At 43.1% G+C, this 72,089-nt stretch overlaps 1 protein-coding gene, 1 non-coding gene and 1 pseudogene across 2 annotated transcripts; 1 reads left to right on the forward strand and 2 right to left on the reverse strand.

Annotated features, from left to right (window-relative positions):
• Nucleotides 1-2,509: 2,509 nt before the first annotated feature.
• Nucleotides 2,510-4,552, reverse strand: LOC147900393 (pentatricopeptide repeat-containing protein At4g13650 pseudogene; annotated as a pseudogene).
• Nucleotides 4,553-18,822: 14,270 nt separating this feature from the next.
• LOC147900394 (uncharacterized) lies at nucleotides 18,823-42,948 on the reverse strand. The gene is made up of 8 exons (XM_087377395.1): nucleotides 42,876-42,948; nucleotides 42,640-42,818; nucleotides 33,276-33,427; nucleotides 33,052-33,191; nucleotides 32,517-32,891; nucleotides 32,281-32,414; nucleotides 31,947-32,122; nucleotides 18,823-19,345 (listed from the first exon to the last, which is right to left on the reverse strand). Exons 2-8 carry the CDS (start codon nucleotides 42,721-42,723, stop codon nucleotides 19,222-19,224), a joined length of 1,185 nt encoding a protein of 394 aa, XP_087233521.1. The 5' UTR covers nucleotides 42,724-42,818; nucleotides 42,876-42,948; the 3' UTR covers nucleotides 18,823-19,221.
• Nucleotides 42,949-70,335: 27,387 nt separating this feature from the next.
• Nucleotides 70,336-70,472, forward strand: LOC147900395 (small nucleolar RNA snoR134). The gene has a single exon (XR_015541364.1). It is a non-coding gene; the product is annotated as a small nucleolar RNA snoR134 (small nucleolar RNA).
• Nucleotides 70,473-72,089: the final 1,617 nt, after the last annotated feature.

Genomic DNA, 72,089 nt, shown 5'->3' on the forward strand with positions numbered 1-72,089 from the left:
ACAAGAGAACCTACATCAGGAAGTTGAATCTAGATGGAACTGTCTCACGATTTCAAGATTGGAGGAAATCTAGATGGGATTATGTGTCACAATTTGAAGATGGGAGGGGCTGGATGACAAGCCAAATGGATTTATTGGGGGGGAGGGGCTGGATAGCGACCCAATGGGATCCATTGGGGAGAAATGTTTGGATGGTGAGTTTTGAAACTCATTGTGCCTAGATGGATCTATTGTGAGAGGGGATATAAGTTGCAAGAGGGGATGGAAGTTGTAAGATGGCTACATGCAAGTGATTATAACTACAAGGGATTGTGCATGGAGTAAGATGGCTGAGTGTAAGGGGTTCTGCAAGGGTGGCATCAATTTAAGTAAAATGTACCACCGTGCTTGTATGCAGAGTAAGTAGTTGGCTCGCATGCATTGGACGCAAGTATATGGCTCGAATTTGGATGACTGGCTGTGTGCAAGGGGGGTGTCAAATTGTAGCCAGATGATAACTACTCGCATGCAATGGACACAAGGGCGAGTGTGCGACGGCGGTGTAAATTTAAGACTGTAAAAAATCACAATTTAAGAATATAATGATGATTCAAATAGAGGTCATGATGACAACCACCGTGCTTGCATGCAGAGTAAGTAGAGTGAGCAGCTATGACAACCATTGAGCTTGCACGCAAGAACCATTGGGCTTACATACAAAGTAAGTATAGTGAGCCATTACCAATCACAATGACAGTTGCCATGCTTGCATGCACCACTCGTGTTGCACGCAATGTAAGTAGAGTGAGTAGTTATGACAACCACTGGGCTTGCATGCAAGCACCACCAGGTTTGCATGTGAGCCATTAGTAGTCGTGCAATGACAACCATAGGCTTGCATGCATACACTATTGGGCTTGCATGCGGGGCTTGCATGCATACACTATTGGGCTTGCATGCAAATTAAGTAGAGTGAGCCATTACCAATCATGATAACAACCATCGGGGTTGCGTGTAGAGTAAGTCGAGTGAGCAATCACTTTGGCTTGCATGCAGAGTAAGTAGCGCGAACCATTACCAATCATGATGACAACCACTAGGTTGCGTTCAGAATAAGTAGGGTGAGCCATCACTCTAGCTTGCATGTAGAGTAAGTTTTTTGAGCAACTTCTTACCAATCATTGAGGCTTAATTTGGTAGCCATTGGGAATGGAGCCACCTGGAGGCATCAATTTAAGAATGTAATGACATACAAATCCTTCAGAATAGCCCACGCCTCTACAAACATCTCGGCCATCTAGATGTGCGGAAGGACAAAGTCCGTCGCAATCCCTCTGATTAATGCCAAGGAGTGGGCGTCTCTATCTTCCCAACCTTCAAGCTCCTCTCCATCCACTGGAGAAAGAATCTTCCCCTTGTCCAGCCCCACAGCAAGCCCTGGAAGGCAGACTTTGGTGACCCTTTGGGATGCCCCAAATCAACTCTAAGCAGGATCTGTCTGCTGTCCATGTGGTAGCCATCTTGCTGCCAACATGACAGCCTCAGTCCTCCCACTTAGCAATTCATCTACCCTCATACATGCTGAGGTGTCAAGCCCCGGAGCTCTCCTCATTTGGGAGCTTACAGGTGGGGCATTGACCCTATACTTATTACCACCAAATTTGACATGCATAAAGACTACTTCCATATTCTCTAAGCATTACCATATAATTTGATGTACTTGCAGCCGAATCACAAAATTTAAAAAAAGCATCAACAAGCACAAAAAAAACAACAGATGTCTTTATTACTTCTGTACTCAATAACTGCTCGGTTTAAATTCCAAACAGCTCTGCAGCATCCGTATCTATTGGCTGCCTTGATATGCTTCAAGGGCTGCCCCATATGGGCCACTATAAATTCTGCTAGAGGTTGCCACTGGAGACACCTATATTCTCCTCCTCTTGAGCTATACTGGCAGCCCCAAGTCAAGGTCATGTGGCTGCTTATAGGCTCCATGCGACTGCTCACTGCTGCTTCCTTTACTTCTCTCGCAAGGCTCAAAATACCAACAATGGCTGCTATTTAAAGGCCCAAGTCCCCCCGCTACTTGAAGTCAGATGTAAGGTAGTCTTATGGCTGACTGGCTGCTGTCCAGAGGGCAACCCCTGTTCCAAACACCCAACTGTGCGGAACAGGCCACCGCTATTCCACCCTCCATCGTTCGTTGTAGGACCTAGGTGGCTATCACTGCTTTTAGATGCTTAAGGACTGGCAAAAGATGGCTATGGCTGCCCCAAGGTGCCCTCTTGGATTGTCCTCCAAATGATCCTGTTCTTGGCCTCTGAAGGCCTCCTTTTTTAAGGATCTCCCTTATCCACATGCAAAAGGCCTAAAAAATGGCAAAAACATTTTGCCATCTTAAATAGCAGTGAGGCTCAGCAATAAAGGTACTTTTGGTACATCGTGGAGATGATGCACATGACAGTTTTATGACTTGGGTCCTTCACACCTGCTGCTCAGTATGTTCCCTGACCTTTCCTGCATCAAATTACTTGTTGGCTGCAGCGTGTATGTTTGACAGGACTACATATGCTGAGACATGACGTGGATCTATTTCAAGAGCATTTTTTGCTGCTAATTTACCTCTCTCAATGTCACCATGAGTTCTGCACGAACCAAGCAAAGTCATCCACTCCACAGCACCAGGGCAGAAGGGCATCTTGCTAATGACGTCTTCTGCCTCATCTAACCTTCCAACCCGGCCTAAAAGATCTATCATGCAATTATAATGATCCGCCATTGGGGAAACCCCATGATCTTCTTTCATGGAAGAGAAGTACTTGGGAGCCTCATCAACCAGGCCAGAATGGCTACATGCAGTGAGAATGCTCAGAAAGCTTATCTCATCTGGCATTATTCCTTCACAACACATTTGTTCAAAATGTTTTAAGGCTTCGCTGCCATATCCATGTTGTGCAAATGCTGCAAGCATGGCATTCCAAGAGGAAACAATCCGACCCTCCATTTTGTTGAAGACCAGCTGAGCTTCCAGAACACTCCCATACTTACCATACATATTGACAAGGGCATTCCCTAACAATATGTCTGACTCAAAACCAACCTTGACAAGGTACACATGGATAATCCTACATTCCACCAGACCTGTCCCAATAACAGCTGCAGAGAGGACACTAAGCAAAGTGACCTTATCAGGATTTATCCCTTCCTCCTGCATCTGCTGGAACAGTTGCAGAGCATCCTTTGCATGCCCAAGCTGGACATGTGCTGCAATTAGCACATTCCAAGAAACTACAGTGTGTTTGTCCATCATGTTAAAGACTTTCATAGCCTCTTGTATGTTTCCACACTTTCCATACATATCGACTAAAGCATTCCCTACGGTAACATCTGATTCTAAACCGCTTTTGATAACATGAGCATAAATCATCTCACCTTCTTTATAAGCAATCAGGCTGGAGCATGCATCAAGAACCAAGATGAAGGTGGTCTCATTTGGCTTCAGCATTTTGAGCTGCATTTGCTCCAAGAGTTGGAGGGCCTCTTGAGTATGTAGACCATCCTGAGCGTAAACCGTAATCATTGCATTCCACACAACCAGATTTGGCAGGTACAATCGATCAAATATATTTTGAGCATCCTTCACACTCCCACATTTCCCATACATACAAATAAGCGCACTTGCTACTACAGCATCTGATGCATTACCGATTTCAATAACATATGCATGAAGTCGTTTACCATCTGCTAGGACTGCAAGGCTTGCACAAGCTGAAAGAATCGTGACCAAGGTGATATTATCTGGCCTTACCCCTTCCAGCTGCATCCGTTGAAAGAGCTGAAGGGCCTCCCTGCAAAGCCCAACCTCGGCATGTGCCGCAACAATGCTAGTCCATGATACCACATCCCGCTCAGGAAGTATATCAAACATTCTGCGTGCATCCTCTATGTCCCTACATTTACTATACATATTGAGAAGGGCACTTTCAACAAAAACATCTAATTCAAACCCACTCTCGACAATAAGAGCATGCATATTCTTTCCTTCAATTAGAGTTCCCAAGTTGGTACAGGCATTTAGCAAAGTGATAAAAGTATTTTTGTTTGCCTTGAAGCCTTTGAGGTGCATCTCCTGAAAAAGCTTTAGGGCATTCGCCTCTTGTCCATTGACAGCATGAGTTGTGATGATTCCATTCCAGGATACCGAATTCAGCTCTTGCATTTTGTCAAACATCCTTCGGGAATCCTCCACACTGCCACACTTGCCGTACATATGGACAAGAGCACTGCCAACAACTACATCATACCCAAAGCCACACTCCACAACGGCCAGATGAATCATCTTGCCTGTGGTAAGGGCTGTTGGGCTAGCACATGCTTTAATAATGGTAAGAAAAGTGATTTTGTTTGGTTGTGCATGCAGCTGCATCCGTTGAAAAAGATGCAAGGCCTCCTTGTCATGCATATGCTGAGCATACACTGCAATGATTGCATTCCAAGAAACCAGATTCTTCTCGGGCATTTTGTCAAACACCCGCTGTGCATCCTTGACACTTCCACAGTTGCCGTACATACTGACAAGGCAATTAGATAAAAATATGCCTTGTTCAAGTCCAGTCGTGCAGATGTAAGCATGGATTCGCAAGCCCTGTAAGAGGGATTTTAGTTCACAGCATGCCTGTAGGAGACGAGCGTAGCTAGGGGCATCCAGCTCAATAGCATGTCGATCCAAACGACTGAGCAGTCCCTCCAGGCGTGCATAAGTCCAAGGAAGATTTGGGATTGGCCAATGTCGGCCGGAGGAACAGGAAAAGATGGAAGGTCCAAAGACAGAAAGGCAGGAGGGGTGAACCAGGTGTGCTGCACAAATCCATCGTCCAATAGTCGATCGAGCGGTGAAGAGCATGCCAAATAAGCAAAGCCCATTTCAGCACCGCAAGACCCTCTTTTACTGGGGAAGGCTTAGAGCCTGTTCACGCCATTTCGAAACCAAAATCTCGAGTTTGCTTTCAAATCTTGGTTGCAAAGAACCTGGTTCCATGGCGGGGCTTAAGAGAAAACAAGGGGTACTAAATGCATGTGAGGGAGTTTTCTTTTTGAAGGTTTTTTCCCAAAACCTCCCATTTCGAACCAATCTTCATTCGGAAGCATACTCTTAGGGCCTTATCACATGGATGGGGCTAGCATGGGTTTAGGATGGGAATCTTTTTGTCATCATTACACCCATCTCAGACCAAATGGTTTAGCATGGATTTAGAACGAGAATAGCCACTTTTTCTCCCATCCTGGACCATGGCCTCTAGACCTTGGCAACCAGAATGGGTTCCCCTTTTTTAGGGATTCCAAAACATGGGAGGATGAAAGTGTCCTTGTCCCCACATGGGGGACCACCTCCTAAACACATGAAATGATGCCATGTGTCCTCTTCTACCTAAACCCATCCCTAGTTCTTTTTTTGTTAGCACATGGTGGGATGGGAATAAGATAGAAATATGCATGGGACCACTTGGGACCACCTTTTCCCATTCCCATCCTATTTCTTCACATGTACTAAGCCCCTTAGTGATAGTTCATTTTGAAAGCTAAAACGATTTTGTGAAATTTTAATTCGTCGTGATCCTGCACAAGATCCGGAGGAGCCAAATTGTGCATCACCCACTTTCTTTGTCGCAGAATGTGACTTACAATGGTTACACACGAGGGTGCCCCCCAAGTTGAGCTGACATGGGAAACTCATCTAGGCAACTAATCTTCCCTGCCCATTGCTCACCCAAGCTTGGGCACAGGTTGCTCAAATGACCAAGAAATGAAATTGAAAATAGGACAAATTTTGATGTATAACATAAAATACGAACAAGTTTGATGTATAACTTGTGCAGTTAAGGAACCAATAGAATAACCATGTGATTGTAGTGACCAAGTATGATAAGTGGCAATCCACACCTAGTTAATGTAACTCTATCCAAAGCAATAAGAAGAGGTTATAGTGACCAAGTGCTATAATTAGACTAGATTGGCTTAAGTAGCCAAACTAGACTCTACTTTAAACGACTTAATCCAGTTAAATAAAATTAACCCAAGGTTTAAAAATAATTCAAACATGCTAAAAATGATGATATGGCATGTGAGGTATGGCATAGCTAGCCAAACTAGGTTGGCTTAAGTACCCAAACTAGACTCTACTTAAAACGACTTAAACCAAACTGAATTGGCTTAACTAGCCAAACTAGACCCAAACATATTTTATTAAATCAAATGACTACAAGCAAAAAACCTCAAACTCCACACAAGGCAAGAATCCCTTACTTGCTCACATTATTTCCAGTGCAAATATTAAGCAAAGTAAAAAACAGAGTGCTCAATCAGTAAGCAAGAGAACCCACCACCAAGTAACGAAGCACACCCATGTAGGACATACAAAGGCAGGAAACATGCAAGCAAGCAAGCAAGCAACGAAGCATGTGATGATCTCAAGCAAACTAGAGAGCAAAACCTTGAAAAGGGGGTAGCCTCAAAAGGAAACTTGAGAGGGAGGGAAGGAGAGAGAGAGAGAGAGAGAGAGAGAGAGAGAGAGAGAGAGAAGTAAGTCTAGAAGTTAATCTTATTCCTCAAAAAGAGGGTATCATATACAACAATTGCTTAAAGTTTACCCATAACCCTTTCTTTTCATCATCTAAGGTTAACTTTCTAGACTAATTGAATCTTCCTAGAACTATTCTTGTCATGGGCATACCTTGGAGCCAAAAATGATGAGGCCTCCTAAATCTAGAGCCTACAAATTACCAAGTTTCTCTTGGAACAAGTCCACAAGCACATGGTCAAAGCACATGGTCAGAGCATGGTCCATGACACCAAGTGCTACCTTGGAGAAGAAAATGATGAAGCTACCTAGTTCTAAAGACTACAAATTATAAAGTTTCACACAAGTCCACAAGCACATGGTCAAAGCTGCTACCACTAGCATGTCAATGACTGGGAGTGTGACAAGTGAATCCACAATTTGAGGTGGCTTCTTGTCATGTTTAAACTATTGCAAGAAGAATTCTTGGTAATATGGGGGAAGCTTTAGTAACTCATCCATTGTGAGGCTGATCCTCACGTTGCAAAAGGTCTCCCATGCTTGGATCATCTCTAAACTTGGGTAACTAGTGGTACTTGGCTCAAACTGGGACTTGCTTGTTCAAGCTTGACCTTGCTTGTGGTTGTCTGTGGAACCAATGGTGGGTCTGATTAGAGTACATTGTAGGTTCCTTTCCTTCTACCTCTTTGGCTAACTTTTCTGCCACTTGCTTTTGCTTGTCCTTTTAAATGTCGTGTTTGTGGCTTGGCTCATGGATGGAATCATCGAACGACTCAAAAATCCTAGCTCCATAGATGAATGCTTGCATTCATACCACTTCCTTGAGGACTAATGGATTTCAAGCTTGTTAGGTCATCTTGGATGAAGCTTAGGAATAGGTTCAGTTCAAGTGTTAATGTAGTAGTATGTGACTGTCTCTCCATGCACGTGGCTAGGCCTCCTCCATCCTCACGCTCTCCACTATTGGTGGCCCCTACTATGTCCACTCATTCCCATTGGTTGTCCATTCGTGGTTCTCACTCCTATTGGCTGTCCAACTTCTCTAGCTAGATTTTTCCAACTCCTTTTGCCTCAGTGTAGTACTCTTCTCTCTTGGTGCTACATACCTTTGGCATCTCTTTGAGCATGTATTAAACATTTTTTAAGGATCAAATGATCCAGTTGGCTTCCTAGGAACAATATTCTATCCTTACACCAGCCGCCGTTAGATAGGTCTACATGATTCTCAACTCAACGTTGGACACTCGAAGATATCTTCTATAGTATTTTCTAATCCAAGAAACTATGGTAGTCGTTGCGAGTCAACATGAACCTTGCTTTCAATGTCTATGCACTTGGTTCTATGAATTTCTTGCTCAAACCACTCAATTTCCCACTCTTGCTTTTAGTACCTTCTCCCATGGGATCACCAAATATTGATGGCCTTTTCCCCTCATCACTTGATTGACTAGTGAACTTGGTGCTTGGTGTGAGTGCACAGTGCCTGGTAGGAAGATGCCTTTGCTTGGAGTCCTGTGTGGGAAAAACGTATGGAGATGGGCATGTGCCATGAATGCAAGCATTGCCAGAATACAAAGGTAATGCTAGAGAGACAAAATAATAATTTTACTATAGATAAAACCACTCGGTTAAAAATGCAAACTCAATGCTAAAACACTCTTTCTCTCTCACCTTGGCTGAGGCACCACACTCTTTGAGAGTAGTCGAGCTCAACTCCTTCTAGCTTGTATTGATCATAACAACATGATAAAATTAGAAGATGGGAGTGAGCCTATTCGATGACAAACGCAATATCTAAATACCTATGAACTTAGTACTCAAGCAGTTGAGGTGTACTACCTTCCAAATCAGGGCATCAAAATTCATATAACCACTACCACTAATTGGTTTCCTAGTGTAAGTTGTGTTGGCCCTTCCTACTATCGCGAGGTCACACCACTTGGCCGTTCAATTCCACCCATGCTTGCATGCATGGCCTCTCAACCTGAGCTAGCTATGGTAACTTGATTGGGTCTTGACCCGAGTTGGCTAATAACCCATGGTCAATAAAGGCTAACCAACATTGGTGACAACGGACAACTTTGTTTGATTTGACTGTACTCTTGAGCTTCTCCAATCATCCTGTAGCTAATTGAACCCCCTACTCAAAGCCCTCTAATAAAGTCCCATGATTGATAATCTCCTGACCATATCTGACATCCTACATCTCTTAGCCTTTGGCACTCTATAAACTAGCTAACATGTGTATCAAGCATCAAGGCATAGACCTCGAGCATGACATGCCCAATCATGTCATATCATATAGTTTTATCCAAACCGAGTAATTGGGTAACTAAGCACCACTAACCAAGTGACCAAGTGATGAGGCACTGAGTGGAAAGGGTGAGTAGATGGTCACCACGTAGGCAGGCATACCATAAGCAATGGTTAGTAGTAGACTTAAGCAGGTTTTGGAAGGCGGCTACGCCTTGATCCTTAAGATTATTTAGGTAGAGAACCTCATATGGTCACCACATAGGCAAGTGAATCAAGGCAGCTAAGCCTTGACCCTTCCTTAAGATTATTTAGGTAGAGAACCTTAGATGGTCACCACATAGGCAAGTGAATCACTAACAATAGATTCCAAGCAGGTTTTGTAAGGCAGCTAACGTCCTTGGGATTATTTAGGTAGAGAATCTGAGATAGAATAGGTTTGAGTAGTTTGAATAGTTTGAGTGTTAGAGACAAGGTTAGACTATCAAGCCACTGTTTTCTCAAAGAGTTAGGTGAGTGGCTTGAATTCAGGTGACAGAGAGTGAGTTGCACCAATAGCTTGTTTTATGAGGTTTTTTGTAATAGGCTACAAGCCCCTTTTCAATAACACTACAAGTTGGTTTCACTTCATACTCCTCTCTTTGTATTGTCTGTTAACTTGATCGTTCTCCCATCTCTATATGATTCTAGTCACACTTGTGGGTGTCTCGTGTAGACGACGCTTGTTTTATGACATCCAAGCACTATTAGGATGTTGAGTGCCAAGAAGCCCAAGGAGTGCAAGAGAGGTCATCTTCACCATTGCATTCATCAAGCACCGAGCTATCACCGGTCAATTGAGGGGTGAGAAAAAAAGACCATCAATGTTTGGCAATCCTACTAGTGATGCGCTACAAGAATGAGTGGAAGAAGTGAGTGGAATGAATAGTAGTAGTAGTCATTAGGCACAAGGGTATAATCACCGATAATAATAGTACATGCTAATGAGCAGTAAACTATGGTAGTTTCTTGGATTATCAAATTATCACAAACAAGTAATTGAAGTGTCCAAAGGTGACTTGCAGCTTCTCAAGGCCTAGTATGCAATAACCATAGCGCCTCTAGATGGAGGATCATACCCATGCAATCTGTAGAGTACTTGAATCTTTATCCAATGTTTGAGACATGCTCAAAATAATGTTAGGGGTCTGTAGCCAAGAGAAAGAAAGAAAGAAAGATATATTAACGTCCACTGCTGCAAGAAGCCTCATGGGCCTATGGGACAAAGTACGAAAACAAGTAACTCATACTTACCACCACTGTGGGCCGGGGCAAAGGGCTCATTAAGGCCCTTGCTGAGTACTAAAATGCTATACTAGTACAAAATAGAAAAAAAGTAGCAAAATAGCATGAGAGAAGAGCACCTATGCCAAGGTAGGAGAAGTTGGTAGGACCAGGTTGATTTAAGGGCTAGAATGAATTTGAATCTAGGGATGGATGGCCATGTCCACATAAGAAATCCTTCCTATCGTTGATCTCAACCATGATCAAATCCCTTCATTAATGCCTAGACCAACATGATTTATGCCATTGGAATGGTGACCAAGGAATCCCCAACTAGTACAAGCTTCTACTTGGGTCTAAACTATTAGACAAAAAACTTGCTATAGTACAGGTCAATTACAAAATCTTAGACATTGTTATGCTTACCTTCATATTTTGAAATGTTCCCCATGCTTATGCCAACCTCTTGGCTTGTTTTGGGATTGTAGCCATGCTAGCCATACTTAAAGTTGAGGTCAACTCAATCAGAAGCTCCATTGTAGGATCAATTCCTTAGCTAATTTGAAGGAAACTTGGATTCTCTCTTTCCAATTAATGTCCTTGGTTGGATGTGGTTCTTTCTCAGAAGCAAACACTGGGCCCATGGACCATGTGATTACATTAACATTGTCTATCTTCAAACCTCAATGAGAATTACTCGCATTCTAGATTGATTTATTGTCTTTTATTGTTTCTTTGAAGAATCTTAATGAGTTCCAACCATAGCTTGGATTTGGCCTTGTATGATCATCTTCTTCACAAAAGAAACACCTTACTTTGGGTGGACCTTAGTCTTGGTGTTGACTTTGCCACCTAAGCTACAAGAATTACCATCGACTTGTTGAGTATGCATCAACCCCAGAGGTGAAGAAGATCTTGGACCAAGAATGTCACATGGCACAAGAAAGCCTTGATCGTGTTTGGTGATTCTCATAATAAAGATAAGAAATAAGACCTACATGAAAAAGGGAGGCAGTATAGGAGCCAAATTCCAATCCATGAACAACAAGGGAGATGGTGCATGATCCAAGCCATGAGCATTGCGAGCTAGGCTCATACCAAGCCACAAGTCTCAAGTCTTAACGTTCCATTGATCAAGGGAAGGATGCGAGGCAGGGGCCACAATGTTCACACACTAGATGAGTATTATATAGTGAGAGGCACATATAGCTAAAGGAAAGACGTGCTAAGTTGAGACATGCATCTAATGGTGAAAGATGCATCCAAATGAGAGAATGTTACTAACCCTAAGTCACCATGTGCATTCGGTCAAGGGCATGGTGGAAGACCAAAGGCAAGAAGATGGGAGTCCAAGTTCAAAGCATGTGCACAGTGATGACTATAGGCACACTAGACCAGTGGCCAAGAAAAGCCTAGAACATAGGCCAGATGCCCACCAAGAAGGTGGAGATAGAGTTCAAAACCCAAAACAAACCGAGGAGTCTTGAGGTAATTGCCACCAAGCTGAAATCTTCTCATCTCAACACAAGAAGGTAAAATTCTAGGACTTCAAGTGGACCATGTACAAAGACCCTTACACTCACTTGCAGCTCTTTTTGTGGGTCTTCCATATTAATGGGGCAATGACTAAGGAGGAGTACATGAATTATATATATGTACCAACTGCCAAAATATTGTTCAACCAATTTTTGATTGGCTACTTCATGGATTTGTAGCACATGTCTGGGGCTTTCCTCAAGAGATGCAACCAATGATTGATGAGGAATATGTCCAAACCAAGTTGAATGACTTGAAGTAGAAGAAAGGTGAGCCCATACAAGATTTTTTGCTATGAATGAAAGCCCTCATCAATGAGTTGAGTATAACACTAGATGATAAATCAATGCATACTTGCTTGATTATGTCTTGCAAATGGATTTGGATTCACTCAAGATTGTGAACCTAAACAAGACATATGATGAGCTCTTGAACCAAGACATTGCCTTGGAAAAGAGTGGAGCACCAAGTATAAGAAAAAAATAGGTGAGTAAATTGAGGAAGATGATGACTCAACATCAACAAAGAATGGTCAAGTCAGGCTCAAGAAGGGCTTGTAAGAATTGGGTTTTTGAAGGTAGGCCTAGAAACAATGAAAAGGAGTGTGACAAGTGCTTGTGCCATGGACACACCGTGTAGAACCAAGTGTTGTGATGCATGTACCAAGTTTAGGTATGATCACTTAGAGTGTTGGCATGCTAACAAGTAATGAGACAGTTCAAGTCATCATAGCTAAATCCAAGAGGCAACAAATTCTAGATGTCATTGTGGATGGAGCCCTAATTAGGAGAGAATATCATGTCAAAAACCATGCTTAAATTATTAAAGCTCAAGAATTTGAAGCCCTCTCCATAATGGGTTAACATGGCACATTAGAGATCTGTGGATCCCTAAGATATTCTTTTTGGTGTGGTGATTATCATAGTAGGACTTTAATATACACTCAGCCTGATAGCTATTGCAATGGAAGAAAATGTGTACCCATTGCTACTAGGAAAAACTAGGTTAAAAAGTGCAAAGGTGCTAAATGATTGGAGTTCAAAAATGATGACCATAGACAATTAAGATAAGGACTCCAAGGTCAAAGTCCCATCCAATCTGAGAAAGATTTGAGTGACGACTAAAAGACTTGGAGATTGATGACTGATTTCCACAAGAAGTGGGCAAGAGCAGAGACTAGAACTCAATTTCTCCTTAAGGGAGTAAAAGAAAAGCCCCCCCAAAAAAAGGAGAGTGACACTAGAAACCAAATTGGAAGAGTTGGACGGGGGTAACTCAGAGGAAGGTCAAAGAATTATGAGAGAGGTTAAATCAAAATTGAGGGAGGAAGAGTTACACAAGTGCAAACAACAATTTATCTACCAATGAGATTCGTGGGTTGGTAAGTCTGACAAGACCAACTAAGGATACATTTAGAAGCCTTAGGACGAAAGCTACTCAAGAATATATTCAAAAGCTGGTCTGGCCTCATAGAGAAGTTGCAACAAACAAAGACCTTGTGAGAGAGGCATGTGACCATATCAAAAAGATTCTTGGTGTGCAAGATATTTCTACTACTAAGAAATTAATTGCTAGAGGGAAATGCAATGCAACTCAACCTAAATTAATTTTTAAGTTTGACTCATCCTTCCTCTCCTGGGGTCATCCTTGAGGACATAGTGACTCAAAATTCTTGGATAGCCCTCATGACAATGGATGAATTAACGGAAGTTGCCTCTTCTATGTCCCCCCTAGAAGAGGATGGGCCCCCAGTGGAGTTCTATTTCTCTTTTGAGACATAGTGGGACCAAAGTTGTTGAGCTTCTGGGAAGATTCTTTTTCATAAGATTCCCCGGACATGAGATTTAACAATCTTATGATTAAAATTTTTCCTAAAGGAGGTTAAAAGGAGTTAAGGAGTTAATCTCTAAATGGTGTGCCCTTACAATGCTTAATACAATGTTCAAAATAGTAGCCAAGGCTCTTGCTTTGAGACTCAGATTTAAAATGCGAAAATGGATGAGGGAGGATTAGAAGGGTTTTTAAAAGGAAGAATATTTTGGAAGCTATAATAAAGTTGTGGGAAGGTTTGCAACTTACTGAGGAAGAGAATCAAGACATTTTTTTCATGAAAATTGACTTGACAATGCTCCAATACTAGAGGACATGGGGTTAGGTCCAAGATTCAAAAGATTTATTGAAACTCTGCTCTCCAACTCCATGGCCAAGGTTGAAGTAAATTGTCTAACCACTTCTCCTTTTTCTTTGAAGAGGTCCATAAGAGAAGGATGTTCTTGCTCCCCTCTTCTATCCACTATTAGAGCTAATGCTTTAGGGTGGTTAATCCAAGACAAATTTGAAAGGGAGGAGATTAAGGGCATTCACATTCCCAATGGCAACTAAGTGATTTTTCAGTAGTTTTTTTATGATACAAACATCACTTCCCTTAATGAGGAGACGTCAGTTGCTGGGATTTTGGAATGTCTAAGTGCTTTTTTGTTTACGTTTAAATTCCAAGGTGAATCATAGTAAAACGTGGATGTATGGTACAATGAGTCCAGTGCCTCAAGTTTTCAGAGACCAGGGATGCAAAATAGTTCAAGGAGGAGTCCCTTTAAGATTGTTGAGGATCATAATGGGCTTCCACTCCACAATGGAATCTCAATGGGAGTGGGTGATCGAGAAAATTAAGAACTCCTCAAGTGGCTAGGCCTCCAGTCTTCTCTTCCCATAAGAAAGTTTATATTGAATCACTTCCACTAGCCCTCAATTATTTATATTTTTTCCCTCCAAATCGGGGCTACTCAAGCTGACCTCCTTGTTTAGGACCTCTCTATGGGGAGGAGATGAAGAAGCCAAAAAGGTAGCCAAAGCTAGATGGGATATTTGCACACTCCTCAAAGAGGAGGGTGGCTTAGTGATTGTGAATTTAAATGGTATGTTGCCCTCATTATGTGGAAATGGATTATAAAGTCATGCCATCAAAAGGAGGAGCATTGCCCCATTCTAATTAGGAGACTTTGCCCACACTAGGCCTACTAGATGTAAGATATGGAAACAGTAGCTTTTGCTATCTAATCTCTTCGCTAGTGAACCCTGCATAACCATAGGCTCTACACTCTTGAAAGCTATGTGGAAAGAGTGGGAGAAATTAAGAGGTTTCAATGTCAAAGCATTTTTCTAGGAAAACTGAGGCTTTACCTCTAAGGACTCCATTTTCTTCTTAGTGATTTGGAAGGATTCTTTGCGATTCCATTGGAGGGGCCAAAACCTTTTACCTATACCTAATTTCTTTAATCCGATGGTCATCATTGAATTACTAAATAAGAGATGGTTAAGAAGGGATTGGATGAATATTTGGAGGGGAAGTTGGAAAAGATCTGGAACAAGAAGTTACCAGAAAAACAATCCTGTCTTTTATGGTTGATTATTCATAACCAGTCTGAACAGGATGTAGGTCTATTGCAATTGGAAAAGGTCCCTCAACATGGCAGAGGTTTCACAAGGCTCTAGAAGATGTTGCTCATCTATTTTTGAATTGCAAGTTCTCTCACTTGATTATGTCAACGTTTTGATTAGTGGATGTTCTCCTCTTGCCGACAATATGGTTCTACTAGGAGATAAACCCCCCAGATGGCGGGGTGACTGGAATGTTGCATGGAGTCAAGTCATATGGCTTGTTTGGATTCAAAGGAATCCTATGATTTTTAATTGTTCTTTTATTGATGTTATCCCATTAATGTTGAGTTGGTGGATGACCACAACACTTGATCACCAATCTAGGGGTTCCTCGGGATCTAGCTAGGAGTCTAGCTCCTCGAAGAAAACATCCCTATGGATAAGGATCTATTTCCTGTCTGGGTCGAAGAGGCGATCACCTTTCAACTCTATGCACTCCTAGAATCCACCTTCTTTCTTTCATCCTTATTCACATGTACAAAGGCACTAGAACCAAAAAGCTTTAAATGTGAAATGACAAGTTTGTTACTATATAGGCATTATAACACTAGAGGGTGATCACGTTCACCTTGTCTACCTCATTCCTTGATACCATAGTTTTACAATTGATGACATGGACATGATTCATCACGTGCCTCGTTTCCCTATAACGTTGTGCTTCCCAGGGCTCCCAAGAGAGTACTATCCTATCCTTCACTCCATTGGGAGATGCTTTGGTGTAGTGCTTGAGTCTCTGCCTTAGTCAACAGAATCGGTGGTAGTAGCAAATGACGAACTGAAGGTGATACCCAAGTATCCAGAGACACGACCAGAGGAGATCTTTCTTGAGACTCTTATCGAAGGAGAGTTCAAACACCCAATCAAGAACTTGACTTTGCTGGTAGAGGCAGATGGGGCACTTGACACATGATTGCAAGAGGGGTTTTGGTAGGGCTCCTCAGACTTGGCAGGAGCAAAGAGCAACCCGCTCGGATAGAGCAAAAAACCTGGCTAGACACAAGCCCCGAGTCCCAAACACCAGGGGTAGAGCCTTCCAAGGGGGCTTGGCCCAGAGTGGATCGTAAAAAGCCTAGCAAGAACACTTTAAGGACCACACGTGACATGCCAGACTTCGAGAGTGTAAGATGGCAAAGCAAGAGGCAACTTCCCAATCCTAGGGAAAGCAACAAGAGGACAGTACAATAGACCATCCCACACTCCGGAGGATGAGACCACCTTTGATCTATCGACAGACCCCCCAATGATAGGGATCCAAAGCACGCAAGCTCCTGCATAGCAATGGGCACCAGAGGTCCAACCACTTCGGCTTATGTTGCCCCATCAACAAATCCTCCCCCTCCTCCGAACCTCTCCCCCCTCCCCCCCCTTCCCCCATGCCTTCTTCTATCAACCCCCCTCTACCTTCTTCTACTCCTCCCCTGCCTTCTTCTACTCAACCCCTATTCCCAGAGCTACAGTCACTCTCACTACCACTCAACTACTCCTTCCATCTCTCGCTCTCCCCCTCAACCTCATCTAGACTCCTGGCCCTAAGGCACAAGCAAGTTCCCCCCCCGGCGATCGTGGCTTCCTCCTCTTAGCCGCAACCGAAGCCCCCCCCCCTTTCCACAAGATATGGCCTCCTTGGAGCTACTAGGGTCAAGTGGTCTATTCACACAGCTTCCAGGTCCAAAGCCCCACCCTAGGCCACCCTTGCCAAGGGAGTTCTAAATGCTTGGGCCATGGAATTACCTGGAGATTTGGATGCCTATCCTCTTGCTTTAGAGATGACGATGTTGATTTTACACCCAAAAAGGCAAATCCATAAGAGTGGTTGGTTCTTGCATCGCCCGTTATGAGACTTCCTCTTTGCCTCCACACCCAGGTTGTTTGACTTTATATGTGACATCAAGTGTTCAATATGATGGAGTGGTGGTGGTTGGTGGGCCCCCAAGGGAGAGAGCTTTGGATCTTCCATAGTGAAACATACACATTCAAGCTCAGTTTCACCTAAGACAAGCAAGACACAAGCATTACAACAGGTGTGATCTGCTTCGGACTAGAAGAACACCTATGTACTATACCCTAAAGCAGTGCACTAGCAAGCTTGGGGTAGAGGACTTCTTCATGATGCAATAGGCCTTGAAGGTAGGCATGGAGCCTCTTATGCCTCTACTATGCCATCACACAGTTCCTTTCCCTTCAAACCTCCCTTGAAGTCAAAAAAGTCCGAGAATGTTATGCAAGCTCCCACCGATAGGCAAGCCTTGTTCTCCACCCCTCCTCCCCATGAGTTGGACTTTGGTGTGCAAGGGCTTCAAGATCTTGCACAGCAACAATCACATCATGGGATACTTCACCAAGAGTTACAAAGGGCCCTAGTAGGACGGGGAGTAGACTTTCTTTTTATTTAAAAGCATATGTTTTCAGCAGCAAATGTTGGATACCGACGCCATCCCCTCCCAAGGAGGGACCCTGAGATGTGGTCCCCGCAATGGACAAAAGTGGAGGGATATGCATTTATGTCTAGCAGGCGGTGGCTTTAGATGTATATGATCAAGGTGAGCTTATCACAATGAGGGTAGTATGGATGGGTTTACGGTTGGGTAACTCCAAGATCGACATCTTGAATGTATATACCCCTACTTGTAGATAGTAGCACCCCACGTTTTGGAGGCAGCTGATGGAGAGCCTCCCTCATGTGGACTCTTCAATTGTTCTAGGTGAATTCAGCAATCTAGAGTTTGAGGATTATGAACAAACTACAACCAAAGAATTTCATAAGACCAACAAAGTTGTCCTTGTAGCGGGGGGAGAATGGCACCAAAAAGGCAAAGCCTCTTTTTCGAAGATGCTTACAACCGAGAGGAGCACGAGGGAGCAGTTCATCTTTGCAATCCGTGGTAGGGACCCCTTGCAGGAGGCGATCTTCCTAACAGCCTCCGCTGCATAGGGAGGGAGCCACCACCATTTTGGCAAGTACCACGATGTCTGGCCATTCCCCGATCTTGCTACACTTAGAGCAGCCCCATCATGGACTTCCCCAGAAAGGAGTATGCATCCAGATGCCTTGTTCTAGGAGGAGGAGGTACATCAGGCTATTACAGAGATTCGGCATAGCTTGAGACTCCACGTAAGGGAGGCTAGGCCTTGTGGACAGCGAACGTGATTCTGAGGAGCAGCGAGGAGCTTCAGTCTCAGGCTCTCCATCAGTGGCGCCTCCTACAAGAGCGTGAGAGAGCATTGAGACATAACCTGGCTTCCATAGAACGTCTCAGGGAGCAGAACTCAAGTTCTCAGTGGCTTGCAGATTGGTACGAGTGTGCGCGGCTTGACCTGTAGGACATGGAGATCCATCGCGCAAAGTTCTCTTATCACTCTTCCCAAGCACGGTGGGTACAGCAGGGTGACAAGATGACGAGACAGTTTTTCCAAACCACCAAGTCCCAGTCATCCTGAAGCATTCATTCACATAACTCTTATGCCGTTACCATTTGAGCCCTGTAAGTGAGTGCTAGCAAACCTCAATGACCCAAAGATATTAACTGGCCTTTTGCCATGAAGGCATATGATACCCTTCTGATCGAGCAATATTTTCTTTTTGTGTAAAATATATTTATCATAACAAGATCTTGAACAATGCTTTGACGGCAATAGAAAAAATTTCAATATGTACACCCTTGAGGAAGAATACAATGGTCCCCCAAGATAGGTTTTGAACAAAAAGGATACCATCAGGATTGCCAACAAGAGTTTGCAAGTAGCTGCTGTTAATTTTAACGGAATGACATACACATTCATGTGTTCTGGAAGAGGACACAGCATTGCTTTTGAAACACTCTAGAGAGAAATACCTCCTATATGCAAGTGTTTTTTATGCAAATACACAAACAATTGCCGGTATGCTATAGAGAAATCTTTACACTCAAGTCTTCTACAAAGGGACTGTCTCACGTGGCTCCTTCCAGGGAAATAAGTGTTCAATCAAACCGTACCAGGGTAGAAATTTATGTACAGAAAATAAAATACCATTTCTTTCAAGTACACTGTAAGCACAAGACCTGCAATGCGTTCTGAGTTTGCATGAAGATGTAGGCCCTTAATGCAGAACACATGGGAATTACTTCTATATCATGGAAGCAATCATTGAACGAAAATCAAAACCAAAGATGGGTCCTTTTCTTGGAACCCCCTCATTTTTTGACACCTATGAAGGTCCTTTCGTAGATACTGTTCGCAAGTAGCCAGATGCACTCCATTTCCTCCAACTCATCATTCAGTATATCTTTTATCTCTTGGATCTTTTGAATTTTATCCCTGCAAAACTACAACAGTTAATACTCTCTCTCTCTCTCTCTCTCTCTCTCTCTCTCTCTCCGAAGACTTTAATACACTTTCTTTCTTTCTTTCTCTCTCTTCTTTCCTTTGTTTGTGTCCAGGAGAGACATTTACGCTTTGTTTTGGCACTCCGTAGCTTGTACCCCATTTGGTCCCAAAGATCCTTCCAAAATTAGAAAGCTAGAGACATTACTCGTCCCGCAAGTAACCTAACACTAATTTAGCAAAGTTCTCAAACCCTAACCCAGCTCTCTTCAGTAACCTCTATAAAGTAGACACTCCGTGCAGTAACCTCTATCAAGTAGCCTAACACAATTTTTACAATTTTCTCAGACGCTAACCAAAATCTCCGTAGTAACTACGAGCATGCAATTCAACCTAGATTGCAAATGAGAGAGAGAGAGAGAGAGAGAGAGAGGGATCCATTCCTTTATTTTCTTTAGCTATGAGGATTACCACGGTCCATGGAATGGCTACTCTGCATCAGGCCAGCATTAGCAGGACAGGCAGGAACTTCTGGGAAGCAAGTGGACCAGCCTATAACAGGTCAGCTACTTAGAAGAAGCAGTAAAGGCAGGTGCAGTGACAGCTAGGAAAGCAGAGCAGAAGAAAATTTTAGCAGCTGCAGCAATAGAAAGGAAGCTGTCATAAGGACTAACTCAAATTTTAAGGTTCAGCAAACAGGCCACCCAGCCAGCTCAGCCATCCCAACCAGTTTGTGTGAAATCGGTTACATTGGTGGAGGCAACCTATAAAAGAATGGCTCACCAGGCTATGGGATCGATCACCAGTAGTCCTTCCATTAACTTAACAACAGCAGCAGCTCAGTGGTAGTCAAATGCAATCCAAGCAGCCCATAGACGCTGGTGACTAGACAGTTCCTTTAGCCACGTATGTAATCATTTGCTTGAAGTGACCACTCCTATATAATGTTCATTGACCTGCTATGGTTGAAGGTAAAGCAGATTGGGGTGCTAATCTAGAGCCTTATCTGATTGATACCAGTGCAGAGTATATAAATGATTCCTACAAAGCAGCTTTTCTTCCAAGCATCGGGAGTTTGCCCAAAGGGTCCAAGGGCTAGACTGCAATTGACATCTCTCCCAATTGTTTTCAGTTGCCAGACAAAAGCAGCTTTTTTTGGCATTTGGTTGTATTTAATGAAAGAAAAGGTCTCCACTTTAACATCACCAAGGACAAGTGTTCACATCAGAGCAGCCACACAATATGTGGCATTCTCAGCATTGCTTGGAATGCCTAAGCTCTTCAAGGATCAACAAAAAGCCTTGAGCAAAGCAGCGGCAAGACAGAAGCACCTTCAAGGGAGAATTTGTGACTGCACACATAGCTCTGTCAATGGATTTATTCGCACATGTAGCTCAGTCGATGGAAGTATGCCATATCAGACATTAAAGCCTTCCTACAGTCATTACTTGCTATGAAGGTGTCCTCATCAATACATTTTATGACCTATGGGTACGCTATTGGCATTCAACAGCCTTTTCATCCCCTTCTAACATGCCTCAGTTGATCGAGAATGCCAATACAGCTTATGCTTTGCTCCAGGGCAGGACCAGTGGTTTTAGGGGCAGCAAGAGAGAAGAGTTCAAAAGGAAGGAGAACTTCAAACGGAAGGATGGATTTGGTAGACCCTTGAGAGCTACTTTGGTTGCAGGACAGCGGCGTGTTCTCAGGTCACGACCTACCAGGTTGACAGAAGAGGAGAAACAGGTCCTTAGAGAGCAGAACAGATATTTCTACTGCAGAGAGGAGGGCCATCAGGTGCATGAATGCCCACTCAAGAAGAAAAGACAGCATCCCTCAAAGGATAGAGATGAACAGACGGTGGAACCCAAAGCTGATCCAAAGAGCAAGAAGCAAAAGCCATCTGCTGACCTTGTACCTAACATGATCACTGATAAGAAACAGGAAGATGACACGGGGCTTTGTAGAGCTTGGGGAAAAGTTCGTGATCAGACTGCTCTATTTTTCTTTGACCCAGGTGCTAAAGAAAATTTTGTCTCTCGTGAGTTAGTAGGTAAGCTAGGTATACGCCCCAAGGAGATGGGTTTACTTGTGCAAGCCAATATGGCTGATATAGGGCTAAGTACATCCATCACTCTGATCATTGGGAAGCTACGTCTTCATATCCAGAGCTATGTTGATACAGAAGAATTTTATATCATGCCTATGAATGGTTGTGACCTACTTTTGGGCATTCCATGGTGTTATCGTCTTCGGGCTGTTGTTGATACTTTCAATAAAACAGTTACCCTGACTCACAAGGGAAAGACTCATGTGCTTGACGTAAAACTCAAAGGAGGGTCCATTCCGGTTGTATATGCTCCTGCAATTACTTCAGTAATGTAAAAGCATATTTCTGCATATTTGATTTTTGCAAAAGAAACAAAGAGAGAAGATGATCAGCCGCCACAAAGAGAAAAGATGATCAGCCGCCTCTTTCTGGTATCGATAAAGAGCGGACAGATTTCTTATTTCAGTTTCGAGAATGTTTTTCTGAGTATTTACCAAAGGAACTCCCGCTCGCGAGGCCTGAAGACCATGCTATAGATATTATGCTAGGTAGTAGTCCTCCGAATATACCACCGTACAGGGTCGGTGTAACCCAACGGGAAGAAATATTGAGCCAAATAAACGAATTGCTGCAAAAAGGGCTAATTCAGCCCAGTTTTCCCCGTACTGTTCACCCGTCCTTTTGGTGCAGAAGAAGGATGGATCTTGGTGGATGTGCATCTACTACCGTGCACTTAACAAGATCACGGTGAAGAACAGGTTTCTCATTCCCCGGATTGATGACATTCTGGACACACTTGAGGGGTCTTCGATTTTCAGCCGCATTGATTTGAAGAGCGGGTATCATCAGATCCAAAATTCGACTAGAAGATGTGCACAAGACGGCTTTTAGGACCACTTTTGGGCTTTATGAATATCTTGTCATGCCATTCGGGTTAACTAATGCTCTTGCCACCTTCAACCGAATGATGGACAGGATTTTTAGAGAACACTGGTCTTTTGTGGACACATTCTTTGATGACATCATTTGTTTCTCCAAAAATAAGGAAGAGCATCGAAAGCATCTGACAGTTGTGTTTGAGGAGTTGAGAGAACATAAGCTAGTCATTAATGCAAAGAAAAGTGAATTCTTCATGCCATAAATTCACTTTCTTGGGCACATCATATCCAAGGATGGAGTTCGGATGGATCCGGCGAAGGTTGAAGCAATCAAGACTTGGCCACCACTCAGGGAGGTATTTTCTCACACAAAGGAAACTATCTGAGAAGCACATGCGCTGGGCCAATTTTCTGTCTATGTTTCATTTTCAGATTGTGCATGTTCCTAGAAACAAAAAAGTGGTTGCAGATGCACTTTCTAGAAGGCCAATGCTGGATGCGGTATCCAAGAAACCACAGGTTTCTGCTGTTTCTATTGCCTATCATGATGAATTGGATGCCATGAAAAAGCAATATGCTTCAGATGATGACTTTGCACGGGTATATGATCAATTGTCTGAGGGACAAAGAAATGATCATTATGCTCTTCGAGATGGTTTTCTCTTGATGCATGGCCGTTTGTGTGCACAAAGCAGTTGAGGGCCAAAGTATTGGCTGAAAGTCATATTCTGCCTTAGGCAAGACACAGAGGAATTGACGCAACTGTGAAGGCTGTTGAGCACTTCTTTTACTAGCCAGCTTTGCGACGTGATGTTGAGGCATATGTCAGGACATGCATCACCTACCAAAAAGTGAAGTATGACAGGCAGAAAACCCCTAGACTGTTACAGCCACTCCCCATTCTTGGTAGACTGTGGCAAAGCATTGCTATGGACTTCATCTTTGTTTTTCCTCGTACACCATCAGGTCATGATGGTATCTGGACCATTATTTGCAGGTTTAGTAAACATGCTCATTTTATTCCGGTGAGGAAGAAAATTTCAGCAGACAAGATGGCAAATCTTTTCATGTCTCATATCTTTAAATGCCATGGAATGCCACAGTCTATCATCAGTGACAGAGACCCGCAAATGACAAGCTTGTTCTAGAGAGGATTGTTTGAAAGTATGGGTACCATGCTGAATTTCTCATCCTCGTTTCATCCACAATCTGATGGGCAATCTGAAGAGGCCAATGGCACCGCCCTTGATCTCTTGAAGTGCTATGTTTCGGATCACAAGGCAAAATGGGAGCAATACTTGCCACTCATTGAGTTTGCCTGTAACAACACGGTTCATACTTCTACAGGAAAGGCTCCTTTCGAGATTGTAGAAGGATACAGGAAAGTTCCGCCCATTCTGCACACCAAAGATAAAATCTTTGAAGCTGATAAGTTTGTGGAAAACTAGGATGAGGCTTACAAGAAAATCAAGATCACTCTACAAAGATCTCAAGTTAAGCAAAAGAGAGCCGCTGATCGTCATCATCGTGAGCTGCAATTCAACGAAGACGAATGGGTTTCCTTACGCTTTCAGAAAGCTCAGCTGAAAAAGAAGGGGAAGGACAAGCTGTATGTTAAGCTGGTATGCCGTATTATGGTCCCTTTCACATTCTGCAAAAGACCAATGATGTAGCTTACAAGCTGAAGCTAACGGATCATTGGAAGATTCACAATGCGTTCCATGTAAGTCTTTTGAAACCGTTTCAGGGAGATGTGCCAGAGGATATGCCTCCTAATGAAGAGCAGCCTGAAGTTAAAGAATTGGATGAAATTTTGGTTTCGGAGCAGATTCTGGCACACAAGAAACGCAAGGTAAAAGGTAGAGTTATCCGTTGCTATCTCATTAAATTCAGAAATTATCCAGCTATTGATGCGAAGTGGATGGAGGAGAGTGAACTGGCAAATTCACCTCAGTTGTTGCAGCTCTACATAGAGGCATTTCAGCTTGAGCCGACTTCGGTTGGGGCTCATTCAGGCTCAGCAGAGCCTGTGTCTCGAGCATTGCCTAAAGCACAAGAAGGGGGTAGCACCTCCACTCCCTTGGTTCAGCCAGCTCCGGATATCTAGAGGTCGCTTGGTGACAGTCGGTCTCACCCAAGGTACCGCTTGTTGACAGTATATCTGCCGCGAGATTTCTGGATCAGTGTACTAGTCACTGTCAGTTTCTGATTGTATATTTGGATTAGTTGGTTATCTCAAGCTCTACCGAGCCATCCCTAGTATATATTTTCTGATTTTTCTATATTGTTTATGCATTTATGATGTTTCAAGCACATATTTGAACAGGTACCTATAACATTGGCAGAGTCTATCACTCAGTATTTTTCAGTTTTTTTATTTTTGTGCTTGCTGTTTTGAACCAGAAAATGAGGACATTTGCTATGTTTCAAGAGGGGGGGGTTTGTCACGGGGACATGAATTTCTAATTTTTAGGAATTTACGGTCACTGACCTACCTCAAATTGATTAAATCTGTAAAGGACACTTCAGTGCAATTAATTCCATGGGCCAAGGCAAAGGATCTTAGGGTTAGAGAGGGGTAAAAATCCAATGACTTGCAAGGCAAGCAAAGGCAGCTATTCTTAGCTCAAGCGGATTGGGGACTAAGCCAAGGCTACTTCAGATCCATCTCAGATCAAAATCTCATTTTTCTTGATTCCCAGCTTTCCACACCCCTTCTGGGAGCCATTTTGTCAGATCTCGCATCACCCAGGAGCCCTGCCAGGTCCAAGACAGAAAATCGCACTTCCTAGAGGCTGCTAGAGGAATTCGCACTTCAGTAGGACCTTCCCGAGAGCAGATTTGTGATGTCGCAATTTGCATGGGAGCCTTCCAGGACAAGCAATGGTGATTGCGCACTTTTTCCAGGCTCTCCTTCGCTTCCAGACAGGGCGATTCATCGTTTTGCGTGTTCCCAAGGCTAATCCAAAAAATTCGCAATCTGTAGGAGATGCCAAGGCTCTTGACAAATTGCGCAATTTGTCAAAGAGGCCCTCTGGTCAATCGTTTCCAATTTCGCACTGGTTTGGGCTGTTCCGGTGATCTCCAGCAGGTCGCCTTCAGGTTTTCTCATCCGCCAAGACCTCCAGGTGCTTTCAAGGTTGGCGAATTTCTCCAAGAGCTCTCCATCCTTGGCGATTTTCCTCCAGTAGGTTTCCAAGGTTGTCTTTGCTTCCATGCTTGCTGATTTCCTAGGGTTTCCCGAGCTTTCCGATCGGTTGATAGCTTTCCGGGAGCTTTCCTACTGCCTCAAAACCTTCAGATCCTTTTGCTTTGCGCAGCTAGCCTTTTTGTTTGCCAGGAACAGCCAGCTTTGTTTTGCTGGCCTCTGTCTTGCTAGGACTCCCTTGACGAATATTCGTAGTTACCAAGACAGATTGGGCTGATTTCTCTCCTGCCAAGACTCCCCTAGTGGGTATCAGAGCTGCGAGGTTAGAACCCTCAGCCAAATTCGGAAGAAGGGCTGCCATGGAATGTTGCACTCGACTGGGATGCCTATTCTATGATTGCCGAGCAAGACAGAAGTGCCTGTGAGCAGATTATTCAGTTGGCTATCTATGGACTGATGCACTGCGGTGCCATTCTTGTATTTACATGTTCTGAATAAAAGATAAAGAAATACCGAAAGGGGCGCTAAGTTTAGGGCTAATCTGGTGTCCGGTGCAAAACGGGGGCGATCTAGTTCTCGGGTGTTGTGTTCTAAGTTGATTTGGGTTTGCTGTGGAAAGTTCTAAGTGGCTATAAATTGATTATTTGCTGGTTGTTATCTGTTCACTGCCCTTTAGAGATCTCAAAGGTTGATTACATCGCCCCCCAAAAATCAGAACCATTGTTTTCAGATCTAGATTGACACGTGTCATTCCCCAGTGCAAGCACCAAGACCACGACGTGTCCTAGTAGATTTTATCAGCCGCTGCCAATCTAAACATCACCACCAACTTACACACACAGTCAGAAGAAATGCATTTCTTTGAAAAGAGAAACGTTTTGCAGCACATTTCAAAACGTTTTCTTCAAGAGAAACGTTTGCATGCATGTGTGGATTCTGCTCTTGATTTGTAATTTTGGGTTTCATTGGATTTTAACATTGATTTTATATCATTGAACGCTTGTAATGTTCTCTAAATTTCATGGCAATTGACATGTGTAGACTACACACAACACAATATGTGTTTTATACTTCTATGCAATTGTGCAGGGTTGTATCGTTGAGAATCTGCGTGCTTAGCATCATTTGAATAATTTATATATCTTGGACATATTATACACAATTTTGGGCTCATGGCATGAAGTGCCCACCCATGTGGTGCACTTCAATGAAAAAGGCAAAACTCTACAAAAACCTCCTCCAAGAATGCATCACGAAACAAACGGGAGAGCTCCACACCATCCAAGAGACATGCGATGCCTACTGCGCCGAGAAGAAATCCAAAAGTAGCACTCTGCTTATGATGCGAAGAGGGCCGAGATCAAGGAAGCGAAAGCAGTAGAACGGCTAGAGCTCCAAGAAGCAACACTATCCCTATGGCAACAATTGGAAGCTGAGATCCTTGCTACCGCACAAATTGCAAGGTGCAAATCACGAAGATCTGTGCCCTCGTGGCTGAGGTAGCTAAGAGACCCAAGCCAACCAACCTCATGGCTTCTCACCAAAATTCACAATGCACTAAGGGCCCTAGTCGAGCAGTACAAAGAGCATGGCTCTGAGTAGGATTGGAGATTCGTAGAGATCCAAGATTTGGCGTCATGACCATTCTTTCTTCCCGATGAGCACTTGCCCAAACTACCTCGATGCCGTGATCTTGAGGAAACTGACGATGGAACCGGACGTACAGCAGAGAAAGGGGCTGCAATGGGCAATCCCCTTGTCCTTATATAGGGCCCAGATGGCTGGTTGGCTGACCCCAACACACAGACCCAAGGCGGGTCCCAACAGTCCCATAAAGGGGGCTGCTGGGTCCGTTTACAGACCAGATCAGTCGGCTAGGAAGGGGCCTGCTAATCGGTCCATTTTGGGGCCATTCAAGGTCTACAAAAGGGGAGGGAGCCCTGAAGGCTCATTCTCCATCCACTGCAGCAACAAACACAGAGCAGATTGGAGCAGCAGAGCAGCAGCAATTGGGCATACATCCAGGAGGTCTAGAGGGAGCTGAGGAGCTGCACGCATAGCTCAGGAAGGGGCTGCACCCTTGGCTGTCTTCCAGGGCAGCAAGGAACAGGGATCAAGGCACGGTGATAAAGTCTACTGAAGCTCAACGAGGAGCACGCAGACTTAGAAATCTAGAAGTGTGAGGTTCCAAGCTTTTCAAGAATGCAAATGTAAGCAATGCATGCAGAATTTGAATGCCGATTGGCCCTCCAATGGGGAAGAGCGCCCTCGTGAGAGTACTTGTTTCTCTTTCAACCTACATGCAAGGTGGGACAGAGAAGGCGAATGAATGCAATGTGGTAGAATGCTACGAATGATCACAATTGTAGGATCAATAGGCAAAAGAGAGAATACAAGGTACAAGGAGTCGATGAGAATCAGCCGTCACGTCAACTAGAATAATAGAAAAGAAAGAGTACAAAGTACTTGTACCTAGACCTAGGACTAAGTGTCCTAGGTGTCACATAGGACTAAGTGTCCTATGTGGCCTAAAAGGCACTAAAACTATGAGTGCCTATATTTATCCCTACAAGGCACATGCCATGGCCTATACGGCATCACTAGAACCACAAGAAGATGGCCTACAAACCCCCCTCCATGGGATGGGCTGAAGTATTCTGGAAACGTCTCAGAATACCTGGTATTTTCTGGTCATGGTGACACATGTTCATCCAAAAGGATATAGCCACCTATGAATATACAAGGGATGTCTGATACTAAGGGGGAAGATGCAAGTGTACACATAGACTGCAGATTTCAAGAGCAGAATGACCAAGGCCGTTGCATGGCTCGAGAATCATAGGAAAATGGCACATGGGAAGTGTACCGTGCTTGCTGCAATAGTAGGCAACCACATGATAATATTCATCCTAGGTATGTACTCTCATTATTCCTTTATGAGTTCAACAAGATGTTATGGAACGCATGGTTGGCTTGGAGTTCTCAACAGGAAGAGACTCGCTAGACAGCTAGGGGAGTTAGCTTCAGAGTAGAGGCATACAATGCCTTCTATATATGACTGAGTGGGTGGCGTGGACTTCTAGTAGGACATGGAGCTGAGAAGGACAGTAGTCAAAGAAGCCTTCTCAAAGTGTTCCAGTTGCACAATGCTAGAGATTTACAAAGCAGACTTTGTCAATGACTTCTTGTCAGAGGCGAGAGAGCACAAGGAGAGTACAAATGTGACCTTGGAAGACTTAGGCTCTGAACCTAAGGCTTGCTCATAGGGAGCATTGATCCAGAGACGGAAAGAGTTTCAGGATGGAGGTTTCCACGAAGAGTTTGTGGGATGGTGGCTACCACTTAAAGGACAACATCATGGACGAATTACCAACTACAACTCAGGTAGAATGTGGATGATGCAAAGCGGTTTCCAGATGACATGGACCATGCCATCACAGAGCAGAAGGCTGATCTACATCAGCCTTCTGCTCTCTGATGGCAAACATAGAAGCCGCATTCGATCTGTACGGCTCGTTGAGAGGTGATGTCAGAGAACTACAGTCAGCTCCCCATTTGTAAGCCCATATGAGGAGAGCATGGGGGAGTGACAATTGTAGGAGGATAAGGGGAGAATAGAGGAAGAGAGAGGCCGACATGTGGGCAGCATACACGCCACATGGACAGCATGCAGACATCCCTTCCTGGGTTCGCATTTGACCACCCTTTAGGGCAGATCTGTCAAGGTACAGTCAGGTCATTCATCAGGCCACACACAAGCCCTCGTTCAGGGCTGGTCTGCAGACTGTTAGAGGCCCATTTGGAGGTGTACAAAGGGATGCTGTTAGCCCTGGACCTGGGTGCAGGTCTTATAGGCTCCAGAAGGCAGGATCTGGTTGGCAAACAGACCAGCCTGGTCGGCCAGAGGCTGGCAGGTCAGCAAACCTGCAGACTGGTCGGCATGTCAGGCCTTCAGTTGGTCAGTATACAGGGGCATTCAGCTCTATATAAAGCCCCCTTGGGGGGTAGTTATGTTATTCAGAAAGAATTATCTGCAGACTGTGTTCCAGCCCTCCAGAAGTGTACAGCAGACACTACAGGAGGCAGTACAAGACATCAGCAGCAAGGCAATGAATCCAGCTTATGTTCCAGCCAGCAGGAGTGCATCAGAGCACTAAATCGGTTGGAGACAGAGGTAGCAGCAGGGTATATCGGAGGCAACAGCAACAGGAGCAGTAGCCTGTGTGGAGAGCTCATTCAGTGAGCAGACCATCTTGGCAGAAAGGGTGCTGGCTGGTGAAGAGTTTTGGGACCACCCATAGCCACTGAAGTCTCATCACAGGCGCACATCAGGAGAGAGCGGTGGATTAGGGCACTGTGTGGCCTCAGATCCAGCACTAGTGGGCAGCACCCTGCTGTCCACGTAGTATGGTTTGTGAATGCACCGTTTTGTGATACATTTTGGGTCGTCACTTGGACGTTCTTATTCAGCTGTCTATCCCAGATCTGACGTGATTTACATTTACACGTATGTGTGCACATCCGGAGTAGGATCTAGAGTTCTCAGGTGTGATCTCGTGCGCGATTCATTTTCTGCTATGTGTTCTAACATGGTACCAGAAGCTAGGACTTGAGCTTGACGTACATGTTCACAATTACCTTAACATAATGGAGCTCGTAGCTGTTGGCCCATAGTAGCTCGTTGAGACAGGATGTTGGAATGTAGAGGTCAACTCCCCACCCGTGAGCCCCCATATTAGGACAAGGGAGATTCATACCTGTAGGAGGGAGGGATCGAAAGAGCCTGCCATCTGGGAAGCAAGCAGGCTACCGCATGGGCAGCACACAGTTCTCCTTCTCATGTTGGTTTTAGGGCACCCTCATGGCCAAGCCAGAAAGTAGGGCTGATTATATGCCATGGTTTAGTGCTTCCGTATGCCCAGTCATTAGCCTAGGTTGTGGGCCAGATGTGGGGCAAAACCAAGGATAACAGCAACTCAGCAGGGAACAAGTCAAATGACGGCGGGGACAAGAAAAAGAAGAGAACATGTTTCTACTACGATAAGCCTGGCCAGATCACAAAAGATGAAGGCAGAATTTGATGACAGAGAAGTCCTGATCTGGTCAAAGGATAAAGGAAAGATGGTGCCACAAGCAACAAGGGATATAGAAGATCAAGGCATTGCTGGCCCACTTGGATGCAAATAGTTTAAAATTGTGGCCTGAGAGATTTGGGCATGTCAGCTGTGGAAAATGGATACCGGAGGACATGGTAGTTCTTCAAGAGAAGGTGACAATGATCATGTGCGACCACAGGAGTTACATAGCGATTGCAAAGACCCAGTATTTCATGCTCGGACAAAGCATATCAAGGTTCAGTTATTTCATCCAGGAGATGATAATGGACGAGATCATGGAGCTGCTTTATAGCCCGACAGAGGATAACAATGTTGACATGTTCACAACGGCACTTCCCAAAGAGAAGCTGGAGCATTTTCTTCGACACATGAGCACTGGCCCACACAGTTAAAGTCATTCTAACTGACCCACCTGTGAGCCCCATATGAGGAGGATTTGGGGTTCAAACTTCAATAGACCTGGATAGGATTTAGGCTGTAGAGGCTGGTGTGTGCCCACTGGTAGGGCTGCACCAGGATGGGAAGGAGCTGTAGATGGCAGTGATTCTGTAGCAGCGCTGCAGGTTTTCGTAGGCAGGGCCAGGTCATATTTATAGGCCTGGCAGGAAGCTGAAGGCAGGTTGACACGTGCACAGACCAGGCGGCTCTTGTCACTGACCCAGTCGACCTGCTATAGGGTTGGCTCAGTTCAGTCGGCCCTGTCAAAGGAAGGTGTCCAGCCCCTCCCCCTATAACTAGGGGGGTCCTTAAAGATGTCCCATGCTTCCTTCACAGTATCTTGCCAACTGAATGTGCGGAATCACTGCCTCTACGATGATCATTGACAGCGTCTCAGCATCTTTTTTTCACACTCTCCCACCTTGTCTGAATCTGAATGTGTTGTTACCTTTCCTATCACATCCTCTGTGTCCTGGGTTTAAATCCCCTCCTACTTGTATTATGTGCTTCATAATGTAAAAGCACATCCACTAATGAATCTGAAATATTTCCCCCTGGTGCTCAGACTACGTGCATATCCCATACAACATAAGCACAAAAGTGGACTATTGAAGTAATAATATTTTATAATGCATGTTGTTATCTGGCATGTCGGCCTAGGGTTGAAATGAGACATCAGGAGGTAACACACGCTCAATAAAAAGGCATGGACCACATTAGGATGACAGATCTTATCGCATTGAGAGCCAGCCCTTCTCTGTTTGAAATTTCTCTGCTTCAGACATATGACTACTGAGCTTCTAATTTTTTTCTATCATGAGCTCCATCATGCACAACAGGTAAAACAACCATGAACATTTACATGTGACTGGATATGATTATTTTGTAGTTAATCCCCACAAACCAAAGGGGGGTGGAGCAAAAGGTCATCCCTCTCCCTTCTTAAAATAATTTTTTAGCTTACTTGCCCCTTCCATGAAATTTCAGTGTCATTATTAGGGAACCCCCAGTCCTTAGAAATTCCAAGAGAGGTAAGACAACTTCTGCAGCCTCTACAGGATGTTTGTTGATGTCACACACTAAAAGATCAAATCTCCTTTCTCTGGTCCAGGACAAGAGCTCTCGTGATGCATCCTGTGCCTGCCAACAGCAAGCACACAATAACAATCTCAGTTTCAGAAAAGAAAACTTCTACCAATAAATATCATAAACATAGAGTTGTTTATGCACCGTAGTCCCATGTTTCAACACATAAAAAGGTTGCTGAAGTAGAAGCGACAGTATTTTCAGCATTCAACCTTTTTGCATATATGTGTAACTCTTTCTCCAAGGATGTTCCTATCTAATTGCCCAGGATCAACTGCTACCACATGATGAACACTTTTGCTAAGGAACTCTGTCCATGCACCTGGTGCTGCCCCTACATCCAGGACTGCAATGAAAAGCTTTCAAGAGAATGATCAGCAGCTTATCAATGCATTTTATACTCCAAAACTTTGCTAAAAAAGATTCATAGGTCTAGGATAAAACTTACCCACCATATCCTGCATCAATTTGATTTTTCTTACATGCAAGGCTTCTTCTAATTTTGAACAAGCTCTGGCCACATAACCTTTGAAAAGTGGCTCCCTATCACAAGCAGTCAAGTACATATCTTCGCCTTTACCAATTCCATATCTTACAAGACCATCGCTCTCCACAGCATAGAGAGTATGTGAGAAATGATGCACTGCATAGTCCAATTCAGGTAGCTTATCCATCACCCACTCTGAAAGTTCTCTGGGAAAAGTTTGCAAGCGGAATGTTATCTTTGCAATGGTAGGAGATGCAGGGGATCCATCTTCGCGATCAGATCTGTGTGTCCTCAGGTCAATGCTAGAGCTATCTCTGGCGTCCACGGATTCGCCTTCTGTGGCAACAGTGAATTGAAACAATGCAGAGGATGTCAACGTCTGCTACCACTTATTGTGGCAAACTTCAACTATAACAAGAGAAGGCCTTGTATACTAACTCTTATGTGAATGATTATGTACACAAGCCTACCCCATCATTCATTACGAAGGACCTACCCTGAGCCGTGCTAGCTAGTAAATCATTTTGTGATTTGCAAAGCTCACGCTTGAGGGTATTCACCAAATCCTTGAGATGGCATACAAAGCTGCCTTTGCTTGTGCTTAGGTGATCACACCAGTAGATTCGGACAATGTACCTGCAGACAATTATGTATGCAGGGTCAAACTGAAATGTCCCCTACAGCAATGTCATCTGATGGGCATTCACTTGGCCACCTCACCCTCTCAAAAAACAGCCCATGATATGCTCCACAAAGTCTTTGGGTGTCACAGTGGAATTTTGAAGAAGTACAAGGCAAGGTCCTTTATATTCTGACGTTCCCAGCCCAAGCTCTTGTGCATCAACGCAAAATCTTCTTTCCAAAGAAAATACCTACATTGAAAAAAAAAAACTCCACAATCATTTTCCAGTCTGCCAACCCATTTTACATGTATTATGGAAAAAATGTCAAAGAAACTGTAGCAAAGACAATTTGAACCCACACGCAAATTTCCATTAACCCAGGTGAGGAACCATTCACCAAGGCTATTCCTTGATAGTATTTCCACGGGCTCCTGGATCCCCAATACAGCCATCAAAGATAGCATCATACAAAATTGATAATGGCCTACTGTGACGATCCATGAAGAAGCCTAACATTTGAAGCACAAGCCAGCAATCGTGAACTGCAGCGGGCTATTCATGAGCTCTCCACCAAACCACAGTGCAGACACAAGAGTGCATCCTATAGGAGACCACATGGAATCTTCCCATTAGCCTGGAGAGATGGCCTGTAGTTCCCACCCCCATCATAAGGATCCCCCTTTTAGGCCCACTCTCATTAACCTCATAGGACAATCTGGCCCATTCATTTGAAATCAACCCCATTGAAATAATCATACTAAGCTCATCATCTCTATCCTTCCAATGGAGGTTTAGCTTCCCAATGTAAGAAATCCTAGATTTACTATATTTAGAAATGTGCTAAGGAACAGAAAGGAGACTAGATAGCAGAGAACAAGGAATAATTGTATTGCTTGAATGTCTGTAGGGTGGATGTAGTGTGTCATCCATACAATTGGGCCTCTCTTATATAGAGAGTGAAGAGTCACACATGAAAAGGTGTGTACTCCAAAGGGTATGTGCATGTGTGTACCCCTTGTGAAGGGTGTGACCCTTGATGAGAGGGTACATTACAATAGAAATGTCTCTTCAATAGAATGTCTCTTGTGAAGGGTTGTGCCTCATTAGGAAGTGTCCCGTCGAAAGGGCAAGAGTTGTGCCTCTTAGGAAGTGTCCCGTCGAAAGGGCATACCCTTCCACAAGTGTCCATTTATCAAACCATCCATAAGTCTAGAAATAGAGAAAGGAATACGTCACAGATCGTGACATCCCCTCCCACTCAAAATAAGACCCTGGTGGAGATAATGAACTGATGTAGAAAATATCCCTGTAAATTCTGACAATACTGCTGTAAAATGTCAGGGTACTGCTGTAAGTCTTCATCAGACTGCCAAGTAGCATCGGAGTCGTCCAGATCTCGCCAAAGAACAAGGAATTCCGTGATAAGTCGATGTCGAGTCTCTCGCTGTCGATGGTCCAGAATACGCTCAGGAATAAGGAGAACATAATCGTCTTCGATTTCTGGGACATAATCACCTGCAGGAGGAACTGCTTCATCGCCTAGAATGTACGTCTTTAGCCAAGAAATATGAAATGTTGGATGGATTTTACCCCATGATGGTAATAATTCCAATTTGTAACTTAAAGGTGAATTTTTCTTGACGATCCGGTCCATAGTATCTAGCAACTTAGGAAACACAGACTTAACCGTCTTATAGCGATGTGGGGCTACAAATAATAGTTATAGCGATGTGGGGCTACAAATAATAGCACCATGTCACCAGTGTTAAATTCTAGGTGACGTCTATGTTTGTTGGCAGACCGTTGATACCGCTCTTGCGCTTTCGCATATGATCCCTGACTTGCAGTAGAATGTCTTGCATTTCTTGAACCAATTGATCAGCTAGGGCCACTCGATGTTGAAGTACAAAATTCGTTGGTACAATCGGAGTGTGTCCATAAGCTGCTTGGAATGGAGTCATGCTGATGGCACTATGGAAAGAGTTAGTATAAGCAAACTCAAGGAGTGGTAGATACTCTTCCCAAGCTGCTAGGCGTGACTGAATATAATGTCGAAGCATTTCTTCCAGAACTTGGTTGACTCTTTCAATCTGGCCATCTGATTCTGGGTGGTAGGCTGAACTGAACAGTAGAGTTGTACCCAAAGATTCGAACAGTGAAATCCAAAAGTGACTGGTAAACTTAGAATCTCTGTCGGATATGATATTCTTGGGCAATCCATGGTGTCGGAAGATGTGTTGTATAAAGAGTTTGGCTATGTCCGGAGCCTGTGCACTGCTTTTGCAAGCAACAAAGTGTGCCATTTTGGACAATCAATCAACAATTACCATAATCTGAGTGTTACCTCTGGAGGATCGTGGTAGTGTTGTAATGAAATCCATGGAAATACTTTCCCACCTTTTAGTTGGAACTGGAAGAGGCTGAAGAAGTCCAATTGGAAGTCGTCGGCTTGCTTTCATTTGTTGACAAGATAAGCAAGATGTAACCATTTTGATGACGTCGCTTTTCATCTGAGGCCAGTAGTATGTTGCACTGAGTAACCGATAAGTCTTATTGATGCCTGGATGGGCAGCATAAGGAACTACATGATGCTCTTTTAACAAAAGACGTCGAACATCCTTGTCATGTGGTACACAGACGCGATCTTGATAGTACAGAAGGTCGTCCGTATAAGAATAGGATGAGAAAATCTTCTGTTCGGAAGTCGAAGGTTGATCTTTGAAAGAACCTGTACTGCGGTACCGAAGTCTTTATCATTGAAATACTTTCCTTTGAATGAATTCGGAACATCCACAGATAATGTAGAGATTACCATAGCTGATGCTAGAGGTAACCTACTGAGAGCATCTGCAACTACATTGCGTAGTCCTGGAATGTACTCAATGGTCATGTGAAAGTTGGCCAGAAACTCAACCCAGCATGCTTGTCGAGCGTTCATGACTGGCTGAGTAAAGATATACTTTAAAGAGTGATGGTCTGTTTTAACCACAGAGTCGGCTCCCATGAGATAATGTTTCCAAGAGCGATAAGCATGTATAACGGCAAGAAACTCCTTATCATAGACCGGATATCGGGTTTGGATATCAGAATGTTTATGGCTGTCAAAAGCAATAACTCTGCCTTCTTGCATCAAGACTGCTCCAGTAGCGATGTCGGAAGCGTCGATCATGACCTCAAATGGAAGGTTTGGGTCAGCAATAGCCATAACTGGTGTGGTAGTGAGTGCTTGCTTGAGTTGTTGAAACTATACTCTGTTTCGGGAAGCCACTGAAAAACTGCTGTGCTTTTCAATAATTCGGACATAGGAGCTGCGATTTCGGAAAACTGATAGACCTTTGTATGGTAGAAGTTTGCCAATCCGAGAAAAGAGCGGACATCATGAACATTCTTAGGAGTAGGCCAGTTTCGGATTACCCCGACCTTCTTGGGATCCACAGAGATGCCTTGAGCGGAAATCACATGTCCCAAATATTCGAGTTGGGTCTTGAAGAACTCACTCTTCTCAATGTTGATGTAGAGAGAATTTGCGCGGAGAACTTCAAAAACTTGGTGAAGATGTTGTTTGTGCTCATGTAGGGATCTGCTGAAAACGAGGATGTCATCGAGGTAAACGATGACAAACTTATCGAGGAAAGGCCTAAAGATGTCGTTCATTAATGTCATGAATGTGGCCGGAGCATTGTTTAACCCAAAAGGCATGACCAAACATTCATAGTGTCCATACTTTATTCCAAAAGCTGTCTTGTACTCATCGCCTTCTCGATGCAAATTTGATGATAACCTAAACGAAGATCAATCTTTGAGAATTGTGTTGCATGTAGAAGTTGATCGAAGAGGTCATCGATGCGAGGCAATGGATACTTGTTTTTTATAGTGAGCTTGTTGAGGGCTCGGTAGTCGATGCAGAGGCGCATTAACTTATTCTTTTTTTCCACAAGTAGTACAGGAGATCCGAAAGGGCTGCGACTGGGCCGAATGTGACCTTTGTCGAGTAGCTCGGTCACCTGTCTTTGGATTTCTTCATTTTGAGTGTAAGAAACCCGATAAGGAGGTTTCGACGGTGGATTACTGCCGGGAATAAGTTCGATTGGATGATCCACTGGTCGTCGAGGTGGTAACTGCTTTGGCAATTCCTGTGGAAAAATATCCAGGTAGGGCTGGAAAAAAGGTTGGTTGAGGTATGCAGGAGGATCCTATGTTGGTGTCTCCTCGACTGCCGTAACCAACAGAAGTGAAGTCTTTACTTGGCGTTTACGAACCCACTTCTTTACTTGTAGGGCAGAGGCAACTGGGGTTGAAGGAGAGTCCCTAGAACCAATTAGCTCAATAAGTTTTCCCTGGTGGACAAACTGGATAGTATGGCTGCGAAAACTTATTGATGGATCATAGTCGTAGAGCCACTGTTGTCCAAGTATGATATCGTACCGAGAAAGAGGCATGATGTCGAAGTTCAACTTGTCCGTATAATGTTGGATGCGAAAAGACAAGTTTTTGATCCTGGTGTTGCACAAGAAAGTCGTTCCATTGGCGAGTTCAATCTGATAGTCCATGAGACTAGGACTGGTGGTCGAAGTTTGTCGACCATAGAACTAGCTAGGAAGTTATGAGAGCAGCCACTGTCGATGAGGATAGTGACCGTTGTTCCACGAATCGATCCTTGAACACAAAGTACTTGAGTGGCCAGGGAAGGTTCGGGGTTGCTGGCAAGGCTCAGGTGGATGGTATTCACCATTCGAACAGCTTTGCCTTTCTTGTGTTGTGCTGGGGTAGCATCTTCTCTTTGGGAAGTGCTAGGTTCTATATTGGAATTTTGCTTTGGTCGCTTCGGACAATCGAACCATCTATGGTCGCCTGTACAGATGGTACAAAGGCCTTTTGTGCTGGAGCTGTTCTTCTTGTCAGTGGCCGCACCTTTATGTTGGGGATGTCGGTAATGACTTTATGAAGAAGAAGAGGCACGATCCTTGGAGGAGTGCTTCTGTTGGAATCCAGCAAATGATTTCTGAGGCTTCTGGGGATCTTGAGACTGTCGCTGACCTTGATTACCGAAGTTTTTTCGAAACCTGGTGTTATCTTGAGGGCGAGCACCTTTGGCCATAGGAGAGTTCTGTGTGTGATTAGCACTCTGTTTCCCTGTGTTTTGGAAATCTGTAATGCGCTCTGCGTAAGCAATAGCGCCATCTGTGGTGGTGATGTTTGCTTTAAGGACATCAATGCGTAACGAGGGATTTAGGCCTGAGATGAAAGCATGAAGGCGATCATCCTCAGTTAAACCATCAATCTCCAGCACCAATGTGGTGAACTGAGAGATGTAGGAAGACAAGGAGCCCGTTTGCTCCAACTGTCGGAGTTTTAAACGTGCTTGGAAGTCCGCATTGGCAGGTATGAACTGCTTACGGAGCACGTGTTCAAAACGTTCCCATGTTAACACACTTTTTCGGTCCTTTAAGCGTCTTTGCCACCATAGAAAAGCTGTATCCTTGAGGAGGGAGGCTGCCAAGGCGATCTTTTTGCCTTCAGTGAGGTCAACAGTATCAAAATACATGCACATTTTTGCGAGCCATTGGTCAACTGTTTGGCGATTGCGTTGACCAGTGTAGGCTTCCGGAAGTTTGACGTCAAGTCTTTAGTTTTGGAAGCTTGAAGTAAACGGTAGAGGGCACGTAGTTCAGTGTTTTCTACCTCTGGTGGGAATGAATCCGCATAGTCGTCTGGTTGCGTCACGTCATCCTCTGTATGTGTGGTACTTCGAGAATCTTGAAGTTGTTGAACTTTCTGGACCAAGTCGGAGATGCTGTCCTGAAGCTGGGAAATTTGAAGTTGCAATAGTGATTCGCCTTGTACGTTGACTTCAGGGGTCTTTTTTGGACTTGATTCTTTGATCTCTGGAGAGGCTTCACGCGAGCGTTGCGACATATCGGAGATCCCTGTGAGAAAAGCGCAAACTTGCGCTCTAGTTTGTACCATTCCTGGAAGAAGATTCGGGCTGCTCCCTGAGGTTGCTCATGTTGGAGGGGGCAGGCGAGGCAGGATGGAACCACCCGTGGAAGTCTGGTAAAGGAGGTCCTGTCTGAGGTAACACTGGTGATGCCGAAAGTGGTGTTACTGCTCGTGAGAGGACAGGAGTAGGTTGTAGAGTCCACGGATCTGAGAAAGGATAGGGAGCTGCTGTCGGAAGTGGAGGATATCCAGGTGAAGGAGTGCCTTTGGAGTGTAAATACTGTCTTGGAGAAGGTACAACCTGTAGAGGAGGATATCTGGGAGCTGAAGGAGGTGGAGAGTACCCTGGAGATGCCGAAGGTGGGGTAAAATTCTCTCCAAAGATGGACAGCAAACTCTTGAGGAATATCGGGTTCAGGATATCTTCGTGTCTCGTGTAACACAACCTATACTGTGCTGAGGAAGTAATGTAACTGAGGTGCCTCACGCAAAAGGTAGAGGATGTAGGAGGGCACGTGACACAGAAGACCCAAGATGCAAAGGCTCCGAAATGGGCTGGCTGTGCAATTTGAACACGATATTGTGTGGTAGCTGATGCCTGAGGTGTCCTTGAAATGCCGGGTGAATTACCAGGGGTTTCCATGCTTTAAGGGAGATTCTTTCATTTGCTGTAATTTGTTAATGACAAGAGAATCCTTAAAAGCAGATTGGAAAGACTCCACCTGGCAATAATTTAATCTGCCAAATTGTTGCGTAGAAGAAGGCTGCAAATCGTTGTCCGGAGATCCATGTTGCAGTGGTTTGCGAGGAGCGGATCGAGGCTTGTCTGGTCCGGGCTGTTAACAAGCGGTCTTCATTGCGCGAGGAGGCTGCAACTGGTGCTGATTTGGCAGGACAAAGATGGCGAAACAAGGGGGGGGCTGCAGGCTGTCAATGGCGAAACACGTGGCAGTTCCCAGGGCTGGACTGCGCAGGAAGGCAGGGCTTGGCTGGCAAGGACTGCGCAGGAGGGGGGGGAGGGGCTGTGTGCTGGAGAGGCCAGTGAATGCGCAGGGCTGGCGTGTTGGCGAGGCGAGGCTGCGCAAGGGGCTGGCGTGCAGATCTGCACAGGGCTGGCGTGCAGTACGGCTAGGGCGAGGGCTTGCGCAGGGCTGCAGGTAATTCCGTACGGTGTAGGCCGTACGGAATAGAAAAGGAGGGGCTGCGACTTTTCGTTGAGGCTGCCTAAGGTGGTCAATTGGCCCAAAAATTAATTTGGGGGTTTAGTTAACCCTAGGTAGCTAGGGTAAACCTAAGGGTAGGGGATGGGTTTATTTTTTTCCCTTTTTACCCCTCTAGGTACCCTTTTATAGGTGCTTGGTGCCTAAAAAGGTGTGCCTATTCGAAGGGGTGTGACCCTTGGAATAGGTGCACCTTTTCATGAAGGGGTGTGTCCCTGTTTTTAGAAGGGGTGTCCCTACATGAATGGGTGTGTCCTTTTGTCCACGATGGGGTGTGTCCCTTGAGTGAGGAGTCGAGACTCTTCATCAAAAGGTGTGTCCCATGGTGGAAAAGGTGCGTCCCTTGGTTTTGGGACAGCCCAAGCACCTGAAAAGACACGAATTTTGTCGTGTCCATTCACATCAACTTGTGATGTGTGGGAGATGGAGAGGCCATAGATGACTTTAGGCAGGGTTGGCGCTTAAAATTTTTACGCTCATCCATAGATGACTTTAGGCAGGGTTGTGCTAAGGAACAGAAAGAAGACTGAGATAGCAGAGAACAAGGAATAATTGTATTGCTTGAATGTCTGTAGGGTGGATGTAGTGTGTCATCCTCTCCATCTCTTCCATGCACAATGTGCACGGGATATCCTTCTAGCGGAAAAGATGTATCAGATCGGCGCTAGAAGGTGGGGGGCATTTCCTACAGGCAGGAGCGAATTTTGCTCTGATACCACTGTAAGAAATCCTAGATTTACTATATTTAGAAATGTGCTAAGGAACAGAAAGAAGACTGAGATAGCAGAGAACAAGGAATAATTGTCTTACTTGAATGTCTGTAGGGTGGATGTAGTGTGTCATCCATACAATTGGGCCTCTCTTATATAGAGAGTGAAGAGTCACACATGAAAAGGTGTGTACTCCAAAGGGTATGTGCATGAAGAGGTGTGTACCCCTTGTGAAGGGTGTGACCCTTGATGAGAGGGTATATTACAATAGAAATGTCTCTTCAATAGAATGTCTCTTGTGAAGGGTTGTGCCTCATTAGGAAGTGTCCCGTCGAAAGGGCAAGAGTTGTGCCTCTTAGGAAGTGTCCCGTCGAAAGGGCATACCCTTCCACAAGTGTCCATTCATCAAACCATCCATAAGTCTAGAAATAGAGAAAGGAATACGTCACATATCGTGACACCCAAACCTATTCATTGTCATTATAAATGATGTAATATTGCTCTTCCCCTTAGGAAAGCTTTGGGTCCTCGAAAGATTGTGGGCAACTTATTCAGGAAGTCCCTCCCTCTGATTCAAATATCACCTTCAAGTAGTTTCCTTTTAATTCAGCTTACATGGGAAAACTCAATTCACTTTACACACCTTCTGACGGCGGTAACTTACACAGCAGCCTTGCCTATGTTCTTAGTATTGAGAATGAGAAACCAGAGAAAAGAGGAAAATGGACAGCATCGCATGAATTAAGAAAGAAATTTTACAATACTATAGAACCCAAGAGTAGGCCAAGCTAAGGGAACTTGGAAAGGGGGGGGAGGAGGGGGGGGGGCACGGGTGCTTAAACAAGGGCATTGCAGCCCGAGCTGCTCTTAGGACATAAACCCTGCTCCTCATCCGAAACGTTTGTCAATCCCCATAATACTAACCATGGGTTTCTTGACCACTTTTGTGTCAAGTCAAACTCATGAGATCATGGCTACCTCCGTTGGGCTTGGTCATCATGTTGCTTGCCATCTGAACCATGTTTATTTGCTTGAGTGAAACCACTAGGACATGAACCTAGGAAATGGATCCAAACTTCATATCTTTAGTGATCTAGACACGTGCTCATTGCTCAATTTCTAAAGGAATATTCAAAACGTTTCGTATCATGGATTAAACCATCACAACCTCGTCATTTTTAACCTTGTTTTTTAGTGGAAATTCCCACCTATGCCGCCCTCTCCTAGACCTCACAATAATTGGGAAATATCGACTCAAGTATCAAATCCTTACAGACATTGACCTTACGAAGTTCATGCCAAAGGCTTATGTTTTACAATTAGAAAAGACAATCCCCGTATAGGATCACTAGTGCTTCTGATTATATCTGTAAAGGGCTTGATCAATCCAGTGTATAAGTTTCCTTTTCATAGTTTTCCTTCCGTTTCTCAAACTCTGCGTCAGGCCGATATTTACCTAAAAAGATATGTTGAAAGAGCTAGGATTATCTGATAACGCAAAATGCATGTGCATTCTCAGCCATTTTGTCCAGAAGCTTTGAGACACATCGATAAAGCAAAGCAAGTTACAAAAAGGGAGACATTGATGAACCTGGAGATGAGGGGAAGCTGCATATAAAACAAGCCGATGAGCGGCTAGCTGCGACACGGATTGAAGAATTATGTCCCTCATCATGGTCGAGGGGACCTGGATTTCCAATTTTTCTGCAGCCAATACTCGAAGAACAAGGTGGCAAAACCCATTATAAGCGTGATTTGAGACCACCTTCTAAGAACAATATATGGGTGGTTTGAGACCCCCTTAAGGGCCAATCATGTAGCCGTTGGAGGAGTTGGCGAGGGAGTGGGCGGCCTTCATTGGCCGAACACAAATATTTTGTGTGAGTGTCTCGGCTCGTCCGCTTTTGGAGGATGGCCTTTGGGTGGTGTGAAGCTAGCCTAATTCTTGTTAAGGGACTCCGAACTCTGTCATACACCAGTAACCTAACTCAACTACGACGGGCTAGCGACTCGCTTCACTGGGTCTCAAGGTGGGACTCTCTCTCTCTCTCTCTCTCTCTCTCTCTCTCTCTCTCTCTCTCTCGGCCCTTGCCCCTTGAAATAATATTATATTATATTACACTCTCTCTCTCTCTCTCTCTCTCTCTCTCTCTCTCTCTCTTTCCTGGCACCTAGGCCCCTGTCTCTGACTGTGTCGAATGTCGTGGTGCCACATGCCAATCTCTCTCTCTCTCTCTCTCTCTCTCTCTCTCTCTCTCTCTTGCATCTCTCTCTCTCTCCTGCATCTCTCTCTCTCTCTATCTATCTCTCTCTCTGTTTGTTTTCTCCCTCTCTCTCTTTGTTCTCTCTCTCTCTAGTATTTTTCAAAAATATATATAGTATCTTATCATAATATATACTATATTACATTATATATAATAATATGTATAATATAATATTTTATTTTATTCTATTCTCTCTGTCTCTAGCTCTCTCTCTCTAGTATTTTTTTTTAATATAAATATAAATATATATAATATCTTATCATAAGATATACTATATTAATTTATATATAATAATATGTATAACATAATATAATATAATATTTCTCTCTCTCTCTCTCTCTCTCTCTCTCTCTCTCTCTCTCTCTCTCTCTCTCCTCCTCTCTTTTCTTTCTCTCTGCTCCTCCTCTCTCTCTCTCTCTCTCTCTCTCTCTCTCTCTCTCTCTCTCTCGCTCTCTCTCCCTCCCTCCCTCCCTCCCTCCTCCTCTTCTCTCTCTCTCTCTCTCTCTCTCTCTCTCTTTCGCTTGCTCGCTCGCTCTCTCTCTCTCTGCCCTTGCCTCCTGAAATAATATTATATTATATTATATCTCTCCATCTCTCTCTCTAGTATTGTTTTTAATATAAATATTATCTTATCAATAATATATACTATATAGTATTTTAAATATAGTATTTTGTCCCTGACGATGACGAATGTTGTCACACCACATGCCAATCCAATGCTCTGTGCCCCACGCTATCACCCATACGGCCTTATAGCGTGATGCCATGTGGCATTTTTGCTGAAGTGGTGCGTTGAATTGCCACGTGTAGTGCTATTTTCTAAGGTATCCTGTGCAGTGTGTCCTGCGCCTCTATACGTTGGGCGGCCCCAGGTCAACACTCACCGCAGTTACTGCACTGTAGCTACTGCGCCTCTATACATCCTGCATTGCCCCCGACGATCAACCATTTACTGCAGTTACTGCACTATAGGCAGCGACTTCTTGGCGTGTCTGCTATTGCTTTCACTACACTGGATAGTGGAGTCAGTGAATATTGGAATACCTACTCCGTCTTCTGGGTCCTGGCTGCTCCCGTGCGCGACGTGGCTGTTCCATCTGTGTCTGTTTGTGTCGTCCATGCCGCCACGTGGCTGCTCCGTCTGTGGCGCTGCCATCAGATGTGCTCGCACTTCGCCATGTCATCTAGTCTTTATGGCGCATCTTGATCGCGCATCGCCACGTCTTCCAGGCTTGATGGCGCGTCAGCCTCGCGCCACTCTAAAGCTGCTCCGAGCCTCCACAAACCTCCACTTGACAACCACGATGGATTGGACGCCACGTATTAGCCTCGCGTGAAGTTCACCCTCCTTAGAAATAGTATAGATGTTCTCGTTTAAAAAATGTGAATTTTATTTGCATTAGTTGGGTAAGGGAGTAAGGGAGGGCATCCTTCAACTAGGGGGTTTTTATGAAGCACGTAGGGGCCATGGGAAGCCCCGGCAATTGCCACTTTCACCAGAGGGAGAGGCTTCCTCATAGCCTATCAAAGTGGCACGAAGAGGGAGTGCTTACACCTCAACATTCAATTCACTCTGCTACTACAAACAATCAGTGTAGCTCGTAGAGATTACATCATGGCTGCAAAGGGTTGTCAATGAGGTCCAAGCTACCATAGACAACTCAACACAACTTATAATAGATGCATCAATAATGCGAGGGCCTACGACTTTAACAAGGAGAGAGAGGGGGGGAGAGGGGAAGGCAATAATGAAGGGCAAGGGTGGAGGGGAAATCATGAAAGGAAAGGAAGGACATTAATGATGGGAAGAATAGTGAAGGCTCAAGGGGAGGAGGAAGGACATTAGTGATGGGAAGAATATGGGGAGGGAAGGCCCTTCAATGGTGCTTTTTGGTGCTACTAAGTATTTTTGGTTTTTTCAAATCTCATATCTTCGAAGTTAGACTATATTAGGAGTAAAGTTAACATTAATATTGATTAGTTAGTATAAAATTTAGGTTGGTTTGCTCCTCTTCATTTCGCACTACCTCTCCTTGGTCCTACATCCATTTTGGACGTCTTCTTACACAAGTGGGATTTTTATTTTAGAATGCCAAATTTTTTAATTTTTTTTTTATGAGTAGAATATGGGGAGTATCTCACTCACCCTTTAAGGTGATCATCATACTTTGATGATCGAAGGTACAAGTATGTTTCATTACATCCATAAATCAAACCTCCAAGACTTTTGCCTAGGATCATATCAACTTCCTGCAAAGGAGCAACAAGGAAGTCTCTATGATCCTCATACTTTTGGATCTTGAAGAGCAAGTTCTTGACTTTAGAAGTACACTGCTCTTCATTCCCTCCAAACGCACCTCTAATAATCATGCCCCTCAAAGGCCATTTCCCAGCCTTTACTATATTAGCCAACCTATCTAATATGATATCATAGTTACTATGATCATCCACGAGGGTGATGATACGTTGACCCCCAACACACCCATGTAGCTTAAATAAGTCACGTCAACCCAAGGTGTAATGCAAACTAGCATTATTGCTCTTTTTATTATTTTTAATATTTTTACAAGAAGGTTCACCCTCTTGCTTAGAGTGAGAGGCTCTAGATACATTGGTCTTACCCATCTTCTTCTTCAGCTCCAGACAATCATAGACTCTATGATCTATCACCTTTTTGCATCCAAAACATTTTCTTTCCTTAAACAATCTATCCCTTCCTGTGGAGGTTTCACTTAGGTTTCATGCATCCACCTAGAGTAGTTTTCCCTGTTGGTTTACTACTAAACTTTTGTACTCCCGCTCGCCTAGGAAAACGTCATCCATTTCATTTAGAATTAGTTGATCGAACAAAGGGTCTACTCTGTGATGTCGATGCTGTCGATGCCTCATTTGCAACTTCTCTCCTTCTAGGATTGACTTTCCTTTCTGCTACCTTGCCCAAGCTAATGGTGTCCTTTAACTTAGTCGAGCATAGGAGTTCCAACTCATGTTAGATATGTGGTCTCAAACTTGATAGATACGTATATAATTTCTCCTCCTCCATCTTTGTTGTGAATTCAAGAGACATATGCCAACATTTTGTTGTGTATTTGCTCATTGTCTCTCTATCAATTGTCATAGTTTCTCCCATTTAAACATTTGCTCCTCCTTATACTTAAGCGGGAGAAATGTAGTCTTTTATATCTTCCAATAATTTTGACCACTCCTTGATTGGACTACTTTTCAATTGGCATATGGACCACCAAAGTAGCGCATCCTTCTCTAAATGTAGAGTAGCTAGCACTAACTCATATGTTCAAATTGTACAAAGTACAATTGGAAATGTCTAATCCAATCAAGGAGTTTGTCTGGTTGTCTAACCCCACTGTACTTTGGAAACTCGAGTCATTTCTTAGGATCAAGTCTTATTTTCTTAGCCTTTTCTAAAGGGTCTGTCTGGTCCTCAAAAATGTCCTTTTTAGGGAGTTGTCTCACTTATTACGGTTGACAATCCATGAAGAAATTCTTGGATTGCATTGTCTGGGCAGCGTGGTGGTGACGGTGTTTTTGGTGGAGGTTTGGTAGGTGGTTGAGGGTTATTAGATAATGGATCATGTATGTTTTGGTATATAGGAGATTATGGTGTTGTTTTCATAAGGTTTAGTGTGAGTTGTAGAACATTTTCAGGTGTGAATTCTTGATTATCTTCCATGCTTTTATGAAATGCAAATGGAACTAATCAAGTTTTCAATTAAGCTTCGTGATGAGCTAGAAGTGTGTGAAATGAATTTACATAAAAATGAGAATAGTGGTACTTCCCCTCTCCCGTTCGATGAAGCACCCATGCTTCACGCTACTTGCTTTGATAGCACTGTCGCTTCTTTTAACTATGCTCCGTGTGTTGCAGAGAAGGCACTTCACATTTCATAAAATAGTCTCTCTTTTTTTGCTCTCTTTTTTTTTTAACTTTAATATTTCACTTGGGTAGTGAGGGGGGGGCAGGGCGGGTTGCAGTGGACACGTGGGCTGATGTAGCCTTTAAAAGGTGGTGGCTACTTAGTGGTAGGGGGGAAAATAAATGAATGGCATGAGGGGGGCTAACTTGGCTGGATTGATGGCACACTGCGCATGCCACATGGCCGTTGAGTGGCTAGGGGCATGGTGGTTGCTGTAGCCTTAGCCTCTGAGGTGGCAGTGCCTTTAATGGCATTGAAGGTAACTTAGCGCATCAATTGGGTGGGAACTAGATGCGAGAGAGAGAGAGAGAGAGAGAGAGAGAGAGAGAGAGAGAGAGAGAGGGGGAGACAGGGAGACAGGGAGACAGGGGGGAGAGAGAGAGAGAGAGAGAGAGAGAGAGAGAGAGAGAGAGAGATAGAGAGAGAGAGAGCAAATTCAAATAGAGGAAAGAGAAAGAGGGGCCCCCTGGTTCCTTTGGATTATTTCTTTGCTTTCAATAACTTCCGGCACGTCCACATAGGCAAAGGATCAAGGCTTTGATACTACTTGTCATGAACTTCAATGTAGGATGCTCATGTGTGGAAGATGATGCAGAAATTGAGAAGCATTGGCACTTCAATGGGGTGGAAGGAGTGCCCACGTGAGTGTATGTTTGCTAGACTCTTCCTATATGCTCATTGCAAGCCACAAACACCATATGCATGCAAAATGCTCATACCACACACATTAATGCAATACCCATGCAAATACTACCCTTTCCTAGCCATCTTAGGACCTAATGCATATGTGCATACTTTGTTATATCCAATTGGCCAATTTACAATCTTACAACCATAGGGTAATCACCAGATTCCCTAGAATGATCCACCCGAATCTAATATAATAATCATGTCATGACATCCTCTTACCTTCTTCGGCTTCCTTAGCACCTACTCTTATATTCACGGGAGGTAGCTTTGGTGGAGCCTTTAGAGGTAGTAGCATTTCCATCAGGTCCTCTTGTAGCAACATCAATAGAACATCTAACATCCAAATTTGGTGTAGAGAGGGTTCTATGAAATGAGGCCTTTTGGCAACAATGGTAGGGGATCTTGATGTAGGTCTTCTCGGGGAGGGAGCTCTGAAGAAGTGAGTAGTAGGGGGAGAAGTTAAGTCTGGTGATGAGGCATCAGGGCCGACCTCTCTCACAAGTGGTATCTCCTTAGAAGCAACATGTTGATCAGGCTCAATTGGGAACTTGACTGCCACCACAGGGCCGGCCTCTTTCACAAGTGGTATCTCCTTAGAAGCAACATGTTGATCAGGCTCAACTGGGAACTTGATTGCCACCATTGCATGTGACTCATCCTGATAGTTTAGAGCATGTAACTCAATCTCCATATTTAGCTGGAAGTGGGCTTCATTATACATCTCAATGGCCTTTTGGAAACATTTTTGTTCTTGTCCCACTATTCCCAAAAACATTGTCAGCAAACATATTAATATTATTAAATTGAAAGTTGTTTCTGGAAATCCATATAAACCAGACTGCATGTGCCCTAGACTGAATCCAAGTGTCTCTTTTAACTTTGGTAGCATCTCCCTAATAGGATAGCCTTTTAGTTTAAAGGTTCTCCTGTGAACATGTGGACTAGTTTCCAAACCTTTTGAGCATGAGGGCATGCCACAAAAAGATGGAAGATGTCTTTCCTAACTCCTAGGCATCTCTGACACTGTCCATCCCCTTTTCCTATTCTTAAACTTCTAGTATTAGTCCAAACTACCATGTGTAAAATCAACCAGAGTAGGGTGCATTTTTTTCAGGAGTTCTTTAGTCCAAATACTATCAATATATGCTCTTCCAAACAATCGAAAAGAAGGTGAGAGGGATGGAGGTGGATTCTGGAGGGACAGAGATTCCCTTCAACTTTGCCTAAGCCACCAAATCTAGCCAAACTTCCACCCTTGCAAATGATGTGACTACTGTGTCTAAATTGCATGACGAACTACACGATGTAACTCATAGTCACATCAGTTTTGTTCCCTCGACTCTGAATGATAAAGGAGATTCTTGTCTCCCCTGCTATACCTAGAGCAAGGAGCTCCACTCATAGTTAAACTTCCCTCCCCTCCTCGGCCAGAAAAATAACTTTCATGGAGAAGAGCAGTGGACTGAGCGACATTGAGCAGGAGGTGATCGAGTTCTGCCCACCAGGAGCCAAACTTCATGAGACACTGATAGAGGAAATGCAGATAAGAGTCCATGGCCGTCTTACTCACTGTACAAGATTTAATGGTGCGCTCTTCACTCCCCCCTTCACACGTGGTCATCTTGGCTCTCCCAGTCTCGAGCAAAAAGATAGGAGAGACTTCATGAGTAGCGGAGGATATCGCTTTTCCCCCCTCAATGCAAGTGCCCTCAATGGAAGCACATGCAGCATGCATGGAGGAAGCGGAGCAAGCTCCAGCTTAGCAGGACCCATTTCTAGAGATGACTCGTGAAAGAGAGGCACTAAAAAAAATCCTAAAGCCAAGAGATTGTTCAAGGCTAGGCAAAAATGCAAGTTCCATAGGACGCCATTGCCCCTGCCAACAATACAAGAGGAAATGCCATAGGACTAGGCAACGAAATCTTTGGATACAATGAGGCCTCCCCAAGTTTCACAAGTGGAGCCAGAGATGATGGCACCTCCAACAGAGGCAGTTCAGGAGAGTAGCCCAACTTCCTAGGTGGCTTTGGATCATCAGCGAATCCACTCATTTCAACAAGTGGGAGAGGACACTTCGGATGAAGAAAGCTCATTTGCAAAAGGTAAAGTCGCACCCTTTCTAGATGAAGATAGATTAGAGAAGTTGATCAATTGGCTTTCATCCCATGTTGCCATTGCCTTTCTACCAAAGCCTAGACCCCCCTAGACCCCCAACAACCTTCCTAGAAACTGGCTTAGAACTAATTGGATCAGAAAAGGACTGGTAGTGACCGGTGTTGGATTCTTGAGAAAGGGATTTTACTTTTTCCTTGTCGAGAAGGAGGAAATGGCTTTCAATGATTTGCACCAAATTTTATGGACTATTAGAAACTAGCCTCTCTACCTAGAATACTGGTCATCACAGGATTTTTATCCTGATAGACCAAGATCCACTTTCATTCCAGTTTGGGTAGAACTACTAGATCTTCCTTTCTCTTTGGTAAACCAAGCACCTAATATCTGTGCAAAAGTTTGGGCCAAGTTATTGGAGTAGAAAAATAACAATTCCTTAATCCAACGGGACATCCTCAAGTGTGTGTTAAGCTCAATGTTGTTGAGGAGCTTCCTGATACTTTGGTTATAGTTAACCAAATAGAAGAGTTGGAAAGGAATGCAGGATTGTAGATACTCATGCCCAACATCAGCTACTTGATAAGAGAAAGGAAATTGGTTTTCAGGAATAGATTAGGATTCAAAATGCCAATATTTACTTTAGAGAGTGGTGGGTTGGAAGGATAGATAGGCCCTCTAGGGAGTATTTCAAACTAATTAGGAAGAAGAGATCCTCAAAAGAGATTCCTCTTCTCAAGAAAGATCAGATGTCCTTTGTTTCCTCTGATGAAGAAAACATGGATTGTATCCTTGACCACTTTCAAAGAATGTTGAGCACTACTAATGATCCGGATGGTGAGGTACTAGAAGCGTGCCAAAGATGTCAATAGTCAAGAAAGAAAATGGTCTCAAGTCTTCATCAAAATTACCTTGACTTTAATTTTGCACTTCAAGAGCTCAAGGAGTTAGTTTTTGCCACTTGCCCCTCTGTTATATGCAATTGCTGCTGTTGCAGATGCCTTGGGCTAGTCAATACGGGATCAAGAAGATAAAGATGCCCTAAAAGGAATTGAATTGCCATATGGGAAACACTTGGTGACTCAACAGTTTGTCAACCTCACATTCAGGAACACTCCTCACACATTGAGAATGCCTTCAAATGCGTTGACATCTTCTGTCTTGCCTTTGGGCCAAAGGTTAATCATGAAAAATGGGGTATGCTGTACTTTCAAGAAAAGATCAAGAGCAATTATTAAAAGCAAAACAGTGTGTGGTGCAGATCCCACAAGGTTAAATATTCAGACTCCTAGGTATACCTATGGGATTCAAGTCAGTATGAAAGCAAGGTGGGGCTGGTTTTTGAATAGATTCGAAAACAACCTGGATAGATGGAGAGGGTTTAGGCCAATCTGCATGGAGAAGAGTGGTTTTAAATCTTTGTATTTATTCTATCTTGATTTTTTATATGTCTTGTTGGTGCCCTTCTCAGACTGGACTGGAAAAGTTTATCAAATTATGCAGATTTTTCTTGTGGGGGGGAGTGACACTAGAAGAAGTATATCTAAAGTCAAGTGGTCTTTTTGTACAAGACCCAAAGGCGAAGGAGGCTTGGGTGTTGTCAACATCCAACCCTCATCCAACAAGCTGCGTGCAAATAGCAGCTACTTGGATTATAAAAGCAATTTCTAATCTTGATAGGGATTGGGCAAATCTACTGCTCTGGAATCTCAAGTTTGTCAAACCTATAAGGGCTCCCAAATGAGAGACTTCCCCATGCTCTCTACCATTTGTAACCCAAAACCATGCACAACCAAGGGGAGTCAACTGTGGAAATCCCTATGGCATGCTTTTGAATAAATCAAAGGACACATTGTTTTTACTAATAAATGGTCATTCATGGGATTAGACTCTATTTGGGTCTCGAAACTTTCAAAAAACCAACCTCTAAATGATGATGGCTTGCTAAAAGATTGGCATCTTTTCAAAAAAGGACTTTAGACTTGGGATCAATTGTGGAGTAGAGAAAACCTCAAGTGGAAAGGGTGGCATGAAATTAGAAGGGAATTTATTTTTTCCAATCAAGATCAGGCCCTTGTAATGGGTAGAGTAGAATTATGGGACAATGAACTCACCTAGAAAATGGACCGAGTCTTAATTTATGATAGGGAATTTAGCTGGGTAGGAAGTTCCCACCTTCTACCCATACCTACACCATCAAATGGCATTGAAGAACTCTACCCTACATTGGATCACAGGTGGAAGCTAGCTAACAATGCCTATAAGTGGAGTAACATACTTCTCTTGTTATGGGACAAGAAATTTCCAGAGAAAATGTCCACACTACTATGGATCATCATGCAGAAGGGAGTATGGGCAAATCGCAGGAAGCTAAGGATTAGGCAAAGGAGATGGGAGATGTAAGAAATTCCCTAAGAGATAAGAAGATGTCTTTCACCTTTTTGTTTCATGCCCTAGTGTTAGAAGAGTTTGCAAATTTGTCCAGACACACTTACTATTGGGGGATGCACTAAAGACACCTTATGCTACTTGGACTTGGGTCAGAGCTCTCGGTCAGAGCTCACACACTTTGATACATATGGATAACCAGGAATGCCTTTCAGTTTAATGATGAGCTCATTATTGCTGAACATTTATTTGCACACTCGTTTTATAGCAATGCTCATTCCTATTAATATACGGTTCTTTTGTTGTCTACCTTAGGCTAAATTTTTGCTTGATCAGGATATTCATAACTACAATGAAGAGATTGCTCAGCTACACTTTGGAGATACAAGAGCATCATCAACACTTCTCAAGATGTGATGTTACCCCCAAGAACCTGCGACGTCATATAATCTTCTCTTTTCCCTGTTAAGGAAGACTTGTGGAGTGATCATGCCAAATATCCTATGCTGCCAGCTTGTTTTAGCATATCATTTTTTGCTATGTGTTAGTATACCTCTCTGGAGGGATTTTGTATGGGATGACATAAACATAATTGTATATATTTTTTGACTTTAATACAACAAGGTTTTACTTTTTCCAAAAAAAAACCAAATCCGCTCTTCCACTTCTCAGCACTATCTCCAAGCTTCCATCTTCGGTTCAGTCCTCTATAGACCTCCTCAATTGTGGAAGTTGGTGTGGGGATAGGGAAGAAAATAGAGATGTCTACCCAACTAAACTCTCCCTTGTAGACCATCTAATTTCCCCCCTTCCATTGAGTGCCACCTTGCCAGAGAGATATCCTATTCTATGGGGGTTAAAGGTCACTGTGCCTTTACCTCGGTTATGTGCAATACTCAAACACATATATAAATGAATGAAAAAGAAGATTAGGGGGTTCTGCACCCACCAAAAACTTGTGTGGCTCTCTGTTTCTCTCTCTTCCTCTTCTGTTCTACTTCCATTGAGAGCACTCTCAACTGGTATCAGAGCCCAGGTGATCTAGCTGAGCGTGCGTGAATGCCTGGAAGCTCAGCAGCTCTATGGGAGGAAGGAGAATCTCTATGGGAAGCTTTGTGGGTGACTTTACTCGCATCCGAGTCCGCAGAGACTTGGAGGAACCTTTGGAAAAGTCACTTTGGTTTTGCGAAGTGGTTTTGAGAGCCTGTTAAGTGTTTTCAATGAAAAATTCATTTTTTAAGCTTTTACTTGAGATGATAGATGGGGGCCCTGGATCTTCTAGCGCTAGCTGCCAATGCCTCTTGTAAGGGGATGGTGACAAAGACTTTGTATTGACTTGTAGAGGCAACCATTGCCTGTTTTTGGTGTCCATTTCACTTCAGGAGCTTGGAAGCACCTTCATTCTTGAATTTGGGATCATTTCGTTGGATTTGTGACTCATTGTGTCAATTTCAACGTTTTTCTGCCCGGGTGTTGGAACTCTAGTTTGGAGCAACCATTTGCAGATCTGTCAGTTCTGGTGGACTTAGGAGGTCCTAAAACTTCTATGTTGCTCATCATTTGCACTCCGGTGGAGTTTACAAACAGTTCAGTTTCCAAAAACGTTTTTCAATCCGTGTGTTAGACCCAGTGATTGGGACCACGGTTTCCAAAACCGTCTGTCCCATTGCATTCCGAACACCTAAAAACCCCTACATGTTAGTTCTTGCACGATTCGGTGGAGTATTTTCAGAGTTATAGATCTCTATGTATTTGATTTCGTCTCTCTGTTATGCATTTTTCATTCTAAGGTTTTGAAACCTTAGATTTATGCCACATGGCAGTAGATAAGTGTTGACTCCCATTTCTCACTCATCGGTTGGGATTTTGGAGTTCCAGCAGAAGAGAGATATTTGTTGATTGTATTGTTGAGTCCGATTATGCAATGGCGCCCATGTTTTGAGGCATCTCAGGTTCTATTTTCAATAGTAGTCATTGCCGTGGGACCATGATTTCTTGAGCATACCTTATGCAGATCACTCTGGTTGCAGTTTAAGCCATGTGCGCTCATTTGTGGTGTGGATTGGGTTGTAGTGGATGATTTATAGGCCATTTGGATGCATTGTGATCCTTATTGGATGTGCTGATAGGCCTAGATTGCCTTGTGGGATGCTATTTTTATGGACGCTTTGCGCATGGATGCTATTTTATAATGAGGGACAGCTTTGATACATTGCAGTTGATGCACTGATAGTGTTATGCTCTCTTGGATGAGATATTGTTGATGCATGGACGGTGTTTATGCTTGAGCCATTTGGCACTTCTTGGCATTTTGGATTGCCATTACAGTCGGCATTTTCTTTTGGGCCAGATTTGCTCACATGGATGCATAGTACATGCACATGAGTCAACTGTATCTTTTGATGCTTTGAGCTTTGAGTTTTGGTGATATTTCACTCTATTGTGGCATACACATTTGGGTGCACCTGGTATTTGGTGTGATTCTCTCTTGCAGGCACTACTAGCATTTGGGATTTTGCTTTATTTGCATCATGGCATCCTCTTCCATGTCTAAAAAGGAGTTTTTCAGCATTAAAAAGTTTGATGGGACAAACTTTTCTTTGTGGAAAGAATAGATAAGGGATGTGCTTATTTAAAAGAAGCAGATAAAACCCTTGCAAGGGATTGTAGCTAAGCCTGCAGCTATGTCCACAGATGAATGGAATGAGTTGGATGCATTGGCAAAGTCTACCATTAGACTTCATCTTGGGGAGACAATTTATTTCACAGTAGTCACTGAAAAGACTATGGAAGCTTTATGGAAAAAGCTGTGTGCTACATATGAGAAAGAGATTGCCTCAAACAAAGTCTATCTGATGAAGAGATTGTTTGAGCTGCACATGAAGGAGGGAGTATCCATAGCTTTGCGCTTGAATGAATTTAATATTTTTTTCAGTCAGCTTTAAGCTCAGAAGCTGAATTTTGATGCGGAAATGAGGGCAATATTTCTCTTATGCTCATTACCATCCTCATGGGATACTTTCCGTACTGCTATCAATAACTCTGCACCTAGTGGAGTATTGAACTTTGATGATGTGGTTGGTAGCTTGTTGGCTGAGGAGATTAGACCGAAGTCAATGGAAGGCAACAAGTAGGATGTAGCCTTAAATGTGCAAAGGGGCAGATCACAGTCGAAAGGGAAGTTTCAAGAAAGAGGGAAGTCCCGTAGCAAGTCCAGGGCACAGAACATTGAGTGTCACTATTGTGGCAAGAAGCGCCACATGAAAAAGGATTGCTACAAGCTTAAAAGAGAGCAAAAGGATAAGAAAAAGAATGCAAATTGGGGTGCAACAGAAGCAAGAGAGTCCAAGGGAGGACAAAGGAAAATTGAAGATCGAGGAGATCAATGCAGTCACACATGATAGTGACAATGACATTCTCTTCATGTCTAGTTTATCTGTAGAGTTGCTTACCACTTCAGATGATGCATATTCCCAGGATTGGATTTTGGATTCTGGTGCTTCAATCCATGTTACTCCCCATAGGGAATGGTTCTCCACTTATGACAGTGGAAAGACAAGTTGTGTGCATCTTGGAAATGACTATGCATGTGACATAGTGGGAGTAGGTGACAAAGTTTTCTTTTGTAAATGGGTTTGCATTTATTTTGAAAAATGTGAGACATGTGCCTAAGCTGACCAAGAGTCTCATTTCAATGGGTCAGCTAGATGATGCTGGTTTTTAGACCATTTTTGGTTCTGGGAGTTGGAAAATTTAGAAGGGCTCTATGCTTTTGGCCAGGGGTGCCAAGTTGTGGGGGTTAAAGGTCACTGTGCCTTAACCCCAGTTATGTACAATACTCAAACACATATATAAATGAATGAAAAAGAAGATTAGGGTGGTTCTGCACCCACCAAAACTTGTGTGGCTCTTTGTCTCTCTCTCTCGCTCTCTCTCCCTCTTCCGTTCTTGCTTCCGTTGAGAGCACTCTCAACTGGTATCAGAGCCCGGGTGATCTAGCTGAGCGTGCGTGAATGCTTGAAGCTCAGCAGCTCTGTGGGAGGAAGGAGAAGCTCTGTCGGAAGCTTTATGGGTGACTTTACTTGCATCCGAGTGTGCAGAGACCTTGGAGGAACCTTTGGAAAAGTCACTTTGGCTTTGCGAAGTGGTTTTGAGAGCCTGTTAAGAGCTTTCAAAGAAAAAGTCGTTTTTTGAGCTTTTCCCTGTTCCGTTCGATGACAGAGACTCCGTATTGACTTGTGGAGGCAACTATTGCTTGCTTTTGGTGTCCACATTACTTCAGGAGCTTGGAAACACCTTCATTCTTGAATCTGAGATCATTTCAGTGGATTTCTGACTCACTGTGTCAGTTCCTGCGTTTTTTGCCCGGGTGTTGGAACTCAAGTTTGGAGCAACCATTTGCAGATCTGTCAGTTCCGGTGGACTCAGGAGGTTCTAAAACTTCTATGTTGCTCATCATTCGCACTCCGGTGGAGTTTACAGATAGCTCTGTTTCCAAAAACGTTTTTCAGTCCGTGTGTTGGACCCAGTGATTGAGACCACGGTTTCCAAAACCGTCTGTCCCATTGCGTTCCGGACGCCCAAAAACCCCTACCTATCAGTTCTTGCGTGATTCGGTGGAGGATTTTCAGAGTTATAAATCTCTGTGTATTCGATTTCGTCTCTCTGTTATGCATTTTTCATGCTAAGGTTTTGAAACCTTAGATTTATGCCACATGGCAGTGGATAAGTGTTGACTCCCATTTCTCATTCATCGGTTGGGATTTTGGAGTTCTGGCAGAAGAGAGATATTTGCAGATTTTCTTGCTGAGTCCGATTATGCAATGGCGCCCATGTTTTGAAGCATCTCAGGTTCTATTTTCAGTAGCGCTCATTACCGTGGGACTATGATTTCTTGAGCATACCTTATGCAGATCACTCTGGTTGCAGTTTGAGCAGTGTGCGCTCATTCGTGGTATGCATTGGGTTGCAGTGGATGATTTATAGGCCATTTGGATGCATTGCGGTCCTTGTTGGATGCGCTGATAGGCCCAAATTGCCTTGTGGGATGCTATTTTTTATGGACGCTTTGCACATGGATGCTATTTTAAGCTGAGGGACAGCTTTGACACATTGCAGGTGATGCACTGATAGTGCTATGCTCTCTTGGATGAGACATTATTGATGCATATGCCAGTGGACAGTGTTTATGCTTGAGTCATTTGGCACTTATTGGCATTTTCTTTTGGGCCAGATTTGCTCATATGGATGCATAGTATATGCACATGAGTCAGATGCATCTTTTGATGCTTTGAGCTTTGAATTTTGGTGATATTTCACTCTATTGTGGCATACACATTTGGGTGCACCTGGTATTTGGTGTGATTCTCTCTTGCAGGCACTAGCATTTGGGATTTTGCTTTATTTGCATCATGGCATCCTCTTCCATGCCTGAAAAGGAGTTTTTCAGCATTAAAAAGTTTGATGGGACAAACTTTTCTTTGTGGAAAGAACAGATAAGGGATGTGCTTATTCAAAAGAAGCAGATTAAACCCTTGGCAGGGATTGAAGCTAAGCCTGCAAATATGTCTGAGGATGATTGGAATGAGTTGGATGCATTAGCAAAGTCTACTATTAGACTTCATCTTGCAGAGTCAGTTTATTTCACAGTAGTAAATGAGCAGACTACGGAAGATTTGTGGAAGAAACTGTGTGCCACTTATGAAAAGGAAACTACCTCTAATAAAGTTTACCTCATGAAGAGGTTGTTTGAGCTGCAGATGAAGGAAGGGGTCTCCATTGCTTCTCATTTGAATGAATTCAATAATATTTTCAGCCAGCTTCAGGCTCAGAAAATGAATTTCGATGCGGAGACTAAGGCAATATTTCTCTTATGTTCATTGCCATCCTCATGGGATACCTTCCGTACAGCTGTCAGTAACTCTGCACCTGGTGGAGTACTGAAATTTGATGATGTTGTGGGTAGCTTGTTGGCCGAGGAGATTAGACGGAAGTCTATGGATGGCAACAAGCAGGATGCAGCCTTAAATGTGCAAAGGGGCAGATCACAGTTCAGGGGGAAGTCCCAAGAAAGAGGGAAGTCACGTAGCAAATCCAGGGCACGGAACATTGAGTGTTACCATTGTGGCAAGAAGGGCCATATGAAAAAGGATTGCTACAAGCTGAAAAGAGAGCAAAAGGATAAGAAAAAGAATGCAAATTGGGGTGCAAATCAAAAGGAAGAGAGTCCAAGGGAGGACAAAGGAAAAGTGAAGATTGAGGAGATCAATGCAGTCACACATGATAGTGACAATGATGTTCTCTTCATGTCTAGTTTATCTGCAGAGTTGCTTGCCACTTCAGATGATGCATATTCCCAGGATTGGATTTTGGATTCTGGTGCTTCATTCCATGTTACTCCCCATAGGGAATGGTTCTCCACTTATGATAGTGGAAAGACAGGTTGTGTGCATCTTGGAAATGACTATGCATGTGACATAGTGGGAGCAGGTGACATAAAGTTTTCTTTTGCAAATGGGTCTGCATTTGTTTTGAAACATGTGAGACATGTGCCTAAGCTGACCAAGAGTCTTATTTCAGTGGGTCAGCTAGATGATGCTGGTTTTCACACCACTTTTGGCTTTCAAAGTTGGAAAATTCAGAAGGGCTCTATGCTTTTGGCTAGGGGTGCCAAGTGTGGGACTTTGTATCCCTTACATGTATCAGGGGTATTTGATCATGTTGTTGCAATAACCGAGCAGCCAAGCACTTCTTTGTGGCATTGCAGGTTGGGGCACATGAGCCAGAATGGAATGAAACTCTTATGCCGTTTGGGTTATGTACCGCATTTGAGTTTCTCTGATTTTGAATTTTGTGAGCACTGTCTCTATGGGAAGCAGACTAAATCAGCCCATAAAAGAAGGGGAAAAAAAGAGTTTGAAATGCTTGATTTGGTGCATTCAGACGTATGTGGTCCCATGCCTACACGGTCATTAGGCGGGGCTGAATACTATGTGACATTCATTGATGATGCAACTAGGAAAGTGTGGGCTTATGCTATAGCTCGGAAGAGTGATGTGTTCCAGGTATTTCAGAAATGGCTGGCCTTGGTTGAGAATCAGTCAGGTAGAACGCTTAAATGCCTACGGACTGATAATGGTGGAGAGTATCTCTCTCATGACTTTCAGCATTTCTGTGATACACGTGGGATTAAGAGGGAGCTCACATCCCCTCGTACTCCAGAGCAAAATCCAGTTGCAGAAAAGATGAACCGTACCATTCAAGAAAGGTTGCAATGCATGCTTTCCAATGCAAGTCTTTCTGGTGGTTTTTGGGCTGAGGCAATGAAGACTGCAGTGCATGTGATCAATAGATCACCTAGTAAGAGTTTGGATGGTGGTATTCCTGAAGAGGCATGGAGTGGCAAGAAGCCCTCTTACTCTCATTTGCGTATATTTGGGTGTGAGGCATATGCACATGTGCCAAAAGAGCTTCGAAAGAAGCTAGATCCTAAGTCTAGGAAATGCATCTTTCTAGGTTATGGTGAAAGTGGAGAGATGGGCTATCGTCTCTTGGATCCAGAAGCAAAGAAGATCATACGCAGCCATGATGTGGTCTTCAATGAGAAGAAGATGCATAAGGCACCCATGAGGGATGTGGAAATGAGGAGAATCACTTTCCAGGATGTGAATCCACCTGCATATGTTGATAGGCAGCAAGCTGTCCATGCACCAAATGTGCAAGAAATGGTACAACCAAGTACTCCCACAGGTATACAATCAAGGGTAGATGATGGATCATCTATTGGTGGAAATGATGAGCCAAATATGGCTGATATGCAAGTGGGACAGCAAGCTGAAATGCCCTTGAGAAGATCATCTAGAGTGTCTAGACCGCCTGATAGGTTTGTTCCAGGGGTAGACTATGTGATGCTTACTGATTGCGGGGAGCCTTCTTGCTACAGAGAGGCTATGATGCGTGAGGATCAACGCAAGTGGGAGTATGCTATGCAATCAGAGATGAGTTCACTTATGAAGAATAAGACTTGGGACTTGGTTTCTTTGCCACGTGGAAAGAAAGCATTGCCATGTAAATGGGTCTACAAAATGAAGGTCACAGGTGATGATGTGCCTAGGTACAAGGCCCGTTTGGTTGCTAAAGGGTTCAAGCACGAGAAGGGTGTGGACTTTGATGAGATATTCTCTCCGGTTGTGAAGATGACCACACTTAGATGCATGCTTGGACTAGTGGCATTAGAGGATATGGAACTTATGCAGATGGATGTCAAGACAGCTTTCTTGCATGGGGATTTGCATGAGGAAATTTACATGGTGCAGCCGGAAGGCTTTGAAGAAAAGGGCAAAGAGCATTTAGTTTGCAAGTTGAAAAAGAGTCTCTATGGTCTTAAGCAAGCACCTAGAGAATGGTATCAGAAGTTTGATGCCTTCATTCGGTCCCAGGGTTTTAGAAGGAGTGAAATTGATCACTGCCTCTACACTAAAAGGGCTAAGGATAGTAGCCTGATAATCCTGGCACTATATGTGGATGATATGCTATTGGCTAGCAAGAATACTTATGAGCTAGATGCATTAAAGGCCAAGTTGCATGAGGCCTTTGATATGAAGGATTTGGGACTTGCAGGTCATATTCTTGGTATGCGCATCACGCGTGATCGGAGTAGGAAACTCCTTTGGCTTTCACAAAAAGAGTATGTTACAAAAGTATTGCAGCGTTTCAATATGGAGGGGGGGAAGGCAGTGAGTACTCCATTGCCTCCATATGTGAAACTGAGTCATACAGATAGTCCCAAATCAGATGAGGAAAGGGCCATGATGGCCAAGGTTCCTTATGCATCAGCGGTTGGGAGTCTTATGTATGCTATGATAGCTACTAGACCAGACATTGCATTTGCAGTGGGAGTTGTTAGCCGGTATATGGCTAATCCAGGAAAGAGGCATTGGGAGGCAGTTAAGTGCATCATGAGGTACATGAAGGGTACCAAGGAGATGTGCATTTGCTTTGGTAAAGGAGACATGCGAGTACTTGGGTACACAGATTCAGACTATGCAGGGCATGTGGATAGTAGGAGATCCACTTCTGGTTATGTGTTCACCTTTGCAGGTGGTGCAGTGTCGTGGATGTCTCGCGCACAGAAGTGTGTTGCTTTGTCTACCACAGAGGCTGAGTATGTTGCAGCCACAGAGGGTTGCAAGGAGGCTATATGGCTTGATCGGCTAGTGGGAGATTTGGGGATTCATACAGGTGTACCGACATTGCATAGTGATTCCATGAGTGCTATTCAGCTAGCACGGAATCCGGTCTTTCATGCAAAGACCAAACACATTGAGGTCAGGTATCATTTCATCAGGGAGGTACTTGAGGACAAGCGCATAGAGCTTGTCAAGGTTCATACAGATGATAACCCTGCAGATATGCTGACGAAGAGTCTACCTAGTCAGCGGTTTGAGTATTGTCGTGTATTGATGGGCATTGGATAGTATGCTCACTAGTTATTCTCCCTTAAAGGCACATTGTCCTTTAAGTGGGAGGTTGTGGGGGTTAAAGGTCACTGTGCCTTAACCCCAGTTATGTACAATACTCAAACACATATATAAATGAATGAAAAAGAAGATTAGGGTGGTTCTGCACCCACCAAAACTTGTGTGGCTCTCTGTCTCTCTCTCTCGCTCTCTCTCCCTCTTCCGTTCTTGCTTCCGTTGAGAGCACTCTCACAAGTGTGGGACTTTGTATCCCTTACATGTATCAGGGGTGTTTGATCATGTTCTTGCAATAACCGAGCAGCCAAGCACTTCTTTATGGCATTGCCGGTTGGGCCATATGAGCCAAAATGGGATGAAACTCTTATGTCATTTGGGTTATGTACTGCATTTAAGTTTCTCTGATTTTGAATTTTGTGAGCACTGTCTCTATGGGAAGCAGACTAAATCAGCCCATAAAAGAAGCGAAAAGAAAGAGTTTGAAAAGCTTGATTTAGTGCATTCAGACGTATGTGGTCCCATGCCTACACGGTCATTAGGCAAAGCTGAATACTATGTGACATTCATTGATGATGCAACTAGGAAAGTGTGGGCTTATGCTATAGCTTGGAAGAGTGATGTGTTCTAGGTATTTCAGAAATGGCTGGCCTTGGTTGAGAATCAGTCAGGTAGAACACTTAAATGCCTACGGACTGACAATGGTGGAGAGTGTCTCTCTCATGACTTTCAGCATTTCTGTGGGATTAAGAGGGAGCTCACATCCCCTCGTACTCCAGAGCAAAATCCAGTTGTAGAAAAGATGAACCGTACCATTCAAGAAAGGTTGCAATGCATGCTTTCCAATGCAAGCCTTTCTTGTGGTTTTTGGGCTGAGGCAATGAAGATTGCAGTGCACGTGAAGAGGCATGGAGTGGCAAGAAGCCCTCTTACTCTCATTTGCGTATATTTGGGTGTGAGGCATATGCACATGTACCAAAAGAGCTTCGAAAGAAGCTAGATCCTAAGTCTAGGAAATGCATCTTTCTGGGTTATGGTGAAAGTGGAGAGATAGGCTATCGTCTCTGGGATCCAGAAGCAACGAAGATTATATGCAGCCATGATGTAGCCTTCAATGAGAAGAAGATGCATAAGGCACCCATATGGGATGTGGAAATGAGGAGAATCACTTTCCAAGACGTGAATCCACTTGCATATGTTGATAGATAGCAAGCTGTCCATGCACCAAATGTGCAAGAAATGGTACCACCAAGTACTCCCACAGATATACAATCAAGGGTAGATGATGGATCATCTATTGGTGGAAATGATGAGCCAAATGTGGCTGATATGCAGGTGGGACATCAAGCTGAAATGCCCTTGAGAAGATCATCTAAAGTGTTTAGACCGCTTAATAGGTTTGTTCTAGGGGTAGACTATGTGATGCTTACTGATTGTGGGGAGCCTTCTTGCTATAGAGAGGCTATGATGTGCAAGGATCAATGCAAGTGGGAGTATGCTATGCAATCAGAGATGAGTTCACTTATGAAGAATAAGACTTGGGACTTGGTTTCTTTGCCACATGGAAAGAAAGCATTGCCATGTAAATGGGTCTACAAGATGAAGGTCATAGGTGATGATTTGCCTAGGTACAAGGCCCGTTTGGTCGCTGAAGGGTTCAAGCAAGAGAAGGGTGTGGACTTTGATGAGATATTCTCTCCAGTTGTGAAGATGACCACACTTAGATGCATGCTTGGACTAGTGGCAGCAGAGGATATGGAGCTTATGTAGCTGGATGTCAAGACAATTTTCTTGCATGGGGATCTGCATGAGGAAATTTACATGGTGCAGCCAGAAGGCTTTGAAGAAAAGGGCAAAGAGCATTTAGTTTGCAAGCTGAAGAAGAGTCTCCATGGTCTTAAGCAAGCGCCTAGAGAATGGTATTAGAAGTTTGATGCTTTCATTCGGTCCCAGGGTTTTAGAAGTAGTGAAATTAATCACTGCCTCTACACTAAAAGGGTTAAGGATAATAGCCAGATACTCCTGGCACTATATGTGGATGATATGCTATTGGCTAGCAAGAATACTTATGAGCTAGATGCACTAAAGGCCAAGTTGCATGAGGCCTTTGATATGAAGGATTTGGGACTTGTAGGTCATATTCTTGGTATGCGCATCACACATGATCGGAGTAGGAAACTCCTTTGGCTTTCACAAAAGGAGTATGTTACAAAAGTATTGCAGCGTTTCAATATGGAGGGGGGGAAGGTAGTGAGTACTCCATTGCCTCCATATGTGAAACTGAGTCGTACATGTAGTCCCAAATCAGATGAGGAGAGGGCCATGATGCCCAAGGTTCCTTATGCAGCAGCGGTTGGGAGTCTTATGTATGCTATGATAGCTACTAGACCAGACATTGCATTTGCAGTGGGAGTTGTTAGCCGGTATATGGCTAATCCAAGAAAGAGGCATTGGGAGGCAGTTAAGTGCATCATGAGGTACATGAAGGGTACCAAGGAGATGTGCATCTACTTTGGTAGAGGAGACATGCATGTCCTTGGGTACACAGATTTAGACTATGCAGGGCATGTGGATAGTAGGAGATCCACTTCTGGTTACGTGTTCACCTTTGTAGGTGGTGCAGTGTCGTGGATGTCTCATGCATAGAAGTGCGTTGCTTTGTCTACCATAGAGGCTAAGTATGTTGCAGCCACAGAGGATTGCAAGGAGGCTATATGGCTTGATCGGCTTATGGGAGATTTGGGGATTCATACAGGTGTACCGACATTGCATAATGATTCCATGAGTGCTATTCAGCTAGCACAGAATCCGGTCTTTCATGCAAAGACCAAACACATTGAGGTCAGGTACCATTTCATCAGGGAGGTACTTGAGGACAAGCGCATAGAGCTTGTCAAGGTTCATACAGATGATAACCCTGCAAATATGCTGACGAAGAGTCTACCTAGTCAGCCGTTTGAGTATTGTTGTGTATTAATGGGCATTGGATAGTATGCTCACTGGTTGTTCTCCCTTAAAGGCACATTGTCCTTTAAGTGGGAGGTTGTGGGGGTTAAAGGTCAATGTGCCTTTACCCCGGTTATGTATAATACTCAAACACATATATAAATGAATGAAAAAGAAGATTAGGGTGTTCTGCACCCACCAAAAACTTGTGTGGCTCTCTGTTTCTCTCTCTCCCTCTTTCGTTCTGCTTCCGTTGAGAGCACTCTCATATTCATGATTAATTCTTGTTGATTATTGGTGAGGACAAACCCTCTTCTAATTTTTGGCCAACTCTTCAACTTCCAAGTAGTCTTGTCCCACAACTAACCCTAGCTTTGAAGCCCCTTCTTGAAAAGAAGATTGGCTCTAATAAGATCTTCATCACTCAAAAGGTTCTCTTGGAAAATAATAGACACCGAAATCAAATCTAAAGCCATGGAAGCCCCTTTACCAGAGAAGACTATAAAGCTCTTGATTTTTTCAAAAGTTGTCCACCAAAGGGATTTCCATAGCGGGCTCCCTTTGGTGTTGGAGGGTTTCGAGCAACACAAACATGAGAGTAAAGGGTATCTCTTCCATGTTGGAGCCCTGATATCACACACTTGCACCAAGTGCATATGGGATAAGTCCCATAGTGACACGTGGCACTCACACATGACTCACACAAAGACTAGTACTAGATCTCCTAGTACAACACACCATACGTCACATCAACACACTCTTTGGCTATGATATCTCCAACACCCCCATTCAGAGCAAAGAGTATGAGACCCAACATGCAAAGAGTACACCGATCCCCCCTCTACCGCAATACTGCAAAGAGTAAGTCCAATTATCCAATAGCTCCCGTGTGATAGTGACTTCGCAGTCAGCTTGCGATTGGCAAGGGCAAACCATCACTTGTCACCCCCCCTTACTTTGAATTGGGTAGTCAATACCATCAAATCAAAGTAAAAGGCAATACATTCATTTTTGGGGGACAACCTAGGGCAGAGTACCTCTTATTGACTCCAAATACATTCATTTTAGAGGGACAACTGAGAACCTTTATTGATGCAACACAAACACATTGTAGCATGTAGAGACATCTTTGATGTTTCAAGCGCATTTGCAATATGTTGTGTCCATCCATTCATTGATGTCCAATGAAAATTGTGGCACATACATTATATGTCCATATTGGCACAAAATGTATCTTTAGGTGAATAAAGAAGAGTACTCATGTTTTTTGAAACTTCCATGAAAACATGACATCAACAAAATCCTCAAGTCTAATTTCATATATGCAACATGCACGGCAAATTAATATTTTTAGATCAATACCCTCTAAGGAGGGTAATAAAAAAGGACATGAATGATGTATGTATAATCATATTCCTTTGTATGTTTCAAAAAAGGGCATCCATGTTTCAAACGAGTTATCAATCCTAGACTTGATAAGATTAAAAAATTACTCTCTTAGCTGGGTATTATCTTCAACAAGTGAGCTCCTAGATGAAAATCTATTGCCATCGTCGCATATGGAGCTAAATGTATCTCCACGGCCACTATCAATTCTTATGAATGACCCATAGGGAGATGACAATTTAATGGCTAGTTATCTCTTGACCTCTGCCCCTCCCAGTAAGGGGCCTAAATACACTCTCTTGGGAGCACCACCCCATCTTCCACCACATGTATAGGGAGCATTTTGAAATTCTAGTATTTCAAGGCTATCTCCCTACAACTATCCTAGCTCTTTTTGGATTTAGTGTTTTGACAAAAAGATGGACACGCCTACCATTCAACCCAAGGAACAAGTTTGATTTTGGATCCTCAAGGACCAATATGACACCCTCCACAACCATATCTTGATAGCATGAAAAGATCGTTTCCTATTTAAATTAGTATATAAGAAAAAAATAGCACTATGAAGGAAAGAGTACATTTTGATAGCAAGGTTACTACCCTACATGAACTTGTAAACATGACTAAGACTATACCATACTACATGGTCGAACCACATAATTGTATGAGGGCATGGTGCACCTAATGCCCCACAATTACACTTTAGATAGGGCCTCATGTAGATTCCATACATCCAAGGCTTTTATAGGTGGTATCAATGTCTTGTGACTACAATATAAACCATGGCAGTGTCCTTGTGTGTTGGCTTACCATCCATGGCAAGCATTTTAAAGCTCTATTGTAAATAGTAGTACCCTCTACCATACCGCTAAGCATTGCCTAATTTCAAAAGTGATCAGCACCATGATACTAAGATCACTCAACTCTGCTATAGCTTATGGCCAACTTGATATGAAATTATTCCTTCTAATATCCTCCTTGGAATAATCAAATTTACATTGATGTCCTATCCACTACTTGATGTATTTCCAAATGTAGGGAATTCCTATATTAGTAAATCTTTATCCATTTTGGATGTTCTTTAGAACTAAAAGGGGCAACAGAGATAATACATTTCTTGCCACTATTGTCTTCATGATAATATTTTGCATATACTTGATAAAAATATTTACTTGTATTCTTAGAATCCATATTGTATTGTTCATATTGTGAGCGATCAATGCTCATAATTATTGCAATGACTTTTGAAAGCTTTTTGTAACATGGAGAGTGCGTTATCTACTTCCCTAAGTGAGAACTCCCAAATACAGCACCAATCAATACACCGAATTTGATAAGAAAAAGTTATTGGCAATCAACATCTGATGATAGTAGATCACCATAAAACTCTTGAATCAATCTATGTATATCCATATGAGCAATGATTGCTAAAAATGCTTGGATACTCATTTTTAAACAAGTAGAGGACCTTTATATCTATCTTTATGAGATCACCATGCCATAGATAGTCCTACATTTGGAGAAGAGAATAAAAATTAAGGTTATGTCAAGGATGGCAATAAGCAAGATGAAAAATCTCCCTTCTCCATCCTATACACATATAGAATTAGATGGTACAACCTTGTCTAGACATTTTGCAATATCCTAAGGAGTTCCACATTTTGACAAAACTGTATAGTAAACACAAAACACAGTAAAGGACTCCACTCGCTTGCATCCATTGATAAAAAAAGATATATTAGAACATAAAAACCTTTTATTCGGACTACAGGATCAATGCAAAGCTCCTCTTGTAATTGATGTTGCAAGACCACATGTGATTACTATAAACCTAGTCAAACCTTATCAAATCATTCATGTTAGCTAGAGGTACATCCAAGGGCACCTCCCTATTCAAGGCACCATAAATGTTCCATAGTTTAAAAAAAGTCCTAACACTCATCATACACCTTGATGTTCAATGCCAAACTCAACCATGTAGAAGTCGACAACATGAAAGAGAATATGTTAAACTGATCAAATTCTAAAAAACATGAGAGAGAACCTTTGATATCATAACATAAAAAAGATTCAATTGAGTGTTCGACCATATAGCATTATCAATTAATCTAATTTTGCTACCAAAATGTAGCTATATAGAACATCACCAAGGAAGTACATTTTGCTCCTTTTGTAGAGTACACTCCCACTCACCTGACATAAGTACCCTGTCTCGCCGTCAGTTTTATTCCTGGAGCAGAAGATAGAACGGAAGCTAACATTTATTTAAGCCCACACCAAATCAAGGCACACATACTAGTGCCAATCTTAGAACTCCCAATGTGTTATCCACGTGCCTCATGTTTACACGTGATACCAATTGGGATATTTGTATATTAAAAGTGTAATCATTCATCCAATCCACTTTAATGTCCAATATCTTCAATGAACCACATGTCAAATGCATCATACTTCATCCTACAAGAAAAGGTTCTCATCCCTTCATTTCAAATACATAACTTGCTCTATATGCTTTATGCCTCTACCACTAGCTACATAAAATTGTAGGTTTTGCTTACGGATGACCAACAAGTTTTCCTAGTGTCTCTAGCGTTCACAATCTAGGAATCCTTGTAAAATCAATTTGAAAGTTTATGTAACCTGAATCTGCAAGGAAATTAACAAAGATAGAGCAACTATCTTCCATGAGCTATCAACTCACTGAAGCCTACAAAAAATTTGCAATCCAAAAAACATCTAAAATATTACATTACCTTGTAGTGTTAGTAGATTAATATCACTATTAATTACCATAATTCGCTATCGTCTTCCTAACCTAATGTGCATCAAAGTTTTGAATGGGTCTCTCAATCCTCACCTTCTCTCATCAACATATTCTCCTAAGCTTTGGTAGATGATGTCTCTCAATGTATCTTAGATTCCTTTGCATTTGTCCTATCGCGCTAGGACAAAGCTATTCCTGATGGTGATTTTTATGGTGGTGAAAGAGAATCACTAGTCAATACCAAGTTTTGAGAGTTCCCTAGGGGTGATTGAAGCACTATTGGGGTTGCTTACTCCGTGGGAGAATTAATCAACTGATTTGAGGAAGTTTGAAGGAGAGTAGTTTGAAAAAGTATTAAATTCCACTAGCTTGTCCAACCTGTAGGGTTTGACCCTTTGGAATTGAAGATGATTTAATCTTTGGTATAGTTTGAGCAATAGGCATTGTCTTCAATTATCTTGTATATTCTAATTAAAGAATGCACAAATGCTATTAGGATTGTCTCATTTGATGTATTTAAGAATTTGGTGAAGATAGATCTAAGTTCTCACTTTTGTTGTGTGAGCTCGTCTAAATGGTAATGCAAAATTAAGTAATTTTGCAATCAAAACTGGCACTTTAGTTAGGATGGCTTCCCAATTTTGGCATTGAAATTTGGGTTTTCAATAGGGATTAATTTGGTGCCCAAACGACCAAAATATAGCCTTTGCAATATAGCCCCCTCCACAATAAAACAAAAAAAATTAGGGTCAAATTTGAGGAAAATTGAAAGAAGGGGACCCCTTTCTTTCTTTCTTTTTCAAGCTTAGTTAGCCTAACCACAATTAAATTAATTAACCTAAATATGGTTAATGGTAGTAATAGTATAGTAGGTGTTCATAGAAAACCTCCAAACTATGTACGATGGACCTGCAAGATTTTCATTTTCAAGTGTTAATCAGATTCTCTCACTTTTGTAAAACCTCAAACTTTTAGGCACATTCAGTTATATTTTAACTGCCTCACAAATTTGAAAGTCGGTTATATTTTAGGCAATGTAGTTATATTTTAGCAAAAAAACCTGTGGGGGTTAGGGTTTTAGGGTTAGGGTTTCACGAACTTATGTACACAAGCTAGGGCTTCGTATTCATATAATTTCATTTCATCAAAGTGTTTGGGGCTCTGATGATGAAACACAATTCTTGATCCGTCGTTTGTAGCCGGACTTGAGAGCTTTTGCAGAAATTTGGGCTGAGGAGACACCCCTTTGCGAGATCGTATCCGGTAGGATGCTTGTGGATTTCAAGTTTCTGTTGCGTGGCCTCCGTTAGATTGTGAAATTACGTTTGAACTATGCACAATCCAATACCCCGGGCCGCTCTGATTCCGGAAGATGCGGCCCTAAGCTTGTGCTAGATGAAAGTAGTTGCTTCGTGTTGCAGGCGTCGTGCTTTATTCACACTGCCTGTGTCTATTGAAGCAGCACATTTCCTGTTGCCTGTCATGTGGCGTGCTTTCTAGCTTATTTCGGAATTTCCGTAATCTGCTGTAGTTTATGTGCGTACGTCTCTGAATTCAATTACCAAAGAGTAGAGGCGGATCTTCACACAGGCGATTCACGAGAAGCATTGTTTCTCGGTAACAGTACCCCAATGTTTGGTTGGCTTTTCCCTAGTCCTTTAACACGCTTCTCTGTATTCGTCGGACCTTTAACATGTTTAGTTTTAGTTGCAGTAGGATAAGTTATTGCTCTGAAATTCGTGAAAGCTCGTCTCAGTTTGTCCTCCTAAACAATGCTTGCGCTATTCTTTCTTGTTTTACAAATAGGCGATTACATTTGGAGCTCAGATGCATTCTCAACTGAGTTCCTCATCGTAAGCTTGCGTCGGGCTACACTCTGTCAATGTCCCCTTGCTATCAATTACCGGTTTTTGGGTCACTCGGTGAATGTCCTTGCTATCTATTACCGTTTTTTGGGTCACTCGGTGAATGGGCGGTCCTCACTACAGCCATTCGGCACATCCCAAACTCATGTGGATGCGTAGTTGAACAATGATGATTTGCCAGATCTCTAACCATCCTTACTAGGCCTTACCGTATGTCAAGGTTTCTTTATATTTCTTATATTATTTTGCTTCTGGCATGTGATGGAGGATAAGGCATGCCAAGATTCGCACCTCTTAACATATACTTGAAGGATATATCAATAGTCCACAGGTTTAAAATGGAGACTTCGGATGCTTATTGCTCTTTTGCATCAAATGCGATGGAATATCTGAAGTTGGAAGTTGCAAGTTATCTTCATTTACTTGTTCTAAGATCAATCTCCATGTTCAAGGTGTGACTTAAAAAAAAAGAAAATATTGGTCTTTTGTCTTGAGAAGTGTCTTGTCAATGGGGACAACCAATAAAGCAAAGGTGATGATAGACCTAGCTATATCAATATTATGAGAACAAAGCAAAGATGATGATAAATGTAGCTATTTCAATGCTATGGGGACTGACTTGTCTTGAGAAATATTATTCTTAAGTCGTAATTTCTAGTATTTTATAGGAATATTAATTTATTGTTGGTTTAGTTCGAAAAGTGAATTTGCAAATAATCTCGACGAGCAAAGACCCTTGAGCAAAGACCCTTGAAAATGCAAACTCTAAGAATGAAAAAAAGTGGCATTGAGAGACACAACCATTCCATGTAAAAGCTTTCCAATTTGAAAAACTTGTGGACATAAAGGAATAGTACACAACTCTGCCACTAATAAAGCCTATAAGAAAAATTCCATTGAGCATGATGTAAGAGGCCAAAAGCATGAGTAGAAAAGTTAAGAGTAACTTGATCTTTCTATGATGGGCTAGTGACTCTCTATGTTGGGTCTAAGATTTTATTTATAAATCTTAGTATCTAAATGCTTCTTATAAATTTTAAACATTTTTAGAGACTATTCTTTTGAGTCTAGAACTTTGTGTGCATGCTTATAAGTTCAACGATTGTTATGTGAGTGTGCCAACATTTCTAAAGTAGTAGTAATATATATATGTATGTATATGTATATGCATATATATGTGTATCTATCTATCTATCTATCTATCTATCTATCTATCTATCT

The sequence above is a fragment of the Dipteris shenzhenensis genome, chromosome 7 (genome assembly GCF_047967505.1).
Source record: "Dipteris shenzhenensis isolate YYH24624 ecotype China chromosome 7, Dip_SZ_1.0, whole genome shotgun sequence".
NCBI classification, from domain to species: Eukaryota; Viridiplantae; Streptophyta; class Polypodiopsida; order Gleicheniales; family Dipteridaceae; genus Dipteris; species Dipteris shenzhenensis.

Bases quoted from the DNA above. Each gene is read 5' to 3' on its own strand.
- LOC147900394 (XM_087377395.1), bottom strand. From the start codon at position 42,723: ATGATGAGGGACATAATTCTTCAATCCGTGTCGCAGCTAGCCGCTCAT. The intron at 33,428-42,639 runs GTTCATCAATGT...TTTTCAATGTAG, and splicing joins CAGCTTCCCCTCATCTCCAG to GTATTTTCTTTGGAAAGAAG. The intron at 32,123-32,280 runs GTTGAATGCTGA...TGCTGTTGGCAG, and splicing joins TTACACATATATGCAAAAAG to GCACAGGATGCATCACGAGA.